Source organism: Micromys minutus (genome assembly GCF_963924665.1).
Source record: "Micromys minutus genome assembly, chromosome: 8".
Classification (NCBI taxonomy): Eukaryota; Metazoa; Chordata; class Mammalia; order Rodentia; family Muridae; genus Micromys; species Micromys minutus.
Genome location: NC_137977.1, coordinates 28,851,806 through 28,908,614, shown reverse-complemented (window position 1 = coordinate 28,908,614; position 56,809 = coordinate 28,851,806). Strand labels below are relative to the sequence as shown.

At 41.6% G+C, this 56,809-nt stretch overlaps 1 protein-coding gene across 1 annotated transcript; it reads left to right on the top strand.

Moving 5' to 3' along the window:
* The first annotated feature begins 739 nt into the window (after positions 1-739).
* Positions 740-53,417, top strand: LARS1 (leucyl-tRNA synthetase 1). Its single transcript, XM_080920203.1, has 32 exons — positions 740-891; positions 4,514-4,638; positions 8,143-8,230; positions 8,794-8,874; positions 11,614-11,751; positions 13,162-13,323; positions 14,143-14,255; positions 14,948-15,011; positions 15,206-15,273; positions 15,509-15,734; positions 20,679-20,766; positions 20,844-20,920; positions 21,929-21,982; positions 22,743-22,883; positions 23,535-23,612; positions 27,738-27,823; positions 27,914-27,979; positions 28,058-28,140; positions 28,966-29,104; positions 29,544-29,756; positions 30,480-30,537; positions 31,911-31,974; positions 35,900-36,083; positions 37,544-37,634; positions 38,843-38,983; positions 39,858-39,998; positions 40,296-40,406; positions 42,237-42,347; positions 44,583-44,687; positions 45,952-46,047; positions 46,974-47,106; positions 53,061-53,417. The coding sequence occupies exons 1-32, from the start codon at positions 886-888 to the stop codon at positions 53,264-53,266; spliced, it is 3,537 nt and encodes a 1,178-aa protein (XP_080776329.1). The 5' UTR covers positions 740-885; the 3' UTR covers positions 53,267-53,417.
* The last annotated feature ends 3,392 nt before the right edge of the window (positions 53,418-56,809 follow it).

Sequence of the window (56,809 nt, the reverse complement as noted above, 5' to 3'; positions counted from 1 at the left end):
TTTATATTTCTATACAATTACTTGTGAAAAAAATTGTTTAGTACTGTTGGCAGCTACCTGTTTGAGCTGTTCACCTCTCTTAAAATGCTTTGCAGACACTTAATGTTTACTGGATTAAATGATATTAATCTGAACACTAGAGAGTAAAAACTGTTTCTCATCAGGTTTGTTCAATAGAATATTTTTGTGCTCATGGAAATAATTTTGCACATAGGTACATAGACGCATGAGTACTTAAAATGTGGCTTGGGCGTGGACTGAGCCAAGCTTTGAGAACAGGTGGGTTTCCGATCTTTCACCTAAAGGTACAGATTGTTTGGTAAGTACTATTAAATGTCTACATGTTGAGCTGTTGAATGCTACTGGTAATAATAAATACATGTGCATAATGGCAAGCCATAATTAGCGCCTCACTTGCTAAATCAATCCCACATCCTGGCCTCCTGACAGACGGACAGCTCCACTGGGTGAGAATGTTGAAGTTCCTAATTCCACCTACTTTCGGACACACTTGCAGCAGTCCATCATACCGAACTGCATCACGGATTCTGTAGTTCATTGTACAGGTGACGTCACTGCCAGTGTCACCTGGGAGTAGGCCTATGGCTAAGATAACTTCCGGTGTTGCGCTGTCTTCTGGGAATTGTAGTCCACAGACGCTTGTTGAACTTCAGTATTCATAGTAAGGGAACTACAACTCCCCGCTGTCCGCGAGATGCACCCGGGTGTAGTCAGAGAGCTTTGCGATTGCCTCAGCAAGCGTGAAGTGTGCTTTGGTGTCCTGAGAGGCTAGGCTTCCACGAGTGGGAGGGAAAAGTTGGACCCACATCTCTGAGGGATTCTTTGGGGCCACTGTACTGGATCTTCAGTGGTTTGGGCAGCGCCATGGCGGTGAGTTTGGACGGGAAGAGCGTCCTTTGGTTTGGGCCTTGGAACCCAGCTGGTAGGGAACTCTGGTCTCACCCGCATGCTGCCTGTCGCTGAGAGGGGAGCATCCCTTTCTGATAGACACCTTTCCCTCGCTTGAGGCAGGGCTTTCTTGGAGAATCAACTTGCTTTTCTTGCTAGTTGAACGAGAAACGTACTGTCTTCTCTTCACATTGCCTACTTGAATTCCGAATACTGAGTTTCATCGTATTTTAAATAAAAATAGAAGTAAAGAAGAACACTTAACTTTTCAACAACAGCAAAAGTTGGGCATCTTATTGTGAATGTGTTTAGTGCCCCTGAAGCACTGACTTTTAACGTCTTGATATTTTATGTATATGAGTTCACTGTAGCTGTCGTCAGACACACCAGAAGGATCCCATTACAGATGTTTGTGAGCCACCATGTGGTTGCTGGGAATTGAACCCAGGACCTCTGGAAGAGCAGTCAGTGCTCTTAGCCGCTGAGCCATCTCTCTTGCCTGAAGCACTGACTTTTAAATGTAACCTTAATTTAAACTTAAGCAGCTGGACCCTGTTGCACAGATCTTATAATCTGAGCTACTTTGGAGACCGAAGCAAGAGGACTGAAAATTAAAGGTTTGCGTTTGGACTACCTAATGAATTCAGAGCCAACCCGAATAACTTAGCAAGTCTCATAACAAGTAATGAAAAGGGATCGGGAGATAGCTTAGTGGTAGAGCTTTTACTTAGCATAATCAAGGCCGTAGGTTCAATCTCCAGTACTGGAGGCGGGGTGAGGAGTTAAATAGCTTATTAGCAGGGAGCGACTGGCTTTCAGAATTTACAGGTATTCCTTGAGGCCTCATGAGCACGGTGCTCCCGAGTTTAGAAACGGGTTTTCTTCCTGTTATGTTCACCTACCCAGGTGGAGGAGCAGAGCAGACTGAAGGGTTTTTTCCAGGTAAGAACAATGACAAGAGGAACTAGAAATAATTGCACAGGTGAATTTGAACTCAGGACCTCTAGAAGAACAGTCAGTACTCTTAACCACTGAGCCATCTCTCCAGTCCTTGCTTCTTTCTTCTATATAGGGCCTGGATTTCAAAGATGCAATATTGCATCTGGCTTAAAAGTAACTCATTTGCACTTTTCAGAAGATCATGGCTTTTCCCTTCCTTTCCTTCCTTCCTTCCTCCCTCCCTCCCTCCCTCCCTCCCTTCCTCCTCCTCTCTCTTCCTTTCCCCTTTTTTTCCTTCTTTTGGAAGTGTCATTGGAAATTGAACCCAGTGCCTTGCACACGCTAGGCAAATGACCTGTCATTATGTTGCATTCCGACCTTGAACTATTTATTTATAGTCATTGTAAAATCATTTGAAGTTATTTTACACATGGATATTAATATCCAGTGTTATGGGAGAAGTAGTGTTAGAGAGAGAGCCAGACAGGAAAAACACAAGAAAAGAGGCAGGGACCAATGTCTCCATTTTTATTCTGGTGATATGTGTGATTCTGAGCTTGCAAGGTTAAATATCTGTAAGTAAGAGGTAGTATAATTTGTATTCACACAACACCTTGCAGTTTACAAAAGACTGTTGTGCCCCAAACAGACTGGAGCATTGAGAGGGGACTGAACTGTTAGACTGAAAACTTGATAGAACATATGTAGGGTTCTGCATCTAGGAGGGGGTGGAGTCCAGGGTTTGGGCAGGATAACAAGAGAAAGCAGAAATAGGTGTAAGATGATGGTCTTTGACTGTTTTCATCACTTGCCTGCTAGCTGTCTCAAGTTCAGCTTGGTTGTCTTGAAAGTGATAACCACAGTTTGTCCTTTGTAGGGTTGTGAAATTGAGATGATGTTTATAAGAGTGTCCTAGTAACTGCAGGGTAGCAGGGCATGGTGCTGCACACCTTAATCCCAACACATCAGAGGCAGAGGCAGGAGGATCTCTGAGTTCCAGGGTAGCCAGGCCAGCATAGTGAGTGCTAGGCTGGCCAGGGCTGCATAGTGAAACCCTGTTTCCAAAAGAAAACAACAGAAAGCCCAAACCACAAGCAAAATAAATGAACTGCAGAATACCATAGGTAAGAGATTCGTTATCTGTTTCATGTTAGCATTGGAAACAGAATTCAGTATGCATTGGAGTATAGTAGAGGCAGGTTACTTATTAAGAAGTGGTTTCACAGAATGAGAAAATCAGGCATTTCCAGTCTTTTAATACTGTGACGTGACTCTATCATCTACAGAGTTTGTGCATGAGAACTGCACAATCTACTTACCAAAAATAATATTTAAATAATCTTAGCTTTTGAAATAACTTTATGATTTTTGTGTTGGACTGCCTTCACTTTTCTAACTATTCATGTGGTCTAGTTAAATACGAGCCATATTACATTGAAGAGTCTAATTCCATCTGTCTTCCTGTCTGTATGTCTGTCTGTCTATCTGGTATAATGCCTCTCTTTGTCCTGGAACACACATGCAATTAAGGCTAACCTTAAACTCAAGGTCAGCATCCTGCCTCAACCTCCTGCTGAGTGCTGGGATTACAAGCATGTGCCACCAAATCCAGTTTGTATTTACATTTAAAAGGGTATTTAAATTTTTTACATATTGATTTGTAGTAGATAATAACTGGTTTTCTTTTTCTGTATGAGCAGAACTTTCTTCATCTATTTATATATTCAAGAATGATAGTGAGCATTAGGTCAGACCCTGTTAAGTGATGTGAGGTAAGTCATCAGGAGAGGCCTGGGAGATTCAACCCAGTGGAGTTTGGAAATATTATACTTTCTAAGGGTTGGGCACAGATTAGGTAAAAAGTGAAGATGCCAAGCACAATTTGAATGCTATCTCTTGCCTGTTTTTGTTTGTTTGTTTTCTTCAATGAAAACAGTTTTTTTTACTTGATCCTAGAAACTATATATGTTGAGGTACCATAGGATATTTCAGTGCATGTATACATTGTGATCAGGTGAAACATCTGTTTCCTCAAACATAACTACTTTATAGTGACATTTGTCTGACTCTTTCTCCTAGTTCGTTGTTGTGAATCTAGGTATAGGATCCTTTTGGTGTTTCAAGACAGGGTTTCTCTGTGTAGCAGTCTTGGACCTCACTCTGTAGACCAGGCTGGCCTTGAATTCATACAGGTCCACTTGCCTCTGCTTGGATTCAAGGTGTGTGCTTGGGCTCAGTAACTACTTTTTTTTTTTTTTAAAGAGATTTATTCATTATATATAAGTACATAAGTACACTATAGCTGTTCTCAGACACACCAGAAGAAGGCATCAGATTCCATTACAGATGGTTGTGAGCCACCATGTGGTTGCTGGGATTTGAACTCAGGACCTCTGGAAGAGTGGTCAGTGCTCTTAACCACTGAGCCATCTCTCCAGACTTATTAACTACTTTTAAAAATCTTGTTCCTTTTCATTTGAAGGTAGGCATGGGGAATTTGATCTGTCAGTGAGCACACAGGGTCTCGTGTAGCCCAGGCTGGCCTCAAGCTTGATGTTTGGCTGAGAGTGAACTTGAATTTTGGATTCTCTGACTTCCACATCCCAAGTGTGGGGATTACAGGCATGTGCATCCCTCACTCCTTTTGTCTTTCTGTATTTAATAGGAGAGAAAAGGAACAGCCAAAGTAGACTTCTTGAAGAAGATTGAGAAAGAAGTCCAGCAGAAATGGGAAGCTGAGAAAGTGTTTGAAGTCAACGCGTCTGCGTTGGAGAAGCAGAAGCAGACCAGGTGAGTCTGAGGAGCCTCAGGTTAACTGCCTCAGGAAGAGGGAGGTGAGAAAGTGGGCTAATGTCTGAGTGGGGGAAGGTGCTGTGTTCCACTGAGTAGTCAAGGCAACTCTCTCCACAGAATTCTTAGAGTTTGTTCATAATAAGATGTAAAAACAACAACAACAACAAAAAAAAAAAACCCACCAAAAAACCCCCCATTTATCTGTGTGTGAGCCTGTGTGTTTGTGTGTATGTGTATGTGTGTGTGTGTGTGTGTGTGTGTGTGTTTGCTTATATGTCATGACACTGACACGTGTGGAGGTCGGAGGACAACTTGCAGAAGTCAGTTCTCTCCTGCTGTGTAGGTTCTGAGAATTGACCTTGAGCCTCGGTCTGCTGATTCATCTCACCAGCCCATTCAGATTTTTAAAATTAATATTTTTTACATTTTTGACAAAGGAAAATGACTTGAAGTTTTATATTTACTGTCTGAGAAAAGGAAAGGTGGCTCACAACCATCTGTAATGGGATCTGATGCCCTCTTCTGGTGTGTCTGAAGACAGCTACAGTGTACTTACATAGAATAAATAAATCTTTAAAAAAAAAATTCCAGCTCCAAGAGGAATGTCCCCCACCCCAGGCCTCCCCATTCCCTGGGGTTTCAAGTCTCTCTAAGGGTTAGGTGTGTTTTCTCTCACTGAGGCCACAGCAGGCTTATCTTCTGCCGTATGTGTTGGCCTCAGATCAGCTTGTGTATGCTTGCCTGATTGGTTGGTGGCTCAGCATCTGAGAAATCTGAGATCTGGGTGAGTTGAGACTGCTAGTCTTCCTGTGGGGTCTCTCTCCTCTGCTTCTTCCAGCCTTCCCCTAATTCAATCCCAGGGGTCCCTGACTTCTGTCCCTTGGTTGGGTATAAATATCTGCATTTGTCTGGGTCAGCTGCTTCATAGACCTCTCAGAGGGCAGCCATGCTAGGTCCTGTATATATGCACACCGTAGCATCAGTAATAGTGTCAGGCCTTGAGATGTATCCTAAGTTGTTTCCTTTTCCTCAGGCTCTTTTCCATTTTTGTCCCTGTAGTTCTTTTAGACAGGAACAATTTTAGGTCAGAGTTTTGTTTTGTTTTTTTTTTTAAAGATTTATTTATTATATATAAGCACATTGTAGCTGTCTTCAGACACACCAGAAGAGGACATCAGATCCCATTACAGGTGGTTGTGAACCACCATGTGGTTGCTGGGATTTGAACTCAGGACCTCTGGAAGAACAGTCAGTGCTCTTAACCACTGAGCCACCTCTCCAGCCCTGGGTCAGAGTTTTTGACTGTGGGATGGCAACTCCATCCTTCTACTTTCTACTGGAGGTGGAGTCTAAGAGTTCCTTTTCCCTACTGTTGGGTATTTCATCTAAGGTCCCTGCCTTTGAGTCCTGAGAGTCTCTCTTCTCCCAGGTCTCTGGTACTTTCTAGAGGGTGCCCCCACCTTCCATGTTTATTTGTTTGTTTTCCGTGTTTGTTTGTTTTTAAACAAGCTCTCACACTGTGTCAGGCTGGCCTCAAACTTGCCACGTACCACAGAATGACCTGAGTTGATCCTCTGCCTCTACCTCCTCTACTTAGGATTGCAGGCATGTGTCACCATCCTCCATCTACGTGATGTTGGGATTAGACCCAGGGCTTTGGGTGTCCTGGGCAAGAACTCTACTAACTAAGCTATCCCCAGCCTGGTAAACAATTTTTTTTTACTATGTTTATAGATGGTAAAACAGATATAGAGAGGCTAAATAAATATCCCAAAGTTGATAAGAGTTCACAGGCTTTGAGTTTTCCATATTCCCCAAACCCCTTTTGTTTTCGTTTTTTTTTTTTTTTTTAATTTTTTTGAGACAGTCTCTATTAATGCAGCTCAAGATGTTCTGGAACTTGCTTTGTGTACTAGCTTGGCTCTGCCTTGCCAGTGCTGGGATTAGAAGCGTGGCCTCTACACCTGCCTCTGCCCTTCTAAGTGAGAACCAGGCTAGACTAGCTTAGTTTCTGATATCTGATGGAATCATGGCGAGCCTAGACTGCTTTTAGGGCTTACTAATTCTGAATCTGTCCTTTTGACTAACGGAACGCTTGGAGTATAGCGGGCTTGCTGGCCTACGTTACCTGTTACACCTTACCTTACTACACTGAATCTGTTGCTTGGTTTTAGAATTTTAGTCCACTTTAAAGAAGTTTAGTCAAAAATGAATCAGAATAATGCTTTATTTAGTAAAAGAGGAGGCGCTGATGAGGTACAGCAATGTTGAAGAAAATTAACATTGTGAAAAGGAAATTGTGAACGTCTTCATGAAGCATACTATTCTTTATGTATAACATCCACGAGTGAGCCACACTAAGTGATACATTGTCAAAGATCATATCCGTATTTTAGACTATGGAAAGAGAAGAAAATGACCTAAAGCCCTCTAGAGGTTACTGGATATTCCTTTGTGGGGAGGAGAGAGCACACCTGGGTATTGTCACTGAGTTACAACTTGGAGGATGCATTTGTAAGTGCTCAGTTATACTACATACTATCATAAAATGAAAATTTATTATGATGAAAAGTTCTTTTGGGACAGGATCTCAGTATGTATCCATGGTTCACTATTAACATCAGAGAGCTCTTGCCTCTGCCTTCCATCCTGACTGAAAAATGAACTTATAAATATACCATATATGCTGTGTGATAGAAATACACAGGTTACAAATACTTCTTGTGAAAAAGGAAGATAGTCTGAGAAATGAAACAGTCATTTGTGAATGTTTTCAGAGCCTTATTTTAAGTGTTGGAGAGCTTTTAATTTCAGGTTTACAAACTTACTATGTATTTATTTATTATATATAAGTACACTGCATCTGTCCTCAGACACACCAGAAGACATCAGATCCCATTACAGATAGTTGTGAGCCACCATGTGGCTGCTGGGGATTGAACTCGGAACCCCCGGAAGAACAGTCAGGGCTCTAACCACTGAGGCATCTCTCCAGCCTTTGATATCTTTTTTTTGAGACTGTCATAATTTGTAGCTTTAGCTGGCATAGTACATTCTGTATGAACCATGCTGGGTTCAGATTCACAGAGCTACACCTGCTTTCGACTCCTGAGTGGTGGGATTAAAGGCATGTACCGCCATGGCCAGCCTAACTTGCTATCTTTTACATAGGTAAACCTTATTTTGTTTTAGAATGATTTTATTTTTGTATTATGTATTGAGTTGTTTTGCCGCCGTAACTATCAGTGAACGCAGTGCCTGCAGAGTTGAGAATTACTGAGGAGTGTTAGCTGTCTTGTGGGTGCAGGGAGCCCAACCTGGGGCTTCTTATGAGAGCAGCAATTGCTCTTAAACACTGAGCCATCTCTCTAACTCCTTAAGTAACGGGACTCTAAACAGACTGCTCATATAACAAGCATCCTTTCCATCCCATCGTTTACTATGACAGAAATGTAACTTTTTCTTTTTTTGTACTTTCTTTTCTACGTTTTTATTTTTCAGCAAGGGCAAATACTTTGTCACCTTCCCATATCCATACATGAATGGACGCCTTCATTTGGGACACACATTTTCCTTATCCAAGTGTGAGGTAAAACTCTAAGTTTACTATGATGGGAGTGGGGGGATCTATAATAAACACCAGGTTGAAGAAAATTGTATGTATAGAAGTTATTTTCTATTAAATTCAAATTCTTACTTTTAAAGAGTAATTTTTAAAGGTTTATTTATTATATGTTTGAATACACTGTCACTGTCTTCAGACACACCAGAAGAGGGCATCAGATCCCATTCCAGATGGTTGTGAGACTCCATGTGGTTGTTGAGAATTGAACTCGGGACCTCTGGAAGGGCAGCCAGTGCTCTAACCACTGAGCCACCTCTCCAGCCCTTAAAGAGTAATTTTGGTAGCTGAATTTTTATAGTTTTGTTTGCATGTCTTATGTATATATGTTCAGGGTTCTAGACATGTGTGCATGTTAAAAATTTGTGTATTGGTGAAAGACATTAAAGAATAGTGCACTAGAATTGTTCAGTGACAGATGTCTGGTGTTCTAAAGCTGGGAAGAGAGAAGCAGTGCTCTTCTCAAAGTTAGCATTTTATGTACATCTACCATTTATATCTGTAATTAAGATTTGACTTTCTTCCTGTAGTTTGCAGTGGGATACCAGAGATTAAAAGGGAAAACCTGTCTGTTTCCCTTTGGGTTGCACTGTACTGGTATGCCGATTAAGGTAAGACTGCATAGAGGTTGGTTCTACTCTTTAGCTTTAGATTTAGCTTGGAACTGGATTTTCACATTGCACCAAATCAGTTGAATTTTTTATAGTGAAAGTTAATTACAAAAATGTTGGAAGGGTTAGGGCAATGGCTAAACTGGGTAAAGTACTTGCCAAGCAGGCCTAATGACCTAAGTTTGGAGCCGCAGAATCCACCTAAAAGGTAGACACAGCAGAGCATGCATGTAATATCATTGTGCTCCTACCAGGGAGTGGGAGCAGAAAATTGTCAGAAGTGCTGGTCAATTAGCCTGGAATATGGAGCAGTGAACGAGAGAGGCTATCTCAAGATGGAGGGCCAGGACGGACACCTGAGGTTGTGCCCTGACTTCCACACATGTGCTCATGCATATGCCCACACAAACTACTTGAAGAAGGGCCTGAGTAAAGTATACACTAGCCAGGTGTGGCCCTCCGGAGTTGACGTAAGAGGACAGTCTGAAGAACACTGTGTGACCCTGTTTCAGGAAGAAGGGCAAGCACACAGAAATGTGCAAATGATTTCTGGTTTGTTTTTAATGTGTTTTGAGTAATTTATACTTTCTGTTGGAATTGGGTAATTTATTAGCAAGTAAAATGTACAGTAATGTATACATTTGTACACACAGAAGGACAAAGTAATACATACCATATTTTGACCATTTTTGCAAGTTCTTGTCTTCATTTGTTGCTGGTACATGATAGTGTAATCTCAGCACTTGGGAGGTAGATTTGGGTGAATATCTTATGAGATTGAGGTCAGCATGGTATACACAGTGACTTCTAGGCCAACCAAGTTCACAGTGAGATCCTGTCACAAAAAAACAGTCCTAGCACTTTGGAGGCAGAGGCCAGCAGATCTGAGTTTACAGCCTACTAGTCTACATAATGAGTTCCATGCTAGCCAGATCTACATAGTAAGACCCTCTCAAAAACTGGTTGAAATTATAGGAGGGCAGGCACAAGATAAAACGAAGCCTGTGATTGGATGAGAAATAAAGGATAGATGGGAACAGAGTTTTAAAAAAGAGAGAGAAGCAAGGAGATAGGAGAGGCAAGATGGGGGGTGAAGATGAACCATCTCCACTTGGCTCTGCATAGCTACAGGTGATTATGAATATTTTTTATAATGGATGGATTTATAGGAGATGGTTTGTCTTGTCTAGGTGGGCAACTCATACCATATCATTTGACCCTGAGTTCATGATCTGGATGTTTGGTGGAATGTAAAATTTACTGAGAAAATCTGAGATAAAAGCATTGCTAAATTCTGCAGTTTTGAATCTGTCGGGCTGGTTGGAGTGCAGGCAGAATTTGAGGCTGGCCCTCTGCAGGGAGAGGGTGGTAATGGCTTATGGCTAGTAAAGGGGGACCAGAGAGCCAAGTCTCTGAGACCAGAAAGTCAGAATGGTGGCCACAATTGACGTAAATATAACGTGTTAGTTCCATATGGTCTGCCAGAGCCGGAGCTAACATGGAATGGTGCGTAGAATGGCCCGCCCTTTTATTATTTACCACAACAAAGAAACAAAAGCTTATTTTAGAGCTAATTCCCAACAAAAAAATGGATCAGAAAACAAGAATTTAGAAGAGTCTTTTTCTTTTTTTGAGACAAAAACACCTACAAAGACACTTTGTAGGCTCTGGCTGTTCTGGGACTCATGTAGACCAGGCTAGCCTGAATTCATAGAGCTCCTCCTTCCGCTGCCTTCTGAGTGCTGAGATTAAAGGCAGGAGTCACCATCACTGGCTGAAAACAATTTAAAAAATAATAGAATTAGGATTTATTTATTTTTTTTTGGTAAGATAATTTCTTATGTAGCCTAGGTTGTCCTTGAACTTGCTTTGTAGCTAGGATGGTCTGCCTCTGCCTACTAAGTGCTGGAAATACAGGTGGTGCCATCATGCCTGGGGTATGTGGTATGGGGTTCTGGAACCCAGGACTTCGTGTGGCCGAGGTGAGCTCTGTGATACCCAAGCTGCTCCCAGGCCCTTCTCATCCTCTAGCCTGTTGTTTTGTCAAATGTCTGACTCGCAGAAGAGGTGAAAGGATGGCACGGGGATACACAATACTTTTCCTTACAGTCTGCTGCCTTTGCTTTAGCTCTGGCAGCTCAGACCTGGGCACTCAAGCTTTCTTTCAGTTACTCTGTGTACCTTGTGCGAGTGAGTTGCTGATTTCAGGCTCTCCACCCTGATCTTGGCTTGCATCTCTCTAAATACATAGAGTGCATCTCTTGTATTGTACATCTCATGTATATCTCTACAGTGTGTGTCCCTTTTGTATCCTTCATCTCTTGTAATGGGAATCTCTTTGTAGTGTGCATCTCTCTCCCATAGTCTTTAAAATGAGAAACCATTACTAATATTGTTACCTATAATGACATACTGTGTTTTATGTATCTTTGCATTTCTGCTGTTCAGTGTATCAGTTTGCTACATTGAGTACTGTAGATATTAAATTATATATTTAATTATATATATATAAATATAATTATATATATTTATAATTATATAAAATGCAGACTATTTATCAATGGATTTTGAGGTATGCGATTTGCAACTTTTGGGTTTTCTATAGTGATAATGTATTTAATGATATGTATGTTTATACATATGATGCACAAAATTTCAGAAAGCCAATTTTAGTTGGCTTTGAAAACAGCATTATTTCCTTGAGTTCTGAACTTGGTTCTCCTTAACGTCTTGGTATAGGCGTGTGCTGACAAGCTGAAAAGAGAAATAGAGCTGTATGGCTGCCCTCCTGAATTTCCAGAGGAAGAAGAGGAAGAGGAAGAAAGCAGTGCTAAAGCTGGAGACATAGTAATGAAGGATAAAGCCAAAGGAAAAAAGGTCTGCTGGCTATTTATGCTTCGGTTGTCTCAGATAATGTCCTCATCTGTTTGGCTTATTTGTATATAACCAGCACCGCACTGTACCTGACACGAGAAATGTCCTTGATAATTAAAGGCAGTGCTGAGTCAAGGCTGCTAGATGGTTCGATGGGTAAAGAGCTTTCCAGGTAAGCACAGTATCTCCATGCCCTCCGTCCATTGTTGCTCTGGGAAAGAGACAGAGAATCCCTAGAAGCTTGTGGGCCAGGTAGTCTGGAGGCACAGCATCGAACAACAAGCAGACCCTGTCTCAAACAAATGGGAGGCTGTCCTGGCCTCCATGAGTACACCAAAGATACTAGGAGGATGCACACAGCATACATCATACATGTACCCAACAAAGATGAAAACGACATCAAACCAAAGGACCCATGTTCTGTTCTCAGTTCCCTCATGGTGGCTTATGATCACTGTAACTCTAGTCCTAGGGTATTCAATCTCCTTTTGCCCCTGGGTACCTTTGTGCACGTAATACACAGGCGTACATGCAGGTAAAACACCCATGTACCATACTCATTTTTTAAAAATCAACAGAATATCACCTGTCTTTCTTGTTTTCACTCTAGTTTTATATATTTTTGACTTAAAAGAGACTCAATATAGCACAGCATTCCCGCATAACCTTTGCCCACACCCCCAATGTTGCTCTTCTGTAACTATGAGATAGTCATTCTACCTAAGCAGTTAGCATTAGTACAGTGCTGGCTCATTAACTGAGAGTTCATCTGAAGTTTTTTAAAAAGAGGTCTTTATTGTTTTAAAGATTTTTTATTTATTGTTTTAGATTTATTTATTTTATATATGTGAGTACACTGTAGCAGTCTTCAGTCACACCAGAAGAGGACATCAGATCCCATTACAGAGGTTGTGAGCCACCATGTGATTACTGGGAATTGAACTCAGGACCTCTGGAAGAGCAGTCAGTGCTTTTAATCACTGAGCCATCTCTCTAGTCCCTAAAGATTTATTTTTAATTATGTGTATATGTGTGTGTCTTTGTGTGGATGTGTTATATGCAGATGCTTACAGAGTCTGGAAAGAGGTTGAATCCCTAGGAACTGGAGTTAACAGGAAGTTGTGAACAGCCTGACATCGTTGCTAGGAATCAAATGTTGTCTTCTGCAACAGCAGTATTCACTCCTAATTGCTGAGCTAGCTCTATCTTACTTAATTTGGAAATTTTGTGTGTGTGCGTGTGTGTGTGTGTGTGTGTGTGTGTGTGTGTGTTGCTCGGGCTGCACAGTGAAACCGTTTCTTAAAAAGAAACAAACAGAATTACCAAATAGAATTACTAAATTAAAATTACTGTGGTCCTGGGATGCTGAACAGTGGTTGGGCATGCTGTAATGGAGTTTGTGTTTGTTTTCAGAGTAAAGCTGCTGCCAAAGCAGGATCTTCTAAGTACCAGTGGGACATTATGAAATCCCTTGGGCTCTCTGATGAAGACATAGTGAAGTTTTCTGAAGCAGAACACTGGCTTGATTATTTCCCACCACTGGCTGTGCAGGACCTGAAGAAAATAGGTTTGAAGGTATGCCATCACCTTCGCCTTTTAAAGTAAAAGGCATTTACTTCTATCATTTAAAAAGATACGGAAAACTTAAATGTATAATGATGAATTATGGCTGAATGCCACCAATAATTTGAATTAGATTGGCAACTACTGGGAGTTAATGTAAGGAAGAAAAACTTTAATATCTGTCTTATCAGAGTAAAGTTATTAGCAAATGGTAGAAAGGGACTTATTTAAAGAATATGAAGATACCAAAGTTTAGCTTGAGTATGTTGGCTGTATTATTTAATTATTCTTTTCAATTTTATTATAAATCTTATATGTTAGCTAATGTGTAAGAGTGGTTTTAGTTTGTTTTTTGTTTTTCTAGTCAGAGTTTTTCTGTGTATCCCTAGCTGACTTGGAACTCTGTAGAACAGGCTGACCTCAAACTTAGCGATCCACCTGCCTCTGCCTCCTGAGTTCAGGGATGCCTATCAATTAAACAGAATAGTTCAATGATTTATATGTATTCAATGTATGGAGCTGGAAGTTTTTTAATGCATGATCTAATTTTAAGTTTGAGTAAAGAGTAGGAAGGTAAAGAATTGACTCATAAGAATCCTTGTTTATAAGAATTATTTTTTTTTTTTTGGGCTGGAGAGATGGCTCAGTGGTTAGAGCACTGACTGCTCTTCCAGAGGTCCTGAGTTCAATTCTCAGCAACCACATGGTGGCTCACAACCATCTGTAGTGGGAACCAATGCCCTCTTCTGGTGTGTCTGAATAGAGTGACAGTGCACTCACATAAAATAAATAAATCTCAAAAAATATATATATCTTCTTTTCTTTCTCTAGGTAGACTGGCGGCGCTCCTTCATCACCACTGATGTGAATCCTTACTATGATTCTTTTGTCAGGTGGCAGTTTTTAACTTTAAGAGAAAGAAATAAAATTAAATTTGGGAAGCGGTGAGTTTGTTTTCTCTCAGTATAATAAACTACAAATCATAATTTTTTCATTACAGTTCAGCACACGTGTCCTTTGTCCGCCCATCTGCCATTTATCTGTCCTATCTCTTTTCTCCTTTTCCCGTCACTCTCCTCTTGTATGTTGTATCTTTTGTTTTTGTTTACTCTTGCCAGTGTTTTATTTTTCCATTTTCATTTTTGTGTGTGTTGAATTTAGGGCCTTGTACCTCCTTAACAGGCATTCTGTCACTGAGCTGCAATTTCAAGTTCTTGCTTGTCAGCGCCTTAATTTTTTTGAGTTTTTATTTTCAGCAACTAGAACCAGAGAGAATGGATGATTCTGTTCAGTATTCCTAACAAACCACAAGCAAAATTATTTTATTTGTGTTTTGGCTTATACTATTATGTGTAGATCAAGTAAAAGTGACTTATAGTTTATTTGTGAATTTGTCTCATTACTAAAGGCTAAGTTGTCTCATTACCAAAGGCTAAGGTTAGTCCATAGTTTTTAGTAATGTTCCCTTTCATGAAGGTGGAGACCACTCATCAATTCGAAATAGATGTATAGAGCCAGCTCAGGTGCGGGGGTAGCTATAGCTCATACTTGTGTGGTACTGTTCACATTGGCTGGTAAATTACAATGCAACTTGAATAATATGACAGTGTTTACTGTTAATTGCTCTTTTTTTCAGGTACACTATTTATTCCCCAAAAGATGGACAGCCTTGCATGGATCATGACAGACAAACTGGAGAGGTGATTATCTCGGATGCCAAATAGTTACTGTAATACTCTTTATTGTGGCCACACCAAGGGCACTCCTTCATTAGAAGGAAGAATTAATTCCCATGTGCCAGAGTCTATATCAGAAATTAGAAGAGATTCCTCCATAGGTAGCAGGTTCAATTTGCATCTTTTCCCTTAGAGCTTTGCTTTGTTTATTTGTTTAGGGTGTTGGACCTCAGGAATACACCCTAGTCAAACTGAAGGTGCTTGAACCGTACCCATCAAAATTAAGGTAGGTTTGTTAAAAAATTATTATTATTATTATTATTATTATTATTATTATTATTATTATTATTATTATGGAGACTGGGTTTTGCTTTGCAGCCTAGTCTTCTTACCTTAGCCATCTGGGACCTGAGATTATGGATGCTACTATATTAGGCTTGATTTATCATTCTGAACAATCAGGTAACTGTGAGGGAATACACATTTTTTAATATAAATATATGCCTTTTTTTATTTCTTAGTGGCCTGAAAGGGAAAAACATCTTTCTAGTAGCTGCTACACTCAGACCCGAGACTATGTTTGGACAGACAAATTGTTGGGTTCGGCCTGATATGAAATACATTGGGTTTGAGACAGCAAATGGTGATATATTCATCTGTACCCAGAGAGCAGCCAGGAATATGTCATACCAAGGCTTCACTAAGCACAATGGAGTCGTGCCAGTTGTGAAGGAGTTAATGGGAGAGGTGAGTTGGGGAGGGAGTGTACTCTCCATTCTCATTTGTATAATTAGAGGAAAGTATTATCAGGAGAACTTGAAAATAAACATCAAGAATCTTTGTATTTAGACTATCCGTGAGGTAATGTGAGCAGGGCATTTTTGTTTTGTTGACTTACTACATTTGTATTGGCTTAAGCAAGCCCCTCCCAAGTTAAGGCATGGAGCTGTCCTAGTGTTCTCTAGCAGGTTCTGTCATGCTGAATTCTCATGCCTCCAGAGAGGCCTCTGCCCCCTTCATCCTTGCTAAATGCTGTAATTGAACTTGACCTGTTGGAAACATTCTGCGTGTCCAGCCAGCTTCAGCATTCTGTTTGTGTGGCTTGTATGTGTTGCGTGTGCTTGCCTTTTTATTTACTGTATAATAGTAACTGTATTATCCCTGAAGTCATGGTTTTGGACTTTTTTTCAACTTAGCTAGTATTTGATTGAAGAATACATAGTTCTTCCTTGGGCTAGTAACTGCATAAGAATAATGATTTTGAAAACATTGCCCATGTTCCTGAGATTGGAATGAGAACTGCTTTTCTCCTGTTTAGTAAACGATGCCCTTGGTTCCTTGATAAATAACCTTTTACAGGAAAAAAACGTGTGGACTACTGTCTTGCTTTCAGTTGAGTTTTATTTCTTATTTATGTTGTAGGTTTTTGTTTTGTATTTTTTGTTTGTTTGTTTTTGAGAAAGGCTCTAAAGTAGCCCAGGCTAGCATTAAGATTGTTACATAGCCAATGATGACTTTAAATTTCCTGTCCCTGCCTTCTGAGCACTGGGATCACAGACATGTGCCATGGCATTCAGTGTTATGTGATGGTTCGGATTGAACCCAGGGTTTCCTATGTGCTGGGCAAATACTGTACCAGCTGGGCTACAGCCCTAGCCATTTCATTTTGTATTAGACATCTTATTGGTAGCCTGTCCTGGTCTTGAACTTGTGGCAGTTCTCCTGCTTTGGCCTGCCAAACCCTGGGATTATAGCCACTGTGCTCACCTGATACTTTGTAAACTTTTTGTCCTGGGATTATAGCCACTGTGCTCACCTGATACTTTGTAAACTTTTTGTCCTGGGATTATAGCCACTGTGCTCACCTGATACTTTGTAAACTTTTTGTCCTGGGATTATAGCCACTGTGCTCACCTGATACTTTGTAAACTTTTTGTCCTGGGATTATAGCCACTGTGTTCACCTGATACTTTGTAAACTTTTATAAAAGTCAAAGGTCAAAAGATGGCCAGGCATGGTCGTGAAGGTCTTTAATCCCAGCACTTGGGAAGCAGAGGCATGTGGATCTCTTGAGTTTGAGGCCAACCTGGTCTACAGATTGAGTTCCAGGACAGTCTCAGGGTATTACACAGAGAAACCTTGTCTCAAAAAACTGGGGAGGAAAAAAGAAAGAAGAAAAAAACAATAGGTTTTTAAAGGCTGGGGTGTGGTCAGTAGAGAGCTTGCTAGTGTTGTGAAGCCCTAATGTCAGTCAGTCCTCAGCATCATCAGGGGAAGTAGACCACCATGCTTATACATTTTTCTTTCCAGATACAGCCAAAGGTGTCTGTGTCCTGTGTGTTCTTCCAGAAATATTTTCATGGTTTAGCAATACATACATTATAGGCAGATACATAACGAATATTGTGCTGTGCCTCACTTTATGTTACCTTACTGTTTCTTGGCAGTCAGTACCAGTCACGTTCTTTGTGGTTGTTTACACACAAGCGTTCACTGTTTGACTATTTGGGAGTTTGAATGGTTTATCTTTTTATTCTAGAAGCAGTTTTTGTACATCTCATCAGTTTCTGTTTTGTCTGAGTTCTTAGAAACAGTATTAACAGTACATTGTTTCTTGTTCTTTCTGTTTTCAGTTTTATTGTATTATTTGTGTGTGTTCATAGCACATGTGTGGAGATTACAGGAGCTTTCAGGAATTTCTTTTCACCTTCCCCCACTCAGCTTCTCAGGCTTGAAGTACAAGCACATTTTTCCAGAGCCAGCTTGTGACCCATCTGCTCTTTCCTTTCTGTTCCTTCAGTACTGGACTGACCATAGTCATGCTAAGTAGATGCTGTGCCCACAGGTGCTCCGTCCCTGAGCTGTGCCCTCAGGTGCTCCATCCCTGAGCTGAGCTGTGCCCTCAGGTGCTCCATCCCTGAGCTGAGCTGTGCCCTCAGGTGCTCCATCCCTGAGCTGTGCCCTCAGGTGCTCCATCCCTGAGCTGTGTCCTCAGGTGCTCCATCCCTGAGCTGTGCCCTCAGGTGCTCCATCCCTGAGCTGTGTCCTCAGGTGCTCCATCCCTGAGCTGTGCCCTCAGGTGCTCCATCCCTGAGCTGTGTCCTCAGGTGCTCCATCCCTGAGCTGTGCCCACAGGTGCTCCATCCCTGAGCTGTGCCCTCAGGTGCTCCATCCCTGAGCTGTGCCCACAGGTGCTCCATCCCTGAGCTGTGCCCACAGGTGCTCTGTCCCTGAGCTGTGCCCTCAGGTGCTCTGTCCCTGAGCTGTGCCCTCAGGTGCTCCGTCCATCCCTGAGCTGTGCCCACAGGTGCTCCGTCCCTGAGCTGTGCCCACAGGTGCTCTGTCCCTGAGCTGTGCCCACAGGTGCTCTGTCCCTGAGCTGTGCCCACAGGTGCTCTGTCCCTGAGCTGTGCCCTCAGGTGCTCTGTCCCTGAGCTGTGCCCACAGATGCTCAGTCACTGAGCTGTGCCCACAGGTGCTCCATCCTTGAACTGTGCCCACAGGTGCTCCAAGTCCTAGTAGTACTGTGTCCTTGTGTTTTGAAACATGCTTTCACTAAGTTTCCAAGATTGGCTTTGAACTTACTGTATAACCTCTTCTGAGTGAATGGAATTACAGGCTGTACCGCCAGGTGTGGGGTTGTTGCTATTTTTTAAAATTAGCATATCATATACACATAAAGTAGGCTTCTTTATGCTATTTTTATCCATGTACATACTATATTTCAATCATATTAACTCTCCCTGCATTACCCTCTCTTGTCCCTCTACCCCTGTTCTCAATGATCTCCTTCCCCATCTTTCTACTTTCATGGATTTGTCTGTTTGTCTTTTTGTGGTTCAGTATATTTTATATGGTTGCTTACAGTAGCAATTGTTTCCTGTTCTTTTTTTTTGTTTTGTTTTGTTTTGTTTTTTGTTTTTTAAAGTCAGGGTCTCGTTACACAGTCCTGGTCTCCTGGAACTCACTGTGTAGACCAGCCTGGCTTCAGACTCAGAGACCTGCCTCACAGAGACCTGCCTGCCTATACTTCCGGGAGTGTTGGAATTAAAGGCATCACATGTGTTACTATGCCCGTAATGATTACTGTTCTTAATGCACCTTCTCACAACGATAGTTATAATAGTTTTTTGATTTCAGCCTTTAAAACTGCTGTGGTATGTAAATTGTATCCATATGACTGTTGATTCTACAGTGGTGCACGATTGTGCGTGCTCGAGCACACACACACACACACACACACACAGGTGCAGAATGAGTGTGCAGCTGCAGGCCCTTTGTTGCCTTATACGAGCACAGGTGCAGAGCCGGGTGGTGCTCAGGAAGTTAAGGCAGGAGGATCACTGTTATTAGTTCTATGCCAGCCTGAGTTAGAGTGAGATATGAGACACTGTAAAAGGGGAGGGGAGAAGATGGGCTCAATATTGCCTCTAATTTTTTAAAAAAGATTTATTTTATTTATATAAGTACACTGTAGCTATCTTCAGACTCACACACCAGAAGAGGGCGTCTGACCCCATTACAGGTGGTTGTGAGTCACCATGTGGTTGCTGGGAATTGAACTGAGGACCTCTGGAAGAACAGTCAGCTCTTAACTGCTGAGCCATCTCTCCAGCCCTGCCTCTATTTTTTTTTTTTTTTTGAGGCAATCAGGAATATTTTTGTCACTTCAATATGAATTGATAATTATATAGATATAGAATTCTATTTTCTTGATATGACATTTTGTTTATTAATTGTTTGGTCATTGAAAGCAGTGTTTTTGTATAGCAGTTCTCAACCTGTGGGGTGAGACCCCTTTGAGGGTCACATATCAGATACTTACATTATGCTTCATAACAGTGGCAAAATTATAGTTATAAAATATCAACAAAATTATGGTTGGAGGGTCACTGCAACATGAAGAATTATATTAAAGGATCAAAGAAGCATTAGGAAGGTTGAGGACCACTACTGTGGTGTTTTACTAGTGTAAGTAAGGTAGTGTTTAGTTGGTTTCTTTTTTTATGTTGCTTATTTTTGTGTACGTGTGCATGTGTGTAAGATGTGTCATGCAGTATGTATGGAGAACAACTTTTGGAGGTCATTTCTCTCCCACTACATAGATCCTAGGAATTCAGTGAAAGTTGTTAGGCTTGGTGGCAAGTACTTCACCTGCTGAGCCATCTTGCTCGCCCATTTTGGACATTTTGTAGTTCTTGCTATGAGTCTTGATACTGTTTTTCTCAAGATATAGTGTCACAAGCAGTACATATGTTAGTATACTAAGATTACTATTACATTGCCAAGTTTGGTATTCTCGTTTTAAATTATTTTTAACCATTTATTTAAAATTATAGAATAATGATTTTACGTTTTCTTTATTTTATACTGTTTACTTAGTGGAGAAACTGTATGCTTATGGTGAACAGAGTGATTTTTTAAAAATATGTATACATGGAAGAATAGCCAAGTAAAGCCAATTAACAAAGAGTCCCTCACAGACTTCCCATTTTTGTTGTGCGAGCATCTAAAACCATTGTGATTTTCATCGTGTCATTAACTGCAACAACTACTCTGTGCAGATGCAGATATTGGGAGCTCGTGCATATACTTTTCAGCAGGGGCCTCTTGACCTTAACATGTCAATCTTATTTTAACTTGGTGTCACTGCAGCTACAGTTCTTCACCTTCTTGCTGCTCTTCATGCAGGAAATCCTTGGGGCTTCACTTTCTGCACCCCTGACATGCTATAAGGTGATCTATGTCCTCCCTATGCTGACCATCAAGGAGGATAAAGGTACGGACTTTGCTCTTAGATTGCTTTGTTAATCACTTTCTGATTGTATTGGTTAACTTTGCTCTGTCTTTCATAAGGCACTGGGGTGGTCACAAGCGTTCCTTCTGATTCCCCGGATGATTTTGCGGCACTCAGAGACTTGAAGAAAAAGCAAGCAAGTATCCCTTTCATGTGTTTAATTCAGCATGGTATCAGCGCGGTGCTGCCGAGCAGCTGGGGGACAAGGCTAAGAGCATCCACGCTTGTCTCTGGACTGTTACCGATAACCTGGTTTCCAGGGTGTGGATGTTTGTGGCTGGACTTTTGAGTACAAGTCTGACAAATTTGAGAAGGCTATGTGTGTTAAGTGTGTATCCCAGAGTGGCACATTTGGCATTCTGCTCTGTCACTGCCATCTTACTCTTGAGACGGTCGCTCACAGAACCTGGAACTAGGTTGGTAGCCAGCAAGTCCGAGACTGTTCTCTCCACCTTGTGCAGTGCTGGGGTTACGAGAACTCCTGGCTTCTCACGTGTGTGCTGAGGATTTGAACTCGGGTCCTCATGCTGTGCAGCAGGTGCTCTCAGCCACTGACTCACTGTCCCAGCCCCAGGAAAGCTTTTATGTTCATATGTTCATTACAGCTAAGAGTGTTACCCTTACCTGTAGTGCTGTCTCCATGTCTGTGTGCACTGTTACACCTGGGCACAGGCATGTTCAACCTGTGGCCTGTGGATCACATGTGTCTCAGGATAGCTGTGGATGAGGCTCAATGAAAAAAATCATAAGCTTATTTCAAACATGAAGTTTCCTTTGTAAGTTGATTGTCTAGTTCCTAATCGGGAACTGTATAGATGACGTCATAATGTCAAAATACTGGACATGCCTGAAGGCCATTCACATTAAAGTAAACTATTGAATTTTAAAAGGTTTAAAATTCTGGTCCCTTCACGAGATATTTGATAAAGTTAAAAATTGTTCTATATGGAGAGAACAAATAATGGAAGAGAAGTTTGAGTCCAGGCAAGAGAGAGGCTGAAGCAGGAAGATCTTAAGTATAAGGTCAGCATAGGCTGTGTAGTAAAGCCTTGCCTAAGAGGGGGAAACACATTGAGTTTGCTTTTCTTATTGATTGACCAGTAACAAAATTGAGCATTAATATTAACTTATGAATTTTCTGTAGGCCTTACGAACAAAGTATGGAATTAGAGATGACATGGTCCTGCCGTTTGAACCGGTGAGTATGTGAGTGTACACAGGCCTGACACATCTTTATCAGAGGGGGAAGAAAGAGCCATTTTCATGTTTTCCTTGTAACAAAAATAAATAATTGGTAGAGTTTCAAAATAAGAGAGGGAATGTTCATCCTTTAATTTGTTAGTTTCCTGTCGTAAGTAACAGAAAAGTGGGATGAACAGTCCACATTTCCTTTCACTTGCTACCTGCAGTTGGGAACAGCCTTTCTGTCTCATCCATTGTAGTTTCAGACCATACAATCTTAGTATGATTAATTCCTTGCATTGTAAGGAAAACACCAGAGCACACCTAACTCATGAATATTGACTTTGTAGCCTTGCGGGCTGCTTAGTGTTTGTTGTTTTCTTGTTAGTACCTGCAGAGGAAAGGTCAGAAGACTTCTAGCAAAAGACTTTCATGAAGAGTTTAGGAGAGTGAGCTTGGGCATGCTTAATGCCCTGGGTGTGATTCTCAGCACTGGGGGAAAGACTTCAAGAGTTTAATATAAACTTGAAACCACTCAAAAAAATAGTTAACATGCTTCAGTTTTTGACCCTTGGTTATTCAGTGAATGGTGAGGCAGGGGCATGAGAGGAGGACCTGCATGTGTTGCTTCTGTGGTAAGGGAGTGTACACATCTGAGTGTATGCCACAGCCGGGTGATAGTAAAATCCAGGCAACTTTGCAGAGCATTGGTGGCAACAGGACCACATGGATCGTGTCTGCCTTTCAGCAGGAATACATTCTGCTGTTCTCTGCAGGTGCCAGTCCTTGAAATCCCAGGAATTGGAAGTCTTTCTGCTGTGACAATATGTGACGAGCTGAAAATTCAGAGCCAGAATGACCGTGAAAAACTTGCAGAAGCAAAGGAGAAATTGTATCTAAGAGGATTTTATGATGGTGTAAGTCACAATTTTTATCGTTTTTATTTGTAGCTGTATGCTCCGAGTTAATTCTGTGCTCTAGTGTTAAATTTGCCCACTAGGAAGTTGAAGATATCAGGCCTATAGCAGGCCTGTAAACAGGCAGGGTTGGATAGAGGAGCCTGAGTGAATATGTTTGGTTCCCTCTGAAGCCACCGGAAGGATCATAGTACAGTGCTTCTCAACCTTCCTAGTGCTGCAACCCTTTATACGCCTCATCGTGCTGGAGTGACACCCACCATAAAATGGTTCTGTTGCTACTTCATAACTAAATTTGCTGCTTTACCAACTTTATCTGATATGGAGGATAGGAGATGTAGGAGATGTGTGGTCATACACAACCCACAGGTTGAAAACCACTAGTATAGAAGAATCATGTCCATGTGGAAGCTTGAGTGTAGGAGTGAGTTTATTTTCCTGTGGACTAGACCCAGTGACATTTACAGACAGGCCGATATTCTATGTCATCATCCGTTGTGCTAGTTGTATCAAAAGAAAGTTATGGTTGTAATAAATATGATAACTGTTACTCTAAAAACACTCTTGGTTCGGTGAGTTAAGTAAACTTAGCTAGGGAAACTCGAAGCAAATTTTAATTGTTTTGTATGTTTTTCCCCCTCACCCTTGTAGGTAATGCTAGTGGATGGATTTAAAGGACAGAAGATCCAGCATGTAAAGAAGACTATTCAGAGAAACATGATTGATGCTGTATGTGCTAGTGTGCTAACCTGTCTTCTGGAGGCTGTCTGGGAAAAGCAGTTAATAGGCCTAAGAGTATCATTAGCACAGTTCTGTAGTAGAATCTAGCACTGTATGGGAAACATAACAAATAGGCCTCTCTGCAGCTAGGGATGAGACTGTGCTCTAAGGCTGAGTGACGTGTGTCATCTCACTGTCTAGGAGGTAGAGGCAGGGAGATTCAGTTTCACAGCTGGCCTGGGCTGTGCAGAGCCTTACTCAACATTCCCCACTCACAACAACAAGGAAAACAAAAAGCAAACCCAAAGAGAACAAAGCTGGTATGTGCCGAGCACACCAGAGAACTTTGGCAGTGTGGTTGGCACAAGCCACTTTAGGGTCCTTTTTTTTTTTTTTTTTTTTTTTTTTGTGCTGCTCTGCCTTTTATTCTCACCTCCTGTTTCTCTTGGCGGAACTCTGCATAGCTACTCACTTCTTAAAGTTGACAGTCATGATATAGAGACAGTGGTCTTCATTGTGTTTGCTGACTTAAGTGAGCAAAGCTGGTGATTCATTTCTGTATCCAGGAGGCTTGAGAAACATGGGTGTACCACTAGCCTAGGTGCTGGCTCCATAACCAAATAGGCTGGGGGAAGGCTGGAGCTCCAGTCCTGGAATCCATTCTTGTGTGAGCTTAATATCCAGCCCTTGGGAGGTAGAGCCGGGCAGGTTCCTGGGGTTCCCTTCACTAGCTTGCTTAAGGAACCCCGGGCAAGTGAGAGACCCTGTCTGAAAAGGAAAAGATAGATGGCACTTGAGGAATGGTAGCTGGCTTCTACATATGTGTACACACACACACACACACACACACACACACACACACACGTACAAACATACTTTGTCCTTCCACGTTCTTTTTAATTTGTCTTTGGAGGAGACAGCTTTCGTTGCTTATTTTAATACTGACATCCATCTGTGTCTCTGTCTCTAACTCCATTTTTTCCCTCTCTCTTTTTTTCTGAGACATGGTATCACTTTGTAGTCTAGGCTAGCTATAAATTTGTGACAGTCCTCCCCTGCCAGTCTCCCCAATGGTGGGATTACAGATTGAGCTGCTCTGCCCAGGTTTCTCTCATAGATCTCTAATCTAAATGTTTACGATGTGATTTTTTTTTTTTTGGGGGGTTGGTTTTTTTTTTTTTTAAGACAGACTGTCCTGTCCTCTAACTCACAGGGATGTGTCTGCCTCTGCTCCTGTAGTTGGGATTACAGCTGTTCCACCACATCAGCTGGAGTATAGTTTTGTTTGGCTGTTTCCTTAGGTTTATTCATTAGCCACTGACTTCTACTATGGAAAAAAAAAATCAACATTTAAAAATTTTAATACTGCCGAATATCTTGTAAATGCTTCTTCATCTTTCATGCTTAAGAGGCATTTATAATATGTACTAGATTTGTCATTGTTTACATTTCTGACACATGGATATCTGACTGCAGTATTTTCTACTCTAGTTTTTGTTTTTCCCTAGAATTAATAGTTGCCCATGTACTTAAAAACTTATCCCAAAACTTGCAGCTATGTATTTTTTCAGCTTGTCCTTCATTATTGGCTGCATCTTAAAATGCATTCCCAGCCACTGTAGCAGGTGCTGTGGATGGGTTACTGCCACTGTGCTGGAGCTGATATCTCTCGACCAGTACAGATTTCTCTGCTTCTTAAATCTGGTCCCCTTGCTTTAACTCTGATGATCTGTGTCTCTAGTAGCTTTTTGGTGAAAGTAAGTCTAGAAGGTGTATGCTTTTCATATTTACATTTGACTGGACTGAACATTCTGGAAGCCAAAAGGGAGATGGGTAGACATGGTACCAGCAGTTGGTGTGCTGGCTTTCAAGTAATCCCCTAATTTTGCTGTGATGTCTGTGTTCTGAACTTTGCCCCAAGTAATAAGCTTTTGATGTATTGCTGACGCAGGATGGGGTAGTTACTGTTCGCATGGTGAGTGTTCTCGTTTGCTTTCTGTGGCTGAGATGACCATGGCCAGAAGCAGCTTGGTTAAGATAGGGTTTATTTCAACTTGTACTTCCAAGTGATAGTCCATCTCTGAGGGAAGTCAGGGCAGGAGCTGAAGCAGGAACAGAGGTAGGAAGCATGGAGGAAGGCTGCTTACTCACTTACTAGCTCATGCTCACAGAGCTCAGCCCCTCCTGCCTCGGGTGGGCCCACAGTGGCTTTGGTCCTACCACATTAAGCATCAGTTTAGGAAAAAAATGCCCCACAGACAGCCTAGAGGCCAGTCTGATCTAGGAAATTCCCTAGTTGAGCTTCCTTCTTCCTGGGTGACTCTAGCTTGTATTAAATTGACAATAAACTAATCAGCACATGGAAAATTAGGGTATTTTGTCTTATAATCACTTTTTAAGATGTTGGTCAGTTCTCTTTTCAGGGTTGTCTTTTTCCACTTGCAAAATCAAGTCATTCTACTCACCCCTGAGCTTTTGGGAGGCTCTCCTGTGCAAGTGGGGTTTTCTCGTCAGCTGCTTCTTCTGTTGCTTAAAATTGATCTGGCTTTCTTCTCCATTTGTGTGATTCTTTAGCATGGGCTTCGATCCAGGGCCTTGTACATACTTGCAGCCTCTCTCCTACTCAACCATACCTCCCGCCCCCAGCCGGCCTTGTCCTTGCCTTTTCTTTTCCCTGTTCCGCTTGTCTTTGTAGTCAGTCCATCTCTTCATCTTCCTTATTGTCAGTTGCTGGAATATTTAGAGGGAGTTCCATGTCTATTTCTTTCTCTTTTTTTTTCCTTTTATTCCCCTTTAAACGATTTATTTATATCTATGACTGCACTGTCCTTGACACACATGTTTGTGACTGCACTGTCCTTGACACCACAGGTATGACTGCACTGTCCTTGACACACCAGAAGAGTGTATTGGATCTCATTACAGATGTCTGTGAGCCACCATGTGGTTGCTGGGAATTGAACTCATCACCTTTGGAAGAGCAGCCAGTGCTTATAACCACTGAGCCATCTCTCTAGGCCCCGACATGTCTATTTCTAATTCACTGTTTACAAACCAAAAACACAGCTATTTAGTTTAGATTGAAGAATTGAATTTTCAGTATAGAGCAGTGAGTCATTTTGGTAATGATAATATTGGATTTTAGTTTTAAAAATTATCCTGGGGCTGGAGAGATGGCTCAGGGGTTAAGGGCACTCACTGGCTGCTCTTCCAAAGGTCTTGAGTTCAATTCCCAGCAACCACATGGTGGCTCACAACCATCAGTAATGGGATCTGATGCCCTCTTCTGGCACATAGGTTTTACACACACACACACACACACACACACACACACACACACACACACACACACATATACATATATATAATATAGAAATATATAAATAAATATTAAATAAATTTTAAAAATTATCCTAGCTTAAAATGCATTAAGAGATATTTATATCAAGTAAAAAAGTAAGTAAAATTGGAGCCCATTTGGTGGTGCATATGTATCTCGATACTTGGGTGGTAGAGGCAGGAGGATCACAAGTTCAGGATTATCATGTTACATAGCAGGTGTGAGGCTAGCCTAGGCTAAATGAAACCCTGCCTCAAAACACTAAGTAAATTGTAGTTAATTTTCTATTTAGAAATGAATTTGTAATGGCTCTAAAGCTTATAATAATTTTTAAATATTTAATCTCTATATATAATACACTTTTTTGATTTATTTTATGTATATTAGTACACTGTAGTTGTCAGACACACCAGAAGAGGGCATCAGATTCCATTACAGATGTTTGTGAGCCACCATGTAGTTGCTGGGAATTGAACTCAGGACTTCTGGGAGAGCAGTCAGTGCTCTCAACCACTGAGCCATCTCTCCAGCCCTCTATGTTCTTTTAAAAACAGTAGTATTGTGCGTTTAGCTTTTCTTTGTATTTTTATCACAAAGATGGAAAGCTCTCATGAGCAGCCCGGCCCTGGAACTGTCAGGTTAGAAAGTGTGAGGATGATGGGTGGTGGTCCAGCTGATGAGGTGCTCAGAAGCAGGAGCTGCACAGAAAGGCACACACACCCGAGCGCCAGCACGGGGAAGGGAAGGCTGGCCTGCACGTGACATCTGCCCTGTCTTCACTTCCCTTCCCTTAGGGAGATGCACTTATCTACATGGAGCCAGAAAAACAAGTGGTGTCGAGGTCTGCGGACGAGTGTGTCGTGGCCCTTTGTGACCAGTGGTTAGTTGTGACCTTCCTGTAACAAGAAAATTGCGTGAGTGATTTTGGTCCTTTCTGGCGTTAAGAAGAGCTGACTCTGTTCACTCTCAGGTACTTGGATTATGGAGATGAGAGCTGGAAGAAGCAGACATTTCAGTGCCTGAAGAGCATGGAAACGTAAGTCGGGAGCAAACGAGGGGAGCTGGAGTGTGACTAACGAGAGAAAAGACACATTTTGGCCTTTGTTCTCCTTAGATTCTGCGAGGAGAGCAGGAAGAATTTTGAAGCTTCCTTAGACTGGCTGCAAGAACATGCTTGCTCAAGAACTTATGGTTTAGGTCAGCAGACTTCTCATACTTCTGTCTGCATGATTTTATTAGATAGAAAATGCACTATTTTTCACCTTTCCTCCCCCCTTTTCCTGGTGTTTGCTAAGCTGGAAGTGGTCGGTTTTGTCGAGAGGATGAGAAGAACCAGGATGTGGTTCCCTGTCACCTACCTAATGCTACATAGATCCCCTTTGACCCACATGGCCTTTATATTATGATCTGTTTATGTTTATCTTTGTGCGTGTGCATGTGAATATGGTGTACAAATAGGTATATGTATATCTATGAGTAGGGGGTGCATGTCAGTGCATGTGTTCGAACCAGCGGAGGAAGTCTGGCTCTGTTCTTGTCATTTTCTACCTTACTTCTTTGAGACAGTCTCTTCTTAAATCTGGGGCTAGACTAGCAGCCAGACCCCCAGTGAACCTCATGTCTCTTCCCATGGCTAGGGCTAGGGGGTTCACAATTTCACATAGGTGCTGCAATCAAAATTCTGTTTTTTTATGTGTGTGCAGCAAGAGTTCTTACCAGACTCTCCTTAGCCATATATTTTCATTAAAGGACTCTAGAGGTTCATTCAGTTTGGGTCTTTTATACTTATTTTCCCTTTATAAATTATTAAAGTAGAATTTATGGCTTCTTAGAGTTGCGGTTGTAGCTTACTGCTTGCCTACCATGTGCAAAGCCCTGGCTCAATTTCTAGCACCACAAACAAAACAAAATAACAATTACCCACACCCAGCACAGCAAGGGTCCTAGATAGGTAACCTTGAGGGCATGGCTTCTGCATCGAGTCTCCGCTTCAGTCCACGCTGTTTTCTCTCTCTGTTGCAGGCACTCGGCTGCCTTGGGATGAGCAGTGGTTGATTGAGTCCCTCTCAGATTCCACTATTTACATGGCGTTTTACACAGTTGCACACCTGTTGCAGGGAGATGACCTACATGGGCAGGCGGAGTCTCCAGTGGGCATCAGGTTGGTACATAGTTAAGGAAAAGAACCTTTTCAACTGCCCATGTTGTGACATTTTGACTGCATATTTAGAAATTTATTCTTTCACATGTATTTTTCTCAAGAATTTGGCTAGCAAGAGGCATTCACTTTTAATCTCAGTATGTAGGCGCCAGAGATAGTCCGTTCTCTGTGAGTTGAAGGCCAGCTTGGTCTACATAGTGAGATCCTGTCTTTAAAGAAAAGAGCTTGGTTATCAGTCTTTTGTTATGTTCCGCTTTTTTACTGTGCAACTGAGAAGGATGATTTAGTTGCTCCTCCTATGCTACCACACCTCCTTGCTCTTAGGGGATCTGTTTGTTCTTGTTTGATACTGTAACTAATTAATATGTTAATCCATGATTAGGTGGGAATTCTGACTCTTTGAAAATACTAGTAATTTGTTTACTTTATTTCAATTCAGACCCCAAGAGATGACGAAGGATGTTTGGGATTATGTGTTCTTCAAGGATGCTCCATTTCCTAAGACTCAGATCCCCAAGGAAAAGCTGGATCAGTTGAAGCAGGAATTTGAGTTTTGGTATCCAGTGGACCTTCGAGCCTCTGGCAAGGATCTGATTCCAAATCATCTTTCATATTACATTTACAATCATGTGGCCATGTGGCCAGAACAAAGGTAAATGCTCAAGTCTGTGAGTGGTTCATTTAATGATAGTCAGTAAGGGTGTCTCATGGCTTCAAGTATCTTACGGAATGGCTGTGGAGGGGTTATTCGGATTTGTTCCAGTATGTATTAATATGGAGTGTGTGAGAATGCTATGTTTCAGGTCATCAGGGGTACTGGCGTGTTCTAGGAGCGCAGAGTTCTAAGCTGGGTTGTAGAGTGCATAATGCAGAGCGAGAGGACAACAGTGCTTCTGACCTTCACCCCGCTGCACTTACTCCACTTTGCTTTGCTATTACGCTTCTTTTCGGGTTTATTTTAGAACAAATGCTCACACATATTCTGGGAATTAAAAGCTATATATTTATATTCATGCAAAGGTATATATGCTCTTCTGTTTCTTTTGCATAATCGCATATTTTCAAGATCTTCCTGATCTTGTTAATCGTTGAATTCTGCTGTATTTCTGTTTTCATAACTTACAGAGCCAAGCCTTGGGTTCTTTTCAGTTTCTTCCTGTTGAAAACAGGAGCACAGCACAGGGAGCATTTCTGTGCAATGAGCCAAGCTCTGTTTCTGAACCCTAGAACTGCGAAGCAAAAGCCACCCACCGTTTGCAGTGCATGGTTTTGTCTTAACAAAGTGCTCACTGTTAACACTTACTTCAGGGTGTCATGGAGAATCGTAATTCTGTTGCACTTTTTGTTTTCTGTGTTGCACCTTGCACCTGTGAAGTGACAAGTGGCCTGTATCTGTTCGAGCAAATGGACACCTGCTGCTCAACTCTGAGAAGGTGAGGCTCTGGGCAAGGTGTTCCAGCTGAGGAACAAGAAGGAACAGAAATATGAAGTAGTTAGACTTAAGCAAAGCTATCTGAACTCTTTAGGACTAATAGCTGAACTAAATTTTAATCTTTTGAATAAGCAGAGCAGATAGTCCTGAGGGCTGTTAGGATACTGGTATAAAGAATGATTCGAATTAGGACTGGAGGAGAGAGGTGAGGGAAAGGAGCTGAGGACAGGCAGCACTGAGATCTTAGAACTGTGACCCAGGAGAGAGTGCCTGGGCCTTTCTGTTTGGTACTGTGACTTACAGCTCTTGAAGAACGAGAGAATTTGGAGCCTCAGGGTTTCTATATGTCATGAAATCCTAATACTGTTCCTGCCAACCTGGCCACTTCCCAACATTTTTAGGAATGTTGTTTCTTTTGCTGTCTGTATAGGATTTATCTCTGAATTGTTTCTGAGTAAAAAGTTGTGCAGGCTCCCCTCACCTGTCCCTCTAATGCCTGCTCAGTAAACCACACACACACACACTGCATTTATTTCTGCATCAGTAACTTAGGTTCATTGGATGACCAATGAGTGTTAGTGTAACCAACAGTAGAGTAACTGCAGGGCTGCCATTCTAAGTATTACAGTAGGAGCTAAAACATGGCTCAGACCCATATCATTACAGCTCCAAGGATCTTATGCTCTCTTCTGGATTCTAGGCATGTGCATGCTTACATTCATACCCTCACACATTCATAAATAAAAATGAGGACAAATATTTGTTAAGTGTTAACGTTGGATAAAGGTATAGACCGAACAAGCAGCAGATGGCACAGGTTACAGTGTGCAGTGTCAGATATAGATAGTGATTTTAGAAGTTCTTCTCTTGGGTAGGTGCAGTGGCACATGCCTTTCATCTCAGTACTTAGGAGTTAAAGGTAGGTGGTAGCTCTTTATGAGCTTTGTTCTCTCCAGGGCAACATAGTGAGAGTCTATTAGAACATGGCATTTTCTTAACCTGTTGTGAATGCTGCTTCTCTGAGTGCTGCGGATGGTCCTGAAAACCTCTTTACCCTCGGGAATGAGTCTATTTAGGTTGGCAGGGCTCTTCCTGTCTAAGCAGCCAGTGTTCCCTGTGATAGTCAAGTCCATTCTGTCAAAGCTAGACTTTCAGAGGTCACAGTGAGACCCTGTCCTAGTTGTTCGGTGGATGGAATCCCAGACAGACCCTTGGTCACCTCAGCCTCAGTGCTCGCCTCTTTTTAGTCATTGTTGTGTCCTTCCATTTTCAGATTCTCTTTGACTCATTATGGCCACTCTGATGAACTTGATTTGGATTGTTTTATTTATGTAAATTATTAATGCCTGATCACTGCTTTTCTGTTGTTGTTAGATGTCAAAATCTACAGGCAACTTCCTCACTTTGAGCCAAGCTGTTGACAAATTTTCTGCTGACGGTGAGTACATGTTTATCCTCGCTGCTGTTCAGACATGGCTGCAGGAGATAGGTGCCGGTTGTTGCTTATTCTTTTTACCTTTAACACAAATTTAAATATTCATGTTTCCCTTGTGCATGAACAGCACAATATGTAAGTTAAATCACGAGAAATGCTGCTGTAATCTATTCAAGAAAAAAATTCAAAGAACTGAGAGTCTTTTAAGATGTTTATTGTTTGTGCATCTGTGTATGATGCTTGTGTAAGTGTGAGCGCACTAGTACTGTGGTGCATATGTGGACATCAGATGACAGCCTTTTTTGTCTCACAACATTGTCAACAGTGAACAGATAACAGCTATTTGGAGCTGATTCTCTCCCGACCTTGCTTTAAGGATCTCTCTTGTTTGCTCTGCTCTGTGTGCTTCAGATCAGCTGAGCAGCAGTGGGTGATTGTGCTTAGTTCTCAGAAGCTTCACAGTCAGTGAGGCTGATCTGAGCAGTGATGCATGGGTGCGAGTGCTTTAGAAGACAGTTTGACGTGCATCTCGTCCATCTAGCAAAGCCATAGCAGTTGCTTTTCTATGGGGACTCACAACTTTCCCAGTCACAGGTTCTTGTCCTGGCTCCTAGTATCACACATGAATTTCCTCTTTTAGAGTAGGCCTTAAATCCAAATGGAAGGGGTTGGTCTCACCCATGACAGCTGACCACTATCACACAAGCAGGCATATCTTGCCTGTCATGTTGTATTTTAGCACACAGGGAAGATAGCCAAGCAGGAATGTTGGTGACCAGCAGCCTGCATGGTCACCTCAGGGACTACAAAAGCCAGTCACAGGGTATGAGTTTCCATTTCAGTCCCAGCTAATTTGCCCGTGTCCTACAGTCAGAGCATGCACATGTGGTATCTTTGGCAGTAGTGTCTTGGTATAGAACCACCAGTTGTTGTAATTACTTTTATGATTTGTGGGGCCTTAAGGGCTCTCCTGGCCAACAACTCACAGGAAGGTACCCCGTCCTTGGCACTGTCCTTGGTGTTTTTATTCAATAAACTTATGGCCCCTGTGACTGTCTTTTCACCCATGTAGGGGGTACCTGTTAGATTTTTTTTCCCTTTTAATTAACCTAGCCCCCCACTGGGTTGCAAAGTAGTTAGAAGTACCGATATACCCAGTTGTTTCTCTAGTGGCTTTCCAAATCTGCAGAGCACTGAGGTTAGCATTATGTCATCTATATAACAAAACCTCCAGAGGATAGGCAGGACAAAGCAGCATCCTGAGCCACCATCCTGTAACAATTACGTTACAGTGATGACCTTGGTTAAACATTCTGAAAGTCTGCTGTTATCTGTCCTCAGCAAGTGTCAGGTGACCCCAGAGCTTTACAACTAAGAAGACGCTAAAGTGGAACACAGCAAGGTCTGATACAGCATGGGTATTCCATCCGTTTGGATCAGTTGTTCCTCCACAGATCTAAGTTGGGTACAAAGCATAGATAAATGATAACAATTAGCTCCTTCTACTTTCTGGCCATTCTCTCTGAGCCACTACATTTTTACATCCTGGAGCTCTTCCATGGAGTCTTCATTTCTCCGTACCTGCTAAACTCAGTGGGCCTGACTTGATCTGCTCAGGCTGACTCAGGGGCCACAGGTGAATGTGGCCCTTTTTACCTCTGCTGCACTTGCTTGTTTCTTCCATAATAGTGGCCCCAGGTTGGCACAGTGGCTTATAGCTTCCCTATACAGCAACCTGGCTGTTGGTGTAGTTTCTGACTGGGCAGTCCATCTTCACCCCTAGATGAACCTTTTCCTGGGGGGAAATGTACATTTTTTTAGTCTGGAAGGATAATTACCTACCTCTAGGATGGGCTTGGTCATCTTTACTTGTATTGGCTAGAGAAGCTTATTAGCACACAGTTTGGTGTTCTATCAACTTTTTAAAAAAGGTTTATTTATTTTATTTTATATGTATATAGTGTATCTGTCTTCAGACACACACCAGAAGAGGGCGTCAGATCCCATTACAGATGGTTGTGAGCCACCATGTGGTTGCTGGGATTTGAACTCAGGACCTCTGGAGGAGCAGTCAGTTCTCTTAACTGCTGAGCCATTTCTCTAGCCCCTAACTTTTTTCTTTGGAACTGCAACTCAACACAAATCTTGTCACATCTGCTTTTGAGTAATGCAGACAGACCTCTTCCTTATGCATTACTTTTCCCTTATTTCCTCTGGCTTGTTCTTCTACTGTATAGACGCTCTTTACATGCTAGTCTAAGTCATCGAGAGCTGCCAGTCTTTCCTACTTTTAAAGATCTTGCTCATCCAAAAATCCTAAGTACCAAACCAGCCTTGAGGTCCCCACTGGATCGACCATGTATTTAACTACCTCTATGTGAACAGAGTTCCATCTAGTCTAGTGAACTTGGGTTCAAACTCATTTTCTGCTCTTCTTGTTCCCTCAGTAGCCTCTGCCCCTTCTCTGTGGTTCTCGGTTTCTGATATTTATAGGGACTTCAGATACAGATCACTAAGTGTTTCTAATGGTGTTCATAAGCCAGTCCACTAGGGACCAATTTCCCTCTACTGTCACAGTTATGTAGCCTTTGCCTTCGGAGGGATGGGACGTTACAGTCCTCACTTTGCCTCCATACAGTTAGACCGATCCCATCTGTCCCCATGTCCCATAGCCTCACAAGCCAGCCTCAGTCAGGCTCCCTAATTTCAGCAGTTCAGATGCTGAGTATTTCCTGATCACACTGATCTCTTGCATTGGACCGTTGTTAATACCTCTGCACACTAGATTACAGAGGTCCCCTTTTCTCCTGAAGGCTGGACCTGAGTGCTCCTCCTCCCTCTCTGAATCTTCCCTAGCGTTCCTAGTTCTTGGATTCAAGGAAGAGCTTTTGAAGATAGATCTAACTTGTACTTGCTTTTTCTCTTGCCCCACCCTGTCCCCAAGCCGTAAGAAGAGGCAAGCCGGCACCTGCACTTCACCGTCCTGTTTACTATCCAGTTTACTTGCCAGATCAGAGACTAACAAGGATGCTGCCGCATCTTCCTTTCTGCTTGCAATTGCTCCTTTATACAAATGGCTTCCTGCTTGGCTGTCATCTTGGCCTCAGATGCATTTCTTAACTGCTCACAGCGAGGACAGACAACTCTGTTACTGCTGCCACGAGTCCCTTGTGCGTAATCTCAAAGACTGCAGAATTTCTTCTAAACCTTTAACTGTTCAGAGCATCTTCCTCTTCCCGTGGCAGGCCCCACTTGTCAGGCATGGCACCCCGTGCCACATGACTGAAGACTGCCATCCTGGGGTTCCTCCAGAGACACTCTTAATCCCGGAGGCTCAGCCTTAGTCGCTTGTCCCTCTCATAGCAAAAACCTCGCCTCATCATCCCAGCTCACCTGGGAAGAAACACACTGCTGAGTGCGTGCAAACCAAATGAGCAAAGGCCACAAAAGTGTTGTAAGTAGTTGAGAGCCTTAGTTTTGCTGTTGATTCGGGACAGTCATTTATAACATTTGTTATTTCTTAATTTGAATGTACCCAGCTGAATGCATAATTTTCCTAGAATGTGAGTGTGTGGGCTTTTCTTTTTCTTTTTTGAGACATCAGCTCATAAAACTTGGAATGGCTTCAAACTTTCTCTGTAGCAAGGATGACCTTGAACTTCTGCTTCTAGTTCCCAAGTGCTGGACATTATAGGTGCTTGCCACCAACCATGCCTGGCTTTCAGTAACCAAAGGTGTGTGTATACATATATATGTACAATGTAGATATATACACACATATCTGTTCTTTCAGGACACAGTTTCTCTCTGTGGCCCTGGCTATCCTGGAACTCAGTCTGTCACGGAGATCCGCTGGCATTAAAGGCCTGCGCCACCACTGCCCTGTCAGTAACTATGTTTTTAACTGATTGGTCTTGTTTTCTCTCAGGAATGCGCCTGGCCCTGGCTGATGCTGGTGACACTGTTGAAGATGCTAACTTTGTGGAAGCCATGGCAGACGCAGGCATTCTCCGTCTGTACACATGGGTAGAGTGGATCAAAGAAGTGCTCGCCCACTGCAGCACCCTCCGAAGTGGACCTGCAGACTCATTCAATGATCGCGTGTTTGCCAGGTAGATTTGGGCCAGCGCCATGCCAAGTCTGGTTTTCTGTTTTGTTTTCTAAAACAAATTAAATAGCAGTAGTTGCTGTATGTCGAGGGCCTACTTGTGTAGGAGCTTTTCTCCGACTCTCGCCACCCAGCAGCCTCAGGCATTGACAGTGTAGCTAGTTCAGCTTTAGAGATGAGGAAACTGAGGGTTAGCAGTCTCATTAAGTGCCTTCATGTAGTTAGTACTAGGAAACTTGTAATCTGAACTTATCTGTATCTCCAAAACCTCTGCATAACCTTTCCTTCACTGTCTCACATTACAGTAGGATAAAATGGAGACGGGAAAAACCAGTTGAGAAAAAAGAAGAAATAACTTTTTAAAAACTTAAGACATTTGTTGGCCTTGTGCTGGGAGAGATACTCAGTGCTGGTACTACAAAGATGAGTAAGACTTGTTGGAAAGACAGTACCTACTATCTGAATTCAGTAGTAGGTGTAAGGAGGATTCAGGGGAGACTGGGAATTCTGGGTTTCTTGAAAAACTAGACAATAGCCTTTGAGGAAAAGGAGAAAGCACATTGGGAACAGTATGATATCTGAAGTATAGTACGTGTAGCTCAGAGACAGAGATGAAAGAAATCAGGGCTAGGTCAGGTATTATCTGGGATGATAAGAGGTGTGTTTTCTAATAGCTGATATTTATTTACCATTCAACCCCTGTAAATCCTGGCTGCCACATCAGTTAGGCAATTTTTATAATGCGTTTAAGCGTCATTAACAGTGTTTGCATTGAGGTATTTGGGGTTAGGGTCTCACACTACCCTAGGCTGGCCTTGAACTTAACCTTCCAAGTACCTGGATTACAGGCCACCATGCCTAGCTCCACCAAGAAACCTAACAATCAAGAACAATAGCAAAACACTGTTACGTATGTTAAGTGTGTTGTTTTAAATAGGAGCCCTGAATGGTGAAACTGATACTATACACAAGGAGGTAGACAAAGTTGTAAGGACAAAGCAGCTTTATGCCGGGCAAGATTTTTAATCCACAGATTTTAAAAGTGTGTAAACAGTGTGTGTATGTGTGGTTGGGGGAGACACCTCAGGCACTGGTCTTTGCCTTTCACCTGGTTTGAGATGGCCTGCTATGTGCCAGGCTAGCTGGACTGTGGTTCCTGGGTTTCTGTCTCAGCTCCCATCTCCCCTCAGAGCGCTGATGTACGTGGTTTTAGTTGGGTTCTGGGCATTTGAACTCAAGGCCTCATGCTTATGTAACCACCACTGGACTCATGCAAGTCCCTGGCCCTTGTATTGAGTGATCTGCAGTGTTTCTGCTGTCATGTTCATCTCACTGGTTATTAATCTATGTGACAGATATATGCTATAGATATGTAATATATAAATATAAGCATACAATAAGATGAAGTTCATAAAATATAGAGTTGCCTTTAAACTGAATAGATTTTCTTTCCCTATTCAATAGTGAAATGAATGCAGGAATTATAAAAACAGATCAAAACTATGAAAAGATGATGTTTAAAGAAGCTTTGAAAACAGGTTTTTTTGAGTTTCAGGTATGCTCTTCTTTTGGGGTCAGCCATGTAAGCACTAATATGGTGTATTTCTGCCTTTTTCTCCTTGCTATGAAATAATTGCATGTCCAAAATACAGACTGACAATCTTTTCAGTGCATTTCTATGTTTTCTGAAAAATCGTGATTCGAAAGTAGTTTTCTTTAACATTGTGTCTGTGGTATCTACTTAGTGTAGAAAATTCTGCTCTTATTTTACTCCTGAACCTTAAGGGGAGGTCCTCCTGTCTCCAGTTACTCATGTTCCAACCCTGTCTTGCTGCATAAAAGCATTTTAAATTGATAAACAAGAAGGTAAAGGGTGTAATTAATTGCCATCAACATGAAAGCAAATGCTGTCTGAGTTTTTCCACAAGGTGTCACTGTTTTTCTAAGTTTGACATTTCAAGGACCACATGTAGCTTTACTCAACCAGTTTTGTAAAATGTCACATTGGGATTTATGTAACTTGGTTTTTAGATGTGGTTAAATAAGGCCAAATGCTGAGCATAGAAATCTTGCATTCATACCCTTTTATGTTAATGTTTCTCTGGGCACTGCTCAAAGCCCCACATTAGAGAACAATTCTGAGGTTTAGCTTTATGTCTCACTAACATAGACATACCTTAAAATGCCTCTAAAGAAAGAAAGGTAGGTAGGTAGGTAGGAAGGAAGGAAGGAAGGAAGGAAGGAAGGAAGGAAGGAAGGAAGGAAGGAAGGAAGAAAGAGCTCATGCCTGTAATCCTAGTACTTGGAAGACTAAGGCAGAAGGATTGCTGAGTTTGAGGTTAGCCAGGATTAAAGAGCATGCTCAAAAATGAGGCAGGGCAAGCCTAGGATACATAGCAAAACCCTGTCTTAGACTCCAAGCCAGGTCACACAAACAAAATTCTGATACTTTTTTTTCCTTTTGTTGTGGAGAACAATTGAAACAGTTTTCTGGTTTAAGTCTAGGCCTTGCATGTGGTACCCATGCATTCTTGCTACTTAGCTACTTCCCCAAACTTCTTTCTTGAGAATCATTAATGTAAATGCATGATATTCTCTCAATAGAAGATTGTGGTTATATTGTAGAGTTTAAAAAATAAAGTAAAACATTTATCATAACTTTTACAAAACTAATCCTTAATGCAGTAAAAACAAGAAATTGAATTTTTCATCTTCACTCTAAAGAAGATGAGGAAGATGACAAACCATTTGAAATTTGTGTAGGCTGCGAAAGACAAGTACCGTGAACTGGCCACAGAGGGGATGCACAGAGAGCTTGTGTTCCGGTTTATTGAAGTCCAGACAATCCTTCTGGCTCCATTCTGTCCACATTTGTGTGAGCACATCTGGACACTGCTGGGAAAGGTATGCTCTTGGGTTTAAAATGTCTTGGGAGTATGGTTTGACCTCAGTAAGTTAGTGTTGTGATAATGTTATTCCTTATGAGAAGTTCAGGAATAGTAATAGATTCATCATAATCCTAACAGGTTGAAAAGTCCATGCAAGATTTTGTACATTTGTACATGTACAATGAATATGTGTTAAAATGTGATCGTATGCCTGCTGTCATATATATTTGAATATGTTCAGATATGCATTTGAATGCATGTGTAATATTGTTCTTCCAGTGTCTAAAAAGGTGAAAATATTTTAGGGAGCTGTAACTAGCAGAATGAAGTGTTTATAAACAAAGATGTAAGGATATGTTTGCATAAATGTTCTTTTTAAGTATAAAACTCCTGGCATATATAGGGCTGCATGTCAGCAGTCGCAATGTGAAGATAATTCTGTTGTCTCATAGGCTTGCAGACCAGGAGATTGGCCTGTTTCATGTTCCATTTTAGTCATGAGCACATGAAGAAATGTGCTAGTGATCTATAGGCTGAATAGCCATACTTTTAATACTGGATATATTAATAGGATAAAAACTGAGAGCATGAATAATTTATATAATAATGATTAAATTTAGGCAAATTAGCATTACATAATTTTCTTTGAAAGTGAGCATATGTGTGTGGGTATTAATATGCTTGTACAAATGGATGCTAATTAAGAATGTAGAGTCAGACTTCACAGCTTGAAATCTAGGGAACATTAGATCAGGGACTGTAGAAGTGTGTTGCGTGTAGTCAGGTTTGAACTTGGGGCACACGATTACAGATGGTAGCTGTGCTGTGGAACTGTAAGCAAGGCCTGGAAATCAAGTGTTGTTTAATCTTAATTTTTTTTTTTTTTAAAGCCTGATTCAATTATGCATGCCTCATGGCCCGTGGCAGGTCCCGTGGATGAATCCTTGATTCGTTCCTCACAGTATCTCATGGAAGTAGCACATGACCTTAGATTACGGCTCAAGAATTACATGATGCCAGCAAAAGGGAAGGTAATGTCATCTTTTAAACAGTTTATTTATTTATGTATTTTTAAAGAGTTCATTCCTTATCATGGGTAGTCAGATAACAAACTTGTGAAAGCTAGGTGATTAAAATGGGTAGAGCTGTGTGTACCATGGATACATCTCTGAAGCATATATGTTCTAACAGTTAAAGGTCTGAAGTGTGTATATTCTAACTGCCAAGGGTCTGCATGTGTGTTCTAACTGCTAAGGGTGATGGTCTAGGTGCTGAGTGTTCTCATCTTTGGTTTACACAAGAACCCATGTTTTTCTTCTCCTGTGCAGAAGACTGACAAGCAGCCAGCTCAGAAGCCCTCACACTGCACCATCTACGTGGCAAAGAACTACCCTCTCTGGCAGCATATTACCCTGACAACCCTACGGAGCCACTTTGAGGTGATGCTGACTTCTCTCAGTATTATCTGCCTAAGATATTTTTGGTTTTAGGATGTTAATGGTATGAGGGAGGGAACAGACAGGTGGCCTTTTTAAATTCTCTCCAGGCAGAGAGTGTCCTTTGTTATCCTTGGTAGCTCATACATGAATGCCAAGAGAAAAAGTACCATCTTTCAACATTTCTGAAGCTTTCTTACAAAAAACATATTGAACCTAGTTGTTTGTAAGTAAAAAGTATGTTTTTTTGTTTTGTTTTGTTTTTTTCTTCCATGTATAGTTAAAATGATGAAGCACAGGGACAGAATTTACCTTTTGAATTTATTTGACTTTAGCAGTGATTGGATTTATAAAGGCTCAGCTTTTGGAGCATTGTAGCATTTGCAGTAAATTGAAGCTTTGTTCTTTACTACTTAAGAGACTGCTGCTTATTTTGTGATTGCCCATGGGATGGTATCAGAGATGTCAGCTCAGTATCTATGAAATGTTTGGAGGAAACTCAGTGTTTAATTTAGGTTGAGCTTTTGCTCTTGTGTGTGTGGGGTGTAGGGTCTTACTGTATAGCCATGAGTGGCCAGGAGCTTGCTTGTAGACCATACAGGCCTTGAGCTGGCAGAAGTCCTCTTGCCCCTGCCTCCCAACTGCTGGGATTAAACGTTGCCACTACTCTTGGCTCTAACTTTTTATTTTTCTTTCTTTCTTTTGATTTTTTGAGATAAGATTTCTCTGTGTAGTGCTGGCTGTCCTGGAACTCACTCTGTAGAGCAGGGTGGTCTTGAACTCAGAGATCCATCTGCCTTTACCTCCCAAGTGCTTAGGATTAAAGGTGTGCACCATTATTGCCTACTCTTAAGAGTTTTCTTTGTTTTAAAAAAGTAATTATTTTATGTGATGTTTATAGTAGTATATGTATATAATTTTAAGTATATGTTACATATACACACACACGCGCACACACACACACACACACACACACATATGTCTGTGGACCATATACATGTCTATATATCAGTGATATATGATAGTTTTTTTAACAGAAATTATATTATTTTTAGCATCAGAAACTAGAGACTTTTTTTCTTCACATTTGTAAAGGAGAGTATTTTTCAAAAATATTTATTTACTTATATATCTTAGGGCTTTGTCTGCACACGTCTGCACACCAGAAAATGACATCAAATAGTTGTGAGCCACCATGTAGTTGCTGGGAACTGAACTCAGAACCTCTGGAAGAACAGCTAATACTCTTAACCACTGATCCATCTGTCTAGGCCAAAGTGTTCAAAAAGCAGTCATTTTTCAGTGCTAGAGAGATGACTCCTGCCAAGGACCTGAATTTGGTTCTCACTACCTATGTCAGGCAGCTCACAACTGCCTGTTACTCAATCTCCAGGGAGATTTGATGTCTCTCACCTCTGTGAGCGCCTGCTCTCATGTGCCACATACAAACACATAGTGGAGTGGGGGAATCTCCACCAAAGTAGTCATGTTTGTTTTGTGTAAATATGTTGCTTTCCATTTTAATATGACCAATGAAGTAAGATCTTTGAACTTGAAGACAAGATCTTTATATGACCACATCAGTCTTTTACTCGGTAAGCCTGTCTTCAGGATGGGCTGCTTTTATTAAAGAAAATAAATATTCAGTGTACCACACTGTGTTTCTCATTGGACTGACACGCATGCCTCTTCCATTCAGAGGGGAGGGTCTTTCTTCCACTGAACTTGCTGAGGCCTCCTTGTGTATCTGGCACAGTTCCGACAGCCATAACTGTGGTCTTGCATCATTTTCTAGATGCTTCTCTTTACACCTCTCTCTTCTCCCATTTTTAGGCCAACAATGGAAAATTGCCTGATAACAAAGTCATTGCTTGTGAATTAGGCAACTTGCCAGAACTGAAGAAATATATGAAGAAAGTTATGCCATTTGTTGCCATGATTAAGGTAAGCAAGTATGGGTGTTGGACAGCTGTGCCCACTTGAGAACTGTTTAGCTAAGACAGGAAAGGGAAAGGGAAAAGAAGCCTCAGACACAGTCTCCCCCAGTGACATGTTAAATAGCTCTCTTAAGTCTTGAGGCATGAACGGTCAGATTTTGAATTTACCTATAGAGTTGCTGACTATGTGAAAATATGCATCCCAGAAGAAATTAGGCTGAGTTGGTGCATTGACTTATTCCTGTGCTCTACTTTCCTTCCTTCCAATTGTGGGGAAGAAATACATTCTTTTGCTTATGTTAGGGTGTTATCAGTAGATCCTTTCCTGGAACCACACTGCTACATTTCTGTGGCTTAAGCTGAGCAGCATGAATCACAGTGATAGTATGTGGTTAGATTTGAGTTAGTGGATGGAACGGTGACTTGATGTTTTGAGTTGGCAAGTTCTTTGTGATGAAAGAGTTGAGTTCTTTAGGGTCTCAGCATCAGATTTTCTTTTATATTTAATTAATTAATTAACTAAGTAATTAATTAACTGAATTGGCCAATTTTTTGAGACAGGGTCTCACTATGTAGTCCTAGCTAGCCTGGAACTCTTATATGTAGATCAGGCTGACCTCATGCTCACAGAGATTGACCTGCCTCTACATCTTTTTTTCTTTTCCCTGCCCAAGATGCAGTCTCTCTATAGCTCTCGCTGTCCTAGAAGTCACTTTGTAGAACAGACTGGCTTCAAACTCGGAGATCCTTGTGCCTTTCCTTCTCCTATTCTGGGACTAAAGGCGTGTGTTACTGTGTCCAACAGTTACATATTTTTAAATAATATTCTTGATTAGCCAACCACAAATTAGTGGTTTTGCAAATGTTGAAACTGATTGATTGAGTCTGGGAGTAAGAAAACAGCTTTCTTGGGTTGGGAATGTGGCTCACATGGTGGAGAGCTTGCCTAGCATGTTCAAAGTTCTGGGTTTTATCCCTGGTACCACAGTAAACCTGATTTGGTGCGTACTTATAATTCCAGTAATTGAGAGGTTGAAGAGGGGTTAAAAATTTCAGAACTCCTTTTTGACACACAAGTTGAAAACAACCTGGAATAAAGAGATTGGCTTTCTAGTACTTTTATGGAAAAGGAAATGGAACTTCGGCAATATCTCTCTATTTTCTACTGCTAGAACAGAATACCACAGACTGGAACCCCACTCCTCGCCTTTGAGATGTTGGCAATTAAAGATTTATTTATTTTTATTTATATGAGTAAACTGTAGCTGTCTTCAGACATACACACCAGAAGAGGACATCGGATCCCATTACAGATGGTTGTGAGCCACCATGTGGTTGCTGGGAATTAAACTTGGGACCTCTAGAAGAGCAGCTCTGTGATGTTGGCAAGTAAATGTAGTGCTTTGCACATGTTAGGTAAATGTTACCAAGTGATATCCCTAGGGTGGACAATTTGTTTAAACACTGGGAGTTTATTTGGCTTGTGGTTCTATAGGCAGGGAAGCTGAGAGCAGCTCCTGCCTGGTTGCCTCGTGCTGAGTACGTGGAGAAAGGCAGGAGAGGAGTACCTGCGGCACGCATGGATTGTCAGTGCCCGACACTCCCTGTGTGAAGGCACCGAGCTGATGGTGGCGGGAAGCAGTGGGTTGGAGGATTGTGGGGCCACTGTCCCGTGGATAGAACACACTGTATCACACAGCTGCAGGGTACTTAGGAAGTTGGGCTGCTAAGGTTATGCAAATGTTTAATGTTGAAGGGAATTAAGACTAGGAAATTGTCTTTTGAATATTACAAGATTATCTGGATATCTATATAGAATGACAGTGTCAGTTTTTCTTTAAGCTTTGCAGGAATATCTTTGAGAATTTTAATGTTTGTTATCTTGGAAATTAAAAATTTATTAGCTTGAGGGATTTTTTTTTTTATTCTTTTGGTTTGTACAGCAGGTTATCTAAATAAACAATTGTTAAACCACATTTACTTTCAACATCTGAAAACCCCGCACCTTCTAGTCTTTTCAATACTACCTTAAGTCTCATCTTGTTTTAAATGGCAATTATTCTGAGCAAGTAATTCCATTAACAAGCAAACATAGATAAGGGAAACCCATGAGTCAAATGCCTTTCCTTTACCTGCTATATGTAAAGATTTTTATCAGTTGAGAGAATGATTACTGAAGAAAAATGGATCTTTTTAACCTTTCTTTAATGTGATTTTGTTTTCAAAACCATTTGGCTATTAGGAAAACATGGAGAAGAAAGGGCCGAGAGTCTTGGATTTGGAGTTGGAATTTGATGAACAGGCAGTACTTATGGAGAATATAGTTTACCTAACCAATTCTCTTGAGGTAAGAGGGTCAGGGATTGTAGTTAATCACTGTGGTTTTCTATAAAAAAAACAGTCCAGTTCTACAGCCTGCTAGGATACTTTTCATAAAGTTCATCTTTTATATTTAGTTCTTTGACCCATTATATTACTAATAAATGTTTCTGAGATGAAAACAGATGAGTGGATATAAAACTTGCAGAAAGAAAATTATCTGTTACCTTATTCATTTATCAGTTATACATAACATGTGGGTCGTATGTGGCTAGGGATTCTCTCTACATTGTCTTTAGAGCAGTCAGAAGAATTCATAGTGTGTGTGTTTACGCGCACCCACACACACAAAACTAAACAACAGAACAAAAAAACAGGAAAACTCAAAAGCTCACAAACCAGAATGACACCTTTTATTTAGATGCCTTAAAAGCCTTTCTGTTATGCTGAATTCTGAATTGTCCCACCTTCAGACCTCAGAGACACAGAATTGTCTTAATTATAATCTGTGGTCCTGGTACATTTTCAGTTACAACTTACACAGGATCTAAAAATGCTTTTCCTTGGCTCAGGCAAAAGAAAAACTAAATTGCTTTAGAATACTGTTAGAAGATTCAAAATGTGATTCTAATGATAATGAGAACACTAAGAACCAGGCAGCTTAAGGCTTAAAGTGACTGAGAACTGTTCTCTGGAGTATAGAGCTGAAGGTGAGGTCTACAGGAGAGTTTGCTTTATTCACTATTGCTGTGCATTGTTGCTTGTTTTTAAACCCAGAGGGTTGTGCTTGTTAAGCCTATTGACCACGAAGTCAAAGATTAGTAGATTGCTCATGTATATACATTCATTTAATTAAACGGTCAAAACTGTTTGGGTCTTTGATGTGAACAGTAGGCATATAGCTTAGAGGCATTTACTTGGGGATCTGCAGTATGTTACATGACTGAACTTTTCTCTGCTTATGTAACTTCTCAAATGATGAACTTGGGAGCTTCTGCTTGTGTAGGTGGAAGGCTTTCATGCTGCTTTTCTTCTTATGTGGCGGGTAGATGCCAGATTCCAGTATAGAAAGTGCCACACCCAACTGGATAAGGAACAATGCCTTGAGACAGCTAAGATGAGTGTTGATAGCAGATGGTAGATTTCATTTAACATTAATAAGGAAAACAATAAAATTGTACAGATCATTTCCTATTAAGTAGTGAAGCCATCATGTTCTTAATGAGATGAAGTGGTAATTAATTTCAGTCCTATTAAGTGCTACTGATGATGTTTGTTTCCCATCCATTCAGCTGGAACATATAGAAGTCAAGTTTGCCTCTGAAGCTGAAGATAAAGTCAGGGAAGAGTGTTGTCCTGGGAAGCCGCTTAATGTTTTCAGAACAGAAGTAAGTTGAAGAAGCTATATTGAATCATTGCCTCTTAGGCCTAGGTGAAACTTGGAGGTCATTACAGTAATGGCTCATTTATAGGTGGAGGGAATTAAACATGAAGGTTGGAAGTGGGGCTGGACTCGAGGTGTCTTCGAGGTCCAGCTTGTACAGTACTGCTTATTCCTTACTCTAGTCCTGTGGGAGTGTTAGTTATTATTTGCAGTTTAAAAAAAACAAAGTAGGTTGTTCTAAAATAGATTTTTCTTGAAAGAAAGGCAAAAACTACTCTAGCTGTATGACTTTTAAACAGCCACAAAGCTTTCAAATATCATACTTGACTTTCTAACTGTTATGCAAGGCTTTTTGTGTTTTTTGGTGTAAACCAAGCAAGAGCATTATCTTCACTAGTGCAGGAACTGTGTTTTTGGTCATTATTGGTGGAAGTATAAAGGTCTCACGGATCCTATTGAGCCTCTGACGTCTGCCATTATCGTTCTGTGGTGTTTCTCATTGTCTCACTGTGGGGCTTGCAGAGGTGCAGTCATTTTGTGAAGAAATGAATAAATGAAGTAATGTTCATTATTCAGCCATAGGCTTCCCTTTGGGGAATGAAAATCTGTAGAGTGCTTCTTCCCGAGCCTGACCTATCATAGAGAAGTTGAACAAATGATGGTAGTGGAGCAGAAGATGTCCTTAGTGTCACCATGGTGTATCACAGCGTTATTAGGATGTGCAGTTGTAATCCATACACCAAGGGAATTTGGTATAAACATGGACTTAGATAGCTTTTCTTTCATATTTGACTGTTCTGGTCCTAATTTTAGAATACAGAATTAGAAATGGTTTTTTTTTAGTGGGTATAGAAGTGTGGTAGAGATTGCACTTGTATTTTGACAGTATTAAACTTTGATGTGTCATAACTTGTATTTTTCCTCTCCTAGCCTGGTGTACCAGTTTTCCTGGTAAATCCTCAGCCATCCAGTGGACACTTCTCAACCAAAATCGACATCAGGCAAGGAGATAGCTGTGAGTCCGTAGTCAGACGCTTGACGAAAATGGACCGAGGAATCAAAGGTAAAAGGGTTGCCTTGGAACTCCCATTTAGTAGGAGCTCGTGCACTGATGAGTTACACATAGAAAGCCGAGGAGGCTTGCCTAAGGACAGCAGGGTTGCACTGCGGGAAGAGAATTTGGCCCAGAACCTGAGACCTAGATTCTTGGGCTTGCTTGGGGTTAGGTAGCTTGGTAACTCTGCTGTGTGCATTCTCTCTCAGTGTCGTGAGTACACTGGACCAGACTTTTTTTTCAGTGTCCTAGAATACCGGTTCTACAATTATGATACATGGTTTGTGTCTCTTAGAGCTAATTCAGAGTGAGGGAACACATCCCCTTCATATTCTAGACTAAGCTGTCCAGCTGGGTCTCTCCGGAGGCAAGAGGAGATAGAGTAGGAGTGGTGCTTGCTGTCCACGCACCAGCTCGTACACTTCAGTGTGCCCGGAGACATAATGAACCGGAGGCTCAGAAAGGTTAGGGAACCTGCCACGTTTGTTTCACTGGAAAATCTCAAAGCTTATGGTTTTTCCTTTTAAACAGTGTTTCTCTAGGCAAAATACATAAGTAATTTCAGTTTCTGATCTACATTGAGAGTGTATTTCCTGTGATTAAAGTCAGTGAAGCTTGCTGTGTAGACCAGGTTTCCTGAAACTCGGAGATCTGCCTGCCTCTGCCTTCTGAGGGCTGTAGCTTCCCTTTTCAGTACTCTGTGTATTAGTTTTGCTATGAAAAAATGGCTGACAAGAAGCAATTGAAGGACGGAAAGATTGATTTTGGTTCTGGCTTTCGGGTGTAGTCCACGGTGGCAGGGCCTTGGTGGTATTTTGTGGCAGGATCCTGAGGGCGAACTGCTTAGCATCTCCCTCTGTCCTTCCAAGTCCACGGGTGGTGCCGCCCACATTCAGAGTAGGCCTCTCCTTATTCCCACCTCTCTGGAAATGGTCTTGCAAACATTCTTAATGCAGTCAAGTGAATGAAGAGTAGCCGCCACTCTAACCTCTTCTGGGTAAATGTGAGAGGCAGGTTAGTCTATCTCCATTACTTCAGAATTACTTACTGAGACTGACTAATGCTAAGATCCTTTCTTTTAGACAATACCTATCTTGTCTTCTCCCATCTGCCCTTCCCCCTCGCTCTGTGTGTGGGGTGGAGGGCGGTAGGAATGGGTATGTTTGCTTACTATGAAGCCCTAGGTGACTTGTAACTCGCTATGTAAACCAGGCTGATTCTGATCTTGTGGCAGGCAGTTCTGCCTCTGCCTTCTAGCTGCTGAAGTTACAGTGTATGCTCCCAGAACTGGCATTCTTCTTATTTAATTTATTCATTTCTTTGCAGTGCTAGGTTTCTTTCTTTCTTTTCTTTTCTTTCTTTTTTTTTTTTTTTTTTTTTGTGCTAGGTTTTGATTCCAGGTTCTTAATGTACGAGGCAAAGGGCCCCCCATCTTCAGCACTTTCCATTAAAACTGACTATGTATGTGTACATACGGACATACATATAGGTCAGAGGACAGCTGTCAGGTCATCAGGAATGTGTGAACATCTATACCTATTGAGCCATCTTGGTGGCCCTCTTCTTTTTGATATCAACCAAAAATGGACTAGCCTGGGCTTGATGTCATATAAGTATAGTCCCAGCACTGGGGGGGGGAGGGGGGGCTGAAGTAGGATGATTAAAAATTTGAGGCCCATCTGGAGATTAGCCTAGGGTACACATTAAGAGCCTGTCTCAGAAAAAAGGAACTGAATAAGCTTTTCCATGAATTTTCTCTTTTAAATTATTGTGCGATATGACTAGCTGCATATACGTGTGATATGTGGAGCTGATTCTCACCTTCCACGTTTGCATGGATTCTGAGGACCAACCTCACGTTGTCAAGCTTGGGCAGCAACAGTTTTTACCCACTGTGCCATCTCACCAGCCCAGCATGAACACTTACTAGATATATTTATAAATCCCAGCAATAACCTTGAAATTAGAAAACTTGAATCTGTCCTCGCTTATATTTTGTGTTCTGTTCTTGTTTCCTGTCTTGGACATCTTTTGAGAGCCTGCCTTGTGTGACATGTATAGGAACAATGTATATTCTGTATATCCAGGGTTTTGAGGATTCCATGGAACACTGTTGATTCGGAGCTGCATGTAGTGGAAGGGTAGGTCAGGGACTAAGGTATTGAAGTACTTACAGAAATGGAAGGAGAAAGTACTGAGTCTATAAGAAGAGTGAAGATTCAGTCCAAGGCATAGGGGATGGAGATCTCCAGCTTTGGTGCCTATGGGTACTTTGATGGAGAAAATATTGTTCAGATGGGCCTTGTGAGATCCGGGAAAGTATTTTGTGTGGAGGAGAGTACCTGCTGTGTTTCACCTTAAGTATAATTATCTACAGTGTACTAGGTAAGGGGTTTTATTATTTATAAACATGACTTTAAATTGTAGTAAGATACTTGTAAATATAAAATGTACTAGTATTTCTTTTTTTGGCTTGTTTTTTTTGTTTTTGTTTGTTTGAGATGTCATTGTATAACTCAGGCTAGCCTAGATTTCCAAGCCTCTTGAGTGCCGGGATTTTAAGTGTGGCCCACCATGTTTGGCTGTTTGAACCATTTTTTTTCAGGTCACCGACTGCATTTATGCTGTCCAGTTATAGAATTCTCATAGTCTCAACTGAAGTCCTGTGCCTGCTAACCTGTTGCCTCTTTCTTCCTCCCTCCTAGTCCCTGTGACCAATCTTCACCTTTCCGCCTATTCTAGGTGCTTCAAGGAAGTAGAATAAGTGTATTTGAGTTTTAAAGATTAGATACATTTTATTAATAAGTGATTTTTTTTAAAGCCCGAAGCCTTTTTGTTTGTTTTGGACATGGTGTGGGGAGGTAGCTGTTTGTAAAGTATTGCTGTGCAGATGTGAAGGCCTGAGTTTGGATCCCCAGCACCTACATTAAAACATTTTTTAAAAAGCCAGGTGCAATGACATATGTCTGTATCTCTAAGGCCTAAAGATGTGCGCAGACAAATGGGTTGCAGATAGCCAGCCAGTCCAGCTGAAGTAGCAAGCTCAGATTTAGAGAGACCCTTTGTTAATAAGGTGGAGAGTGTTAGAGGAAGACACCCAACATTGACCTCTGGTCCCCACGTACACATCCATATGTGAATGCACCCACATACATGTGAACATACATACATGTACACCACACATACACCCATGTAGTTTTCCAAGATTCATCTATATTTTGAAGATTTTTAATTTTATTTTTATGTGTGTATGCATGTGCCTGAGTTATGAATTTGCACCAGTGCAGATGTCCCTGATAGCCAGAAAGAGGTGTCAGATCTCCTGGGATTGCAGGTGGTTACAAGCCACCCATCATTGGTCATGAGTGCTAGGAACTGAATCTCGGTCTTCTGCAAGAGCAACAGTGTCTTAAGCATTGCACCATCTCCGCAGCCCAATTAGGCATTTATTATGTTTTCTTAACCAGTGAAATGCCATAGAATGGTAGATATGCCTTTGGAACAAATAAGTGGGACTTGAAAATTTGGAAAAATGAGTATCTAGGAAGCCATGCTATGCCCTCTCATAGCATATTGCCTCTGTTTAGTCTTAATCAGATTTCATAATAGGAAAAACTTGTGGCCCCTAAGGACATTAGAGTGACTTTTAAAGAAAATGGGTCCACATTAATGAGGTTGTAGTATACTAGAGGATGTATCCCTGCATTGCAAACTGTGTTATGAAGTGTTAAATCAGGGACAGGGAGATGCCTAGTGAGCGAAGGCATTTGTTGGTTTTCAAGATGTGGTAGAAGAAGAGAAACTTCTTTCACAATTGTCCCCTGACTTACACATGCGTGCTATGGCATGTGTGCACACACAAGTAAATTGATAATTCTTCACAAAGATGTTAATTCAGTATTCCTATTACAGGCACTCAGAGCACTGGCTGAGCTCCTCAGCAGTGTGCTGGCATCTCTTCCTATCTGCCGGCTTCTGTCATGGAGCCTCTGGCATCGCTCCTACCTCTTCCTCAGACCAGCTGTGAATAATACAGTTTTTAAGTTTGCTCTTAGAAACTGCTGTAATTTTTGGAAAATGGAGAGCAATAGCAAGGCTGAAATTAACATTCGTGTGAGAATCCACAAAAGAGATCTAACCTTGATACTCTCCATAGGCCCTCGGGTTGCCTTGATATGTACATATTGAATATGTGGGATTGAAAAGCAGTTCAATTCAATACCATACTTCATAGTCTGTGGGCTCCTGCGACGGACAGCAAGCAGTCCAATTAGTGCCAATTGTTTTGAGGGTGATTATGATCTAGGTACAGGATGCACATGGCTCAAACCGTCATTCCACTCCACAGAGGCCACTGGTCAGCTCTTGATGATAATGACTTCAAATCACTCACACCCAAGTCATATGTGAACTAATAACCTCGAGGTGCAGCTCTGTTTCGTATCATCAGTCCCTAGGCCTTTCAATCTCTCTTTTCTGTAAGTGCCTTAAATCTTGTGTAGTTGTAGACTTAATTTTCAACATTTTCAGTGATGAGAGAGACCGAAGATAAGAATAGATAGGAAGGCCACTAAGAAAGCCCTACGAGTTTATTGGCAGTAATGAACTTCACAGCAAAACATCAAACCAAATGTGTTCTGTCACTTAGAAGCCTGATTGAGTGTTAGGGTTTCTTTGAAATAGTTTGAATTAGATTTGGTTGAAATGGTGAGGGAAGACTGTTAGAGCTACAGCGAATATATAAGATGTGCTGGCAGAACTTATTACTACATCTATAGCAAAATACTTGGTGCCACGGTGCACAGATGACCTCGCAGTAGCCACTGCCGTGGATTGTATTCACCCAAAGAAGGCCATGGTGGGACTCTGCCTGCCTGCCTCCTGTTTTAGCTTTCAGGGCTTGTGCTTTGTCTTGGAGCAGGCTGTGTAAGGTCTCTGCAGAGGCTCTGCGCATTCCCAGGCAGGCTTTGCTTTTATGGCAGATGCAGGTAATTGCTCTGTAAGCCCTGAGAGCACTTCTCTAAACTTGCAACCTTTCTGTCTTTGTTTCCCAGAGAGAACAAAATGCCTGGAAGTCTTATACTCTGGATATGGCTGCCAGCTGCATTAATGTCTTCTTTTATCTCTTATCCCTTACAAAGCTAAGCTTTGTCCTCTTGAGACACTACCAGGGAATGCAGCTCACAGACCACCCAGTGATCTGTTTTAGAAAGGCTTAGAAGTAATGTAGGAAGTGTTTTGGGGAGGGGCAGGTGAAGGCCCCCCCCCCCCCCCCCGCCACGATGCCTAAAACGACACAGACCCAGAATGAGCATGTGTGATTTGTGTCAGTGTTTTCCCCCCACATAAAAACAGAGAATTGTTTGATGTTGAGAAGTCTCAGAATTTCGTAAATAAAAAATTTTTTGACCTGATTGTTAAATCATAAATTAATTCACAGGGCAAGTGCATGTTTGGCTGTTGTTTGTGTTGTCGTTGCTGTTCTTAGTCAGGTGCCGAATTACTAGCCTGCACAACAGCCGGCCAGATGCAGCTCACATTAGAGCAGATCTCAAAGCTGCAGCTCCACGTGCCTGCTCTTTCTCAGCTTGTAGCAGCTTGTGCTACAGACACTTCTAACCTCTTGAGCAAAAGAAGAAACAGGTAGTACCGTTCCTCACAGTGATTGGGACTTCTCCAAAAATAGCTCAAAAAGGTCCTCTTCCAATCTGAGAGTATCATGGAGCAGCAAAAGCTGTTGAGGCATGTAAAGATGACTTAGACCATAGGTCGGCACTTGAAAAGACACTGCTCTTCCTCCCTCTTGGTTTCCCACCTGAATGTGTCCCACAGGATCTAACAGTTTCAGCTCAGGTTAAAGCTGGAAGGGAATGGGGGTCTGATGAAAATGCCTGTGTCTGGCACTACTGCCAGGCTGTCAGTGACTATGTGAGTGCTCACCTTGCTGATCTCTTCTGCTGTAGATCTTTCCAAAGTGAAACTGATGAGGTTTGATGATCCTCTGTTGGGGCCTCGACGAGTTCCAGTCCTGGGGAGAGAGCACAGTGAGAAGACACTCATTTCTGAGAACGCCGTTTTCCATGTGGACCTAGTGAGCAAGAAAGTTCACCTCACTGAGAATGGGCTCCGCGCAGACATTGGCGACACGATAGTCTATCTAGTTCACTGAGCTCATGCACACCAGAGTCATTCTGTTCTGTGGATCCCAGGCTAGACCCAATAGACTTCATTTCTAACTGCCAGGCTCCATATGTGATTATGATTACCCCAACTTTTCTTTGATTTCTAATCTAATAAACTTGCATTTTTCACCTTCAGGCCATATTTGTTATTTATTTATTCTTAATAAATAATTGCTGTTCCCTAGGAGTTTTTAATCTTTGTACACAAGTGCCAGGTTGCTTCATTTTTGGTCTGTTTTTGCTGTTTCAGACAGAGTTTCACTTTAGCCCAGGCTGGTTTTGGAGGCTATATACCCTGGAGCAGGAGTTAAGGGCCATCGGGAGCCAGCTCTAGAAATTGAACTCAGGTCCCCTGCAGGAAAAACTGGTGATCTTAACTGTTGAATTATCTTCCTAGCCTGCTTCTTGTTCTTTCTTTTTAAATAAGTAAAAATATATGGTTTGAAAGACAAACTATATTCATTCATAAAAGTCTTATATCAAATATTCTGATAGCAGCCTTCAGATGAAGATATAGAAGGCTTAGCTCCTCCTGTACCTTGTTTGCCTGGATGCTGTGTTGTTCTCACCTTGAGGGTAATGGACTGAATTTCTGAACCTGTGAGTCTTCAAAATGTCTACAGAGGATTAGAACTACATTCACTCAGGAACAAGTGGAGACACTGAAGGTTTTCTGTGAGAAGAATCCTCATACCCAAGTAGTAATCCCAGGAATGAATTAACATCACAAATGAATATTAATCTCATAGCAGTACAGATTTGGTTCAAGAACAAACAAGCAAACTGCAGGAGAGTCAACGTGACATTCCAAAGGAACAAGTGCAGCAGTAGTCACCTCAAGTTTAAGAGCAACTAAAGAAGTCACCTCAAGTCCAAGAGCATCTAAAGAAGTCACCTCAAGTCCCAGAGCAACTAAAGAAGTCACCTCAAATCCAAGACCAACAGCAGAAGTCACCTCAAGTCCAAGGGCCACACCAGAAGTTACTTCAAGTCCCACTTAAGCTATTTCAACTCCAATACCAGCATTTTCTTCAAGTCCAGCTTTAGCAATTACTTCAACCCCAACACCAACAGTCACCTCAACTTCAATTTCAGCAGTTACCTCAATTCAAACACTCTCACCCCAACTCTAAAACCAGCTGTCACCTCAACTTCAACATCATCAACTTTTACCTCAAGTCCAACACTGGCAATCATTTCAACTCCAACACCAGCAGTCACTTCATGCCAGAGTCAATGCTAGTCCATCCCAGAGTGAGAAGACTATACCATCAGGGTCTCTGTCTTAGTTAGGGTTTCTATTCCTGCATAAAACATGACCTAGAAGCAAGGTGGGGAGGAAAGGGTTTATTCACCTTACAATTCCACATTACTATTTATCACCAAAGGAAGTCAGGACTGAAACTCAAGCAGGTCAGGAAGCAGGAGCTGATGAAGAGGCCATGGAGGGATGTTACTTACTGACTTGCTTTCCCTGTCTTGCTCAGCCTGCTTTCTTATAGAACCCAGGTCTACCAGCCCAGGGATGGCACCATCCACAATGGGCTGGGCCCCTCCCCCTTGATCACTAGTTGAGAAAATGCCTTCCAGCTGGATCTCATAGAGGCATTTTCTCAACTGTAGCTTCTTTCTCTGTGATAACTCCAGCTTGTGTCAAGTTGACACAAAACCAGCTAGTACAGTCTCTTATCAGCAGCTTTCCTGTGGCCCAAATTTATACCAACCATGAGATGCCCTCATTCCAACTCAGCTTGTACCCTGATCTTAAGGATTCCAAATATACCCCTGTGGGCCATAAAATGGTCCATTTTGGTTTTTGCCAGGACCCTGCCATATACTGCCATATGAAGTCTCCAAATCAACTCTTTGGCACCCCATTCCCTCAATTTGCCCCACAAACGAAAAGGAAAAAGAAGCTAAAGATGTTAATGACAAATCATTGAGTGTTTTCTTGAGACAGGGTCTTAATATTTAGTCTGATTAACCTAAGCTCAAGGTGGTAGAATTCATGTCTATCCTGCTTTATTGCTCCACTGGAGTTCCTGCCTGGCTACAGGAAGTGGCCTCTTCAGGTTCTGTATCCCCAATGTTTGTGAGTCACAGCTAAGGTCACCCCCATTGATTCTTGTGCATCTCCATTATCCCAGATCTCTGTCTCATCCTGGCAATGTCCCCCACCTTCTCACCCTATCAGTTGCAGAGTTCATTCATTTTCCTGGCCACCTGACCATCCCTCCTGTCCTTCCCCACTCCTGATCCTGATTCCCCCATTTCCCCATCCACTCTCCCTCCAAATTCCCTGTCTCTATCTGAGGGCTAGAGAGATGGCTCAGCGGTTAAGAGCTCTGACTGCTCTTCCAGAGGAAGCTCTTCAGACAGCTATAGTGTACTTATACATAATAAGTAAATAAATGAATGAATAAAATTATTTTAAGAAGTCTTATATTTCCATGAAATAGCTAAACATTATTATTTAATTTCTTGGTTATCTCTTCTGTGTTTCCAAAACAGGCAAAACGTATTTATATTTCAATTTCTTTTTTCCTAATACAAAGAATAGGAGGAAACTTTTTAAAAAAAGATTTATTTATTTTATTTATATGAGTACACTGTAGCTATCTTCAGACACACCAGAAGAGGGCATCAGATTCTATTACAGATGGTTGTGAGCCACCATGTGGTTGCTGGGAATTGAACTCAGGACCTCTGGAAGAGCAGTCAGTGCTCTTAACTGCTGAGCCATCGCTCCAGCCTCCAGAAACATTTTTTCTATAGAATTATATATAAATACCTTCCTATAGAACTAAATATAAAATGATTTTATACTTTCTAAAGTCACCAACATAATCTGAGTATGTTCTCAGACTTCTTTCATGTTTCTCTTCCTTGGCCCTAACTTGCCCCGCTTCTTTCTTTCCCCTTACTGCATAATGCTGGTGCAAAAGTTTTTTTGCCTAGTCTCATAAATGGACCCTTCTCTTTGCAAGTAATATTCTGTAGACTTTTTACGAATATATTAAGAGAGACTGGAGAGGAGCATCATTCAGCAGCTACGCATACTTTCTGCTCTTCTACAGGACCCTGGTTTTGTTCCTGGCACCCACAACTACCTACAACTTAAGTTTCAGAGGATCTGACACTGTCTTCTGGCCTCAGGCTTCTCAGTGCACATAGTGTGCATAAATTGATACACACACACACACACACACACACACACACACACAAAAATAATAGCTCTGAGAAGAGGATACATGAGCAACCTTATAAATGTGAGGTGCACCGTTTTGGAAGTGTATATTCAGAGTAAGTTTGTAGATTAGAGCTAGCTTACAGGTTCAAGGGGTGATGTACCAATACTTTTGTTAGGAGACGGTTCCCAGTATCTGGGAACAGCAAATACAAAAGTTCTGCGAGAGGCATGGAGTTGTATGTGGAAGCAGAAAACACCAAGGAGGCCCCATGATGCCGGTCTGGAGGAGAGGAGAAGGTGTTTTGCTGCCTGTGTTGTCAGGCTGTGAGGTGAGTGGGAG

Coding starts and splice junctions, on each gene's coding strand:
- LARS1 (XM_080920203.1), top strand. Junction 15,012..15,205: donor ATGACAGACAAACTGGAGAG/GTGATTATCTCG, acceptor TTATTTGTTTAG/GGTGTTGGACCTCAGGAATA. Junction 23,613..27,737: donor AGAGAAACATGATTGATGCT/GTATGTGCTAGT, acceptor CCCTTCCCTTAG/GGAGATGCACTTATCTACAT.